This window comes from Microtus pennsylvanicus, chromosome 18, assembly GCF_037038515.1.
Source record: "Microtus pennsylvanicus isolate mMicPen1 chromosome 18, mMicPen1.hap1, whole genome shotgun sequence".
NCBI classification, from domain to species: domain Eukaryota; kingdom Metazoa; phylum Chordata; class Mammalia; order Rodentia; family Cricetidae; genus Microtus; species Microtus pennsylvanicus.
The window spans coordinates 5,411,157-5,483,245 of NC_134596.1; the positions used below are offsets into that span (position 1 = coordinate 5,411,157).

At 41.3% G+C, this 72,089-nt stretch overlaps 2 protein-coding genes across 2 annotated transcripts in view; one reads left to right on the top strand and one right to left on the bottom strand.

Moving 5' to 3' along the window:
• Nucleotides 1-19,585: 19,585 nt before the first annotated feature.
• LOC142837850 (STAM-binding protein-like) lies at nucleotides 19,586-35,049 on the bottom strand. The gene is made up of 11 exons (XM_075953216.1): nucleotides 34,996-35,049; nucleotides 34,638-34,781; nucleotides 32,032-32,246; nucleotides 30,032-30,110; nucleotides 29,685-29,777; nucleotides 29,071-29,272; nucleotides 25,826-25,950; nucleotides 24,972-25,109; nucleotides 22,013-22,125; nucleotides 20,980-21,118; nucleotides 19,586-19,642 (listed from the first exon to the last, which is right to left on the bottom strand). The coding sequence occupies exons 1-11, from the start codon at nucleotides 35,047-35,049 to the stop codon at nucleotides 19,586-19,588; spliced, it is 1,359 nt and encodes a 452-aa protein (XP_075809331.1).
• A 34,031-nt stretch (nucleotides 35,050-69,080) lies between these two features.
• Ccdc179 (coiled-coil domain containing 179) overlaps nucleotides 69,081-72,089 on the top strand; it is a 3,690-nt gene continuing 681 nt past the window's right edge. Inside the window, exons 1-3 of the mRNA XM_075952406.1 lie at nucleotides 69,081-69,128; nucleotides 69,872-69,916; nucleotides 71,359-71,463. Of these exons, the coding sequence (XP_075808521.1) occupies nucleotides 69,081-69,128; nucleotides 69,872-69,916; nucleotides 71,359-71,463 (198 nt within the window). The remainder of the gene's footprint in view (nucleotides 69,129-69,871; nucleotides 69,917-71,358; nucleotides 71,464-72,089) is intronic.

Sequence of the window (72,089 nt, forward strand, 5' to 3'; positions counted from 1 at the left end):
CCAAGCAAGATACAGGGCTCACTTTACCAACTGCTGATTGCTCAGTTGGTGAGAGTCAGGGCAATCTCTACTGTTCTTCTGTACCCATGGCCTGCTCTACTACCTGCCAAAGGTGCCAAGGGATGTAAGTGGAGGCGTATATAATTAAAGCTCATTTGGCATCAAAATAAAACATTAAACCATAAATGCAGTCTGTCCATAGTGAGATGGGAATCTTTTCTGATCCTTTTTATAGTACACTATTGCAGAATATTACAGTTTCTTTATGAATCAGTTTACCTAAATAGCTAAACTGAGCAAAGACAAATAGGCTAGACATCTGTCATTAAGTCATTCACTGTTAACTAGGTAAACCTTAGACATTTATAAATATTTATTAAGTATATATGTCTCTATTTAAATTTAGATGCCAGGTGTTGAACATAGTAGTTAGATGTCAGTTTTTGTTCACCTAAGTATATTCTTAGGAATTTATGATCATACAAATAAAAAATCTATCCTAATACAAATATTTTAGAGACTTGCTGTTGCTTTTTTGCCAGGTGGTCATCATATTATGGTGTTGGAGTCACATGACAGGTACCCTGTAACCTTAGTAAAGATAACCGCCAACCATGTAGTTGCTATTTAGCATATCTATCTTTCAGTGCATGTATTTTAAACAAGAGTTGAATCCTAGTTAAATAAACAGTGTACTTTTAAACAAGAGTTTATATCTTATAACAGCTTAAGATTGCCTATGTATAGATTTTAACTATAGATTTTATTTACAGTTTTTCAATATTTATTTTTTCAGCAGGTTATTTTTTATTACCTTATAAATAATACCAATCAAAATTTCCACTTCATCCCCTCCTCCCACTTCCCTCCCACTCTCCCCACACAACCTCCTCCCCACCCTCTTCAGTCCTAAGAGAGGGCAGGGTACCCTGCCTTGTGGGAAGTTCAAGCCTCCCCCTCCATCCAGGCTTAGGAGTTGTGCATCCAAATAGAATAGGATCCCCAAAAGCCAGTAAATGCAGTAGAGACAAATCCCAGTGCCATTATCATTGTTCCCTCAGTCTGCCCCAATTGTCAGACACACTGAGAGGGTCCAATTTGATCCCATGCTCATTCAGTCCCAGTCCAGCTGGAGTTGGTGAGCTCTCATTAGCTCAGGCACACTGTCTCAGTGGGTGAACCAACCTCTTGTGGTCCTGACTTCCTTGCTCATATTTTCTCTCCTTGTGCTCTTCAACTGGACCTTGAGAGCTCAGTCCAGTGCTCTCATGTGGGTCTCTGTCTCTGTCTCCATCCATCGCCAGGGGAAGGTTCTATGGTGATATTCAAGATAGTTATCAGTCATCAGTCTGACTATGGGACAAGGCCAGTTCAGGCACCCTCTCCTCCACTGCCCAGGGTCCTAGCTGGGGTCATCCCCATGGACTCCTGGGAACCCCTCCAGAGCCAAGCCTCTTGCCAACCACAAAATGGCTCCCTCAATAAAGATATCACCTTCCCTGCTCCCAAATCCATCATTCCTCGATCTCAAACATCTCACTCCCCCAAGCTCTCCCCAACCCTCCCCTTCTCCCTTCTCTCTCCACCTCTCCCCTTCCCCTGACCCATTCCCACCCCCATGCTCCCAACTTTTGCCTGGCAATCTTCTCTGCTTTCAATTTCCAGGAGGATCTATATATGTTTTTCTTTGGGTTCACCTTTTTACTTAGCTTCTCTAGGATCATGAACTATAGGCTCAATGTCCTTTGTTTATGGCAAGAGTCCATTAATGAGTGAGAATATACCATATTCATCTTTTTGGGTCTGTGTTATCTCACTCAGGATAGTGTTTTCTACTTCCATCCATTTGCATGCAAAATTCAAGATGTCATTGTTTTTTACCACTGAGTAGTACTCTAATGTGTAGATGTACCACACTTTATTTATCCATTCTTCCACTGAGGGACATCTAGGTTGTTTCCAGGTTCTGGCTATTACCAATAATGCTGCTAATTAAAAAATGGGGTACTGAACAAAACAGAGAATTCTCAGCAGAAGAAGTTCAAATGCCCATGATGTAGGTGGGTCTACTATCTATCTGTTGCTTTCATTGGTTAATTAATAAAGAAAACTGCTTGGCCTGATAGGTCAGAACATAGGTAGGCAGGGAAGACAGAACAGAATGCTGGGAGGAAGAAGGCAGTGATGCAGATGCGATGAAGCTCCGGCCCAAAATGGATGTAGGTTAGAATCTTCCCGGTAAGTCACCACCTTGTGGTGCTACACACATTAAGAGAAATGGATTAACCAAGATGTGAGAATTAGCCAGTAAAAGGCTAGAGCTAATGGGCCAGGCAGTGTTTAAATGAATACAATTTGTGTGTTGTTATTTCGGGTGTTAAGCTAGCCATGTGGGAGCTGAGCAGGACAAAGCAGGCCTGCTCACTACATCACTACATGCCCAAAAGATATTTAAGAACATGTTTAACTTCCTTAGCTATCAGGGAAATACAAATCAAAACAACTTTGAGATACCATCTTACACCTGTCAGAATGGCTAAAATCAAAAACACCAAAGATAGCCAATGCTGGAGAGGATGTGGAGTAAGGGGAATACTTGTCTACTGCTGGTGAAAATGCAAACTTGTGCAACCACATTGGAGATCAGTGTGGCAGTTTCTCAGAAAATTGGGAGTCAACCTACCTCAGGATCCAGCAATACCACTCTTGGGAATATACCCAAGAAATGTCCAATCATACTACACAACCATTTGTTTAACTATAGATTTTTAACCCATGTTCTATTTTAACCTAAATTTCATTACAAATTTCTTAACCAAATCCACTGAACCAAATCCAAGACAGAGCTTATGGTGCAGTCTTAAGGGATATTCTGATATGAGAGCAATTACAGAGATAAAAGATTTTTAAGAGTGAGAAGTAGAGAAACCTTACAGATAAGAGGATTTGGAAGTGTAGAGAAGATCAAATTTAGATATAGGAGATTTAGGCATCATTTGTTTGTGCAGTGGCCTAAGTTGTTACCACTGAGAGTATTTGAAAAATCGATCAAACTGATATTTCACCATGGAACTATATTAAGTCCAAGCTGTTCATCCAACCCAAACTTCACTCACCTTTCAAAGTAACTTTCTTCCTTGCTGTCTCTTCAAGTATTAGTTCTTCCTTCTCTTGATAAATTTGCAAGGTCAACCAGTGAATGTGATTTTCTTCCCTAAAACATTGAAGAGAGCATAGATGTTAGGGACGACCTAAAGCATCCTTATGAAGCCCACTTCATAGTTGTATATAAAAATATGTCTTTCAATTCTGTAAGAAGAACATTGACTAATGATTGATGGACACATTCAAAGCCCATGTGGTGAGTATCAGAACCCACGATAAATCAGAATTCTGTGGGGCTGAGCTCTGCTCCCTACATTTCCCTAGTCACTGGCGTGAGATGCTGATCATAGACAAGTTGCTCACCACAGCAGGTACGTGAATGCTCTGCCTTTAGTGGGCAAGGGAGAATGATCACAGAGGCCTAATAAGTTATGGCAGATGTTTTATGACCAGTTGCCTTCTAGGTTCAAATTAACAAGACACAGCATCTCTATACATCATGGAAATACAAACCATCGCTTGTATTCTTCCTTGATTTGATGTACATTATGTGCATAATAAGGGATTTGAATCACTACAATTCAGAAATAACAAATCTCTCCTATAAGTCTTTGCATTAAAATTGTCAATATTTATATTGTAGTGCATGAGATAAGGTGTTTTGTGTTAAGTAGTATCTGTGTCTTATTTTCTGAAGACCATGCTAAGCAGTAAATACCACCACAAACTTCACTGAAGGAACTGTTGCAAAAGTTGGAATTCTCCTCTAAGGATCTGAGATAGTGATGTACAAATGTATCTTGGTGAAACTCTAATGAAACTCTGCATATAAATATTTCATTATACTCTATATAAAGATTGCCTCCATATACTCCAATTAATATTCACATGTCTTGAGTGAGTAGAATATAAATGATCTTCTAGAACTAATGTTAGAACTTGAAATCTAGGACCAAGATACATGGAAAAAGAAAGATTAAAAGCTATAACTTAAAGAAAAGTTTAAACCACTTGGAGAATAAAACAAAATTAATATTGCCAATTTTTTGGTAAGACTGGCTTTTAAATCTCTCAATCATCCATTGAATCTCAGCTGTATAACTCTCTGTATATGTATCACACAAAAATATCCATTCCAATTTGATATATCTTATAGATAAGAACATAACTTTTTAAAAATCTTTGTTTTACCAGGGAAACTATAACAATGTTTAATAAAAGCAATTTCCTTTACAGTGTTATTCTCTTCATTTCTTTCAATGATAATAAATACATATTTCTGATAATGAAATTGTTAACGTTTGATTCATTTTGATTTAGAAGAGTTTCTCTTTCTTTTCAATCTGAAAGAGTGCTTACATACTCACATTATATACACAGCTGATTACCATCTAATAATGAGTACTACCTAGAAAGTTAAATGTGTGGTGATTCTTATGGAAGCATTATAGATAACATCTATATACTCCTGTATGGTACAATATGCCCAACAGCAAATACATATCTATATGACATATGTATTCAGGCACAAATTACTTCTAGAGATACAGTAAATGAAACTAAACCAGATAAAAATGAAAATTTCAATCTAAAGACAGGATCAGCACAAGATCCACAAGGCTGGTGCTCCTATGACCCTCCTATGACCCACATGACTATTACAGTAAATGTTGGAACTGAAGAATGACCATAAGTTAATAATGTAATATATCATACAAGACCACATGAGTAGAAAATTGCAGATGTACAAGGTCCTTTTGTTTACAGATAAGCACGAGGAACCCCAGGAATGGTAAATTCACAGAGATGCCTCCTCAGTAGAGAGATATATACCTGTTTTCTATGCAGAAACCTGGGAGTGGGTGTTGTTAACAGCCTGGTAATCTGTTTTGCTATCTGAATGGTCAGGCCACACCCAAATCCCCCAGACTATTATGTTCATCCAAGACTCTTCCTCCCTAGACATTTAGCCTTATCTGTTTCTCAGTCAGTAGGGCACATCCTTAGGGAAAAAGTCCCATGCACTTTGTAGCTTGAAGACCTAAACAAGACTACACAAGATCATCCCTAGGCCCTTAGCTATCAAACACATTCTTATGGAAGAAGTCTCATGGACTTTTCAAAGAGTTTGGATGTTGTCATTTCATAAGCATTATAGTGCACATCAGATTGAGATACTTGTTACCAGGAAACATTTCTTCCAAAATTGTATCATACTTAAATGCCAAAATTTAAACTGCCCAAGGTCAGACTCTAGAATTTTATGCAAATGCCAGCTCGTGAGATGTGTTGAATAGGATTTCCTTCTTGCATCATATGGATTATTACCATTAAGGCACTGGTGTTTTGCAGCCACTAAAGAAAGTAACATTGTTGCTTATTGTTATTGTCAAGCACTGTGTATTATACTTAACCATGGGTTTTAATATTTGAACCACAGCAGATTTGCACACATACCAAACACAACCACAACCTTAAGCAGTAATTCTTCATCAGTACCACAAAGACATCAGTCAACTGTTTTCAGTTCCATTATCCTCTAATGGGACTTCCATGATATATGCTGTGGTTGGCTGAAATCCCTGCTCTCTCTACTTTCCTCTATCTTTTCCCCTTTCCTTTCCTCTCCTATTATGTCCCTATACTTCAAACATATAAAATTAATATGAGCCACAGTGTTTTGATAGCTAATACAATTGAGTGAATGGAAACATTTAGACATATGATTTCAGGAGTATGATAATGTTGGAGGTGGGATGCTGCCGTGAACATCTGTGAGACCCACCTATATTCTTGTAGATGATTGCACTGAGTAGCATGAAGTTGGACTTTTGTTCTGTGCCAGTTTTACCTCACTGATGGTCACTCAGGGTGGCTGTTTAGATTGCTGTCTCTTTTGTTGCTCCATTTCCATATCGCAAGTATGACTTGTATTCATATTTTGTGCATCTTGAGAGTCTCAGAATTATAAGTGCCAAGCTTACTGTAAATTGCCTCTGTATTTAATTTTAAGTAACATTTTTTTTTCAAATATTTCTTTTCATGGAGGAGTATTTCCTATTCACTAGACGAGTATTTCCTGGTCACTATTTTGTGAATGACTGAGGTCTCAGTAAGCCTGCAGATACCTATTTATGGGAAACTGGCACCTCAGAAGGAGTGGGAATTGAGTCTAGAGGATCACAGTGTCTGAGCAATGCTTTTATTTTAAAATACACCATTTAGATTCAGATGTAATTTCACAAACACATGATAGGCTAAAATACAAAATGGAAATGGGCCTTTAACAGTACCAATGAGCCAACACACAGAGCCTAAGGAGTCTCTAATGAAGCTTACACTGTCCTACATCATTTTCCTTCAAGAGTACCTCCATTTTCTTCTCTGTGCTTTGAGACAGTCTTATTGTATAGTATAAGCTGGTGTCCTACTCATGACAATTCTATTGCTTCAGCTTGTCACACGGTTGCATTGTAGGCATAACATTTCGTGACCATCTAACAGTCCACATATTTAATATGGATCTTAACAGGAAATGTTCATAAAAACAGTAGGAGACATGGTGGCAAATTAATTTTCTTGCTGTTGAAAAGTGCTGATTTCACCCACAGACACCAACGACAGGAAGAATACCACAAGCTGGGCTTTATTCCATGAAATATTTTATAATACAGTTCCTATTCCTATGAGTATCCAATGATGAATTCTTCTAATTTTAGCAGCAATGCGGAGTAGATGTTCTTATTTTAGACAGCATCACTCTCAATATGTTGCTATTTTTTTGGAAGGATGGGCCCATACTGTTTCTTAATGACAAGTGTCACCTCTGGTTCCAGAAATCACAGTCATTGCATGTACCATCTCAACTACAAGCCTGGGGAGGGCACAGTTCAATAATTCCTTCTTTTCTGCTTTCCTACCCCTCCGCTATCACCTACAGAGCTTTTATTAGTCCACAGTGTTTCCGACGGTGGGCAGATGTTAGACCGTCAATCGGTATCTTTTCAGAAGTCCCTCATGAAGAGCCAGTAATCAGACATTTACAAGAAGCCACACCCTGCCTGTTGTTTTTAAACATGACAAGCAAATAGAAAATGTTGCTCTATTGCTTCTTTTTCTTTGATTCTCTCACAGTTTCTCTTGCTCTCTCCTGTCATCTCTATGAAAAATATTTTATAGTATGTTCCTTAAGGAATAGGTTGTAAAATGCGCATCTCACTGAGAGACTAATAGTTTCCTGGCATGCTTACAGAGCACAGGGTTCCAGTTCAGCTATAGGTGTTCAATATTTCCTACACAGAGTCATATGTTTCAATTAATACAAATTTGCATTTAAACTATTGACACGGTTCAATGCTGGAAAAGCACCAAATAGCACAACTTTGTATAAGTTGAGTGACAATCACGTTTAATTTAAACAATATTTTTGGGGTTTTGAAACACTGCTCTTTCGGGGTGCTGTAAAGGAAAGATGTAGCTGTGGGCTGAGTAGGACTCCAAGAATCCTGCAGAGGGGCTCATCTTCTTCACTTTGCAAAACTAATAAACTGAGTTTGCAGTTTGAATTCTGAAGTCATCCTGATGTGAAGTTATATCAGCTATGCTTTTTCCTAGCTGTATGCATGCTCTTGAACAGAAGACCTCAGCATTTTTAGCTTCACTCATTTTCATGACGAAAACTGGGACAGCAAAACACATGGAATTGGGGGATTGTTGAAAAGTGCAGGCACAAATGTAAAGAAATTGTCTCCATACTCAGTGTTACTGAAACAGTGTTCATACATGAATGAAACAGCCTTGCTTGCTTACTTGTTTGTTTGTTTATTTGGTTGTTCAAGACAGTCCTTCTCTGTGTAACAGCCCTAACTCTCCTAGAACTAGCTCTGTAGATCAAGCTGGCCTCAAGATAACAGCGTGCTGGGGTTAAAGGTGTGCACCACCACTACCTGGAGCAACTGCCTTTTTAGATAAGAAACACCAGAAGCCTGAGACCTGGTGAATCCCCTTCTGCAGTGAAGCAAATGTGCTATCAGATTCAGAAGAGACTGATGGATGGGGAACCAGATCAATTGTTAGGGATTGCACTTGATATGGAGAAAAGAAATAGATGCATTTTATCATTAGCCAACAAAGAATAATGAGGGATAGAGAAAGATGAGGGGGGAACAAAGAGAGAGGGAAAGAGAGAAAAGAGAGGAGGAAGGCAGAGAGATTTTTTTCTTTCACAAACACACAGTTTTACTAACAGAAGCTTTTTTCTAGTCAGCACACAATGTGTTTGGATTGAAAGAATCCCATCAACAACTATTATTATTGCACATTTTCCCTAACACAAAATAAACTTTTATCTCCTGAAATTTGATAAATTTTCGTGTTAAGACAAAGTATAAGATTAAACAATGACATTCATGTTTCAAGAAAGTGACATTTTATGATGAAGAAATATTAATTTAAAGTACATATAATTCCTTTTGTGTGAGCTAAATCTTCAATCTAAGCCAGTCTCAAGCCAGTTTTTTCTTCATTCTTTAATCAGTAATGAGCAGTATTCATATATACAAACAGATATATATCTCAAAATTACAGTTTGTGTTAGCCTAGCAGGTACCGTTCATTAGCCAGAAACAGTAGATGTAAAAGTGAAGGAATAAAGACAAATAAAACAAAAACAAAAATGATCATGTGTGAGTTACAAGTGTCTCCATCACAAAGTTGCAGGCTCGTGATTCAATCATCTGTGTGATGGACCAGTTTTACAATCAATAACAGCATCTGCTTATAAGGGCTTCCTTTGTTCCTAATCAAGCAAATGTGCTATTTAATATATTTTCATGAAAATCGCCAGGCAGAGAGAGAGAGAGAGAGAGAGAGAGAGAGAGAGAGAGAGAGAGAGAGAGAGAGAGAAAGAGAGAGAGAGAGAGAGTAAAGGGAGAGGGAGACAGAGCATGAGAAGGAACAGAAAGACAGAGACAGAGAGAGGTAGAGACAGGCTGACTGACTATACTGACTGGGATGGGTAAAGAAAAGATGAGAATGGGCAGTAAGCTATGGTATAATCCTTTCCAGCCTTGCTCAGGTCCTCTAGTTTAAGGTTTGTTTTGTATCTCACTGAGTAGAGTGATTGTCTAGCATTCTTGAGTCCAAAGACCCTAGTCAACTAGGAGTGGAAAGTAAGTTTAGAAATGACTTGTTGAGGGACATGTGCTGAAGATACTGTATTGGAGGAGAAAAACTTAACAGAATCAAATGAGTTTACAAAAAGAAAAGGTGGTTCAGTCAGTGAATTCAGTAGGCAGCTTCACTACAGAGGCGATGCTCACATTGGAAGGATATGTCTAAGGAGAGGGCGAAATGGAATGATAGAAAGTAGCAAGAGGGAGGAAATGTCTTCATGTGGGTTCTATGTTTGTTTGCCATACACTTTCTTCTGCAATTGAAGTTTGGGACATTTTGGAGCCTGAAATTTAGTGTTCCCCACATTCTTGCTTCATTTATATTGAAACATGGACTCATGTATCCCAGGACAGTCTCTAGTTATGCATCTGACAATGACTTTCAACACCTGATCTTCCATCTTCCATTGCCTGAATTCAGATATTATAGGCATGTGGTACCCTAGGGTTATGTGGCATAGGTGATGGAACCTGGGGATTCTACATGCTAGGTAAGTATTCAAATGACTTAGCTATAGCCTCTACCTCAAACATGGGCCTTTGGAAAGTACAAGAAGTATTTTAATATAGTTCACTGCCCAGGCTCTTACCCTGTGTAATTATGTATTCAGACATAGCTTCTGTCTCCATGTCTCTTAAAAGACTCAAACTAATGGCGTCTCTGTTTTTCTAACCTGTTGTCGGCACTTTGTGTCATTCCTTGACTTCCATGACTATGTGAGCTGTTTCCTACACTGACTGCTTTCTTATATAGCCTCCTCCACATACTCATTGTTGTGCTTCTCTGTATAACCCCAACCAATACATCATACAAGTATCGTATTGGCATTTTTTTCTGATTTTTCTTAGCTTTATGACTGCCAAACATGTACTGGGACTGCAATTAGAATTGGTACAATATGATTGAGCAAACAGGTGTTAATAATTACTAAAGTTCTCAGAAACAAACAAACATACAAAAGGTGTTGCTCCATGGTAGATTGTTTTCTACAATGTGTAGAGCTATACATATAACACACAATACTGAAAAATAAAATAAACAGTATTATTGATATCCAAAGCTCATACCAGTATTGTACAATATGTCCCAGTGCCTGAAGGCAGAAATTATCTATGAGTCAAAGATTATGTATGAATACTCAGAAACATTACCATCTGGACACAATAGGGAAGTTGAGTATATGAACTAATAGTAATTGTGAGCAAATATGCAAATTTCATACAAGCTCAAGCAATACCAAGCAGGTGGACATGAAGTCACATACCTAGCTGAGTATTGTCAATAGACAGCTACTGGAGGAAAGATGATGTTCCTTAAGATTGTTGTCCTTGGTACGTTGACTGTACTTCAGAGGAAGCCTGCATAATGAGACACATCTGCTCCTGGCAGCACCAATCTACTTCAAGAGGAAGATGGGCTTCGAAAAGGTTCGTCGTAGAATTGGCTAGCCATTTGGGCAAGAAACTGATCTTGCCTGGACTGTTTGATGCTATGCTGTGTGAACTGGACATGCAGGAGCCACAGAGAAATGACTGCTGAACTTTCCTAAAGATGAGCTGGTCCTTCAGTGTTCCTGCTTCATTAAAGAGTCTGACAGACATTTTGCAGGATACAGAAGAAAGTGACTGACAAACTGCCAATATAGGTGGAGCTGTCTTTAAATTTCCTGCTTCATAGAAAACTCTGCTGGATGCTTTGGGCCTGTAGGCTGAAGATGGATGCCCCAATGGTACAGAAGAACTTTGGTGACTGTCCAAGCAGTGAGATATCTCTGTTAATTCTAGAGTTTTGGAAGTTGCTTACAATGCACTTCCTGTTTACTTAGGAATATTATATTCTTCTGAAGCATTTCATGAAATTGAAGAATAAATAGTTATAGTTTTCCTTAGTTATGATGAAAGATAAAGTAGATATAAATATTGTTAGCTGTAATTCTTGATTGATAACTGTTTTGTTATATGTAATTTTACTATATTAAAGTTAAAACATTCCTTTTTATTTAAACAGAAAAGGGGAGGTGATGTGGGATTCCTCTCTGTATGTTGTAAATACCATTGGTTAAAAAGAAAACTTGGCCTGATAGGATAGAGTAGAACTAGGTGGGGAAAACCAAAGTGAATGCTGGGATAAAAAAATGGAGTGATTACACACCTTGAAATTACTCTTGGTTTGCTTTCCATTGCTGTGATAAAACACTGACTAGGACCAACATGGGAAGAACGGGTTGACTTCATATAACAGCTTGTGGTTCTTCATCATCTAGGGAAGCCAAGCAGAAGTCAATGGAGGAACTTGAAACAGAAACCCAGAAACTACACTGCTTATTATCTTGCTCGCTGGCTGAAGCCTAGCTACTTTTCTTGCACAACCCAGGTTCTCCTGCCTCAGGATGATAGTACCACCTGTCAGCCTGGCCCACTTAGTCAAGAAAATGTCTCATAGACATGCCCAGAGGTCAGTCCCCAAAAGGCAATTACTTAATTGGGTGTGAAGTTGACAACCAAGATTAGCCTTCAGAGTAACCTAAGGGAAAGGAGCCTACACAAACCTGTGGATTATCTCATCTAAAAGAAAGAATACAGGCACAAACAGCTGCATTTTGAAAATGCTGGTTGTCAGATTAACTGCAAAATCTTAGTGTAAGGCGACATGGGCTGGACATGAATGTCAGGTGGGCCCTAGCGTTTCTAAATCTAGTTTTAAGGGGACGCCAGGGGAGTCTTACTGTTAGGAAATCTGAGCTGCACTTCTGAAGCCTTTGTGGGTGGACTGTGCTTTCCCATGAAGGAAACGCAAGTCACCGGGCGTCTGGCGTCTGGCGTCTGGTGTCTGGCATCTGTCTCTGAGAAGGGAGGACGGTGGTTTTCTCATCTTACCGGCTCAGCGATACAGCTCTGACCCCACCGAGAGGCAGACAGGGCCGCTGACAGCAAACTGAACTGTGGGTTTCAGGGCTCGGAGGCCACAGTTTCTGCCCTTCCCAACCGTCTTCTCAACCTCTGCCGCACATGCCTAAGTACGCATGCGCAGAGCTCCGGGTGGTGCGTGCTGAGTTCGCACAAACCAGTGCGCTGCACAGCTTCAGAGCCTGAGAAATCAGCCTCGCCACGAAGCCTGGAGCCTCGAGAGCCAAGGGTGGTGAGGGAGTGGGTGAGAGTGGTGAACTTGAGGGACACGAGAGGGAGTTTGGGGGTGGGAGTGGGATGTTTGCATTTGGAGAGACTGGCTGACAGCTCAGTGGGTGGGGCGCAGCCATAGTTGGATTCCATGTGCTCTATGTACAGCACAGACTGTGAACTGACAAGGAAGCTAATCCTACGGATAGGCTCTTTGGCTTTTTTTTTTTCTTTAGCTCATAATCTGGATAACATTTTGACAATCATTTTCCTTTCGTCATTTCCAATAAAGGTTAAATCTTACAATGTTTTAGACTATCAGATAGCTGTCCACAAATGCATGCATATACATCTATGGTGGTACCTAGAAATCCTTAGGTATACTTCAGGAAGAACTTGAATTTTCCATTTATTTCTTTAAAATAATGTAAAGAAATAGCAAACGATCACAGAACAGTAAAACTCCAGCATTTCCAGGGCCTTTGAAAGGGTTTCACCAGCTGAACCAGTGATGCAAAGGAGCTGGGGTTTTCATTTGTTGTTGTTGCTGTTGTGATTTTCTTTCTGTGCTCTGACCGAGGAGTGGAAGAATCGCTAGAGTCATGGAGATCACTGGGAGCAGTTCCCTAAGGCTCAGGGAACTGTCAGTGTTTTGGTATTTAGTTTTTGTAAGATTTTCAGTGTAAGGAAGAGCACTAATGTAGCAATAATAGTGAAATTGATTCAGATTTCATCTTCCTTTCATGGCTAGAAGGATCATCAGGGAGGGTGGGTGTTTCAAATAATTAATCCACTCTTTGAATCGGTCATTTGTTCTGACTATGTACACATAGGGGCTGGAGAGATGGCTCATTGGCTAACAGCACTGGATTCTCTTGCAGAGGTCCCAACACATCATGACCATCTCTAATTCCAGCTCCAGGGAACCTGACACCTTCTTCCCCTTGAGAGTGTGTACTCAGACAATATATTCTCACACTAAAGACGCATGCTCATAAAGAAAATAGTAAATATTTGAAAAGGAAAACATATATATGTAGTACATTCATTAACACACACATATATGTATAAATTTGTGCCCATTCACATACCTATAAATGTGCATAAAATGTGATAAATCCAAGCTCTAGAAAGTAAACAAGAGCAGGCTAATATTAAGTGGTGAGAAAGGACAGGGTGTTGGCAAAAGGATGTATGTCTCATGGAAATGGAGATGATAGAAGTGTTTTTTCTAGTTTCAACTGTCGTACCTTTTTATTTGTTTTATGGTGATGGATGTGTGAATTCAACAATGTAATGAAGTATCAAGAATCATTTTTATATTTCAAAAGAATCCAACAAGTGTCATTCCTTTGAGCCAGTGACCATATAAGTTGGATATTCTTTTAAATCTCACTGATCCTTAGAGTAGTAGAAATCACACAAACTAGTCAATGCATACATTGTTTATATCAACAAACAAAAAAGTGATGTAATTTTTACAAATCTATCCTGTGAGAGGACTTTTAAAACATGAATTTTCTTCTTTTATTCCTCTGTTTAAAATTAAATCAAATGATAAAAACGCTATTAGAATATTATTTAATATGTAGTATTTCATTGCATAAATTACACTGTGGGAAAAATAAAAATATATCTATTAGATATCCATCAAGCACTGGACACCCTTTGTCATGTGAGAAAGGTAAAGATCTTCCAGGTTCCTGTAGGTGCTCCAGAGGGCACAGACTCAGGACTCCTGAGTGTGCCACATGGGTGTGCCACATAGCCATCATGGCTTCTTCTGATCCCACATTCCCAGTTAATGGTGACTTTCGTTCACTTTTCTAAGACAATATATTGTAGTCATACTGGGCTCCTCTTTTGCACACTTCAGGCCTAGTCTGTGGTTTCTAATAAACACACTGAATGAGTGGCAAGGATCTGACTCACAGTGTGACTGACTCAGGAAGAATAGAAAAAACTTGAAACCCACGCATCCACTCATTCCTCATGTAAAAATTTCTACAAAATGTACTGATTGTATAAACCTGCGTCAAATTTAGTTCTCCCAACTAAAACAACAAGATACATCCCTTATGCTAGAAGGGTATAATCCAGGTCTAAAAACATATAAAACACCACATTGTGGCTGGAGACCTGGTTCATCTGTGAGGAGCCCTGAATGCTCTTCCAGAGGACCCTGGCTGAATTCCCAGGACCCATAGGACTGTACTCAGTATGCCTGCAGTGCATAAATCCCATACATAGAAACTTAAAATATTCAAAAAATAAAACATTTAGCCATAAATACATGTAGTAAATTAAATCTCCTAATGCCTCGTGAAAGGGCTTGAAGACCAATGTGGAAAGCATTGAAAACTCTAATATCTATTACCTTGCTAATAATAAAAAGTTATCAATTGTCTCTATCAATATATGTATAAATATTATATTTGATTTATTAAATTTTTAATTTATAAAGTTGGTCAGTGGTAATAAAATAATTTAGTTACACAGGTATGTTTTCTTCTCTGGAAAAATGGAATAGTTGGTTACACTTTGGTTCCTTATCCTTCACCAACAGTTTGGCAGATGGTTGTGACAGTTAAGGAGGTAATGCCAACTGCACATGCCTTGCATCAAGACTATTTCCTAACTCTATCACAGTTTATTCGCTTGTATTGGCTACTCAGGTTACACTTTTACTCATCAGCTTAACCTTTTGTAAAAGATACAGGCTTGGAGAGATGCTCATCAGTTTAGTACACTTGTACTTGAAGAGGACCCAGTTTTGATTCTCAGTACCCTCATGGTGGCTCACAACTGACCATATCTCTAGTCCAGGGAATGTGACTCAGATCCCTCTTCTGAGATCTCTCTGCACAAGGCATGCGTATGATACCCTGACATACATGTAATACAATCATACAAACAAAATAATTCGAAACTAAAAATTAAAAAGGACACCTGGCTAATATTGGGAATGTAATAGGTATTTTTTTGTACCCTGATTGCTAAATTACAAGTGTTTGAACTTGCTTAAGGTGTATTAACAAGATTCAAAGGAAAGAGAAAACATATCACTTAGGCAAATGCTTATGTGCCTGCCTCCTGACCATCAATGTTAGGGGAGAGGTTGTGAGTTGAGAAAGGGGATCACATTCACCTGAACACATGCACCTGTATTATTACTCACCAGCTGCTGCTGGAATGAGCAGCCACCTGGTAATTTGCTTGGCTTTCAGAGACATTACTCACTACTTAGAGTTGGAGTCATTGATCCAGAGAAAGAAGGAATACTTTAATTCACCAGCTTCACTCCCCCATTACTGATACGCTCAGTGCTCACAAGACTAATCCTTTACATCTAATTAGTTACACCCAAAAGAATTTCTAGTACAGGATACAAGAAACAGGCCTAGAAAAAGAGACTGGCTGCTGTCTGTGAACACATGGAGATAAAGCAAGGCACAAGTTTCATATTCTCTCTTCTCTTGCTGCTGGTGGTCTCAACTGCCTTAGGCTTGCACTCAACTCCAAACTCTGTGATTCCTCTTCCAGAATTTGCCGTGCCATTCCCCGAGCACTGGGAAATGCAGAAAGAGAAACCAACCTCAGGACTGAGCACACCTAGGAAGACTCGTGAACAGGTGTGGGTGAGTGTTTAGGTTTCATGTAGGTATGTGTATTCCTGATGATAGCCAATGTCCTCAGAGGAAGTTATATCCCCTATAACTACAGCACAGATTATTGTGAGCTACCATGTGGGTGCTGAGATTCAAACTCTGAACCTCATGATAGAGCTCAGCTATCTTCAACACTGAGCGCTGTATAAACTCTTTAGATGAGTGATGCTCTTAGGAGCACTGGAAATCAGAATGCTTTCTTTCCTCCTGATCTGTTTATCTGGGAGCATGTAAAAGTGATGACCTGAGACACTCAGGCCAGTCCTGTAACAGTAGAACAACCTCTCTTAAAACTCTGCATTGGCCTGCATCATGTTGGTGGTTGTGGTGAGTAGGGTCTTTGATGTGGGGTATCTCCGGGAGCAGCTCTGATGTGGAAAGATATAAACTCTGACTTCACTTAGGCCAGTATGGCAAGGAGCTGGTCAGAGCACAATAGGGAAAGATAGAAACACGAAAATTTAAAGAAAGGGTTCCTGGAGCATGGTTGGGATGGAATGGCAGCATGTACAAAGAAGATACCTACAGATCAACTTCTTGCACTCATCTAGCCAAAGACATCCACAGGGTCAGTGATAAGAAAACCTTGCACTCTAATCATGGGTTGGTCATCAGTATGGTTTCCATGTATGATCCAATTGCTGAGTGCCGACTTTTTGAAATGAGTGAGGACTCACTATTCTCTGTCTGAAATGGCTAAGGCAATACTCGCCACCCATGCCTGCCTTGAGGTGTCCAGAAGAAATCATTCTCTACCTGAGGTATTCACTCCTAACATGTTTCACAAGTGTCTTCATAAAAACCATTCATTATTGACTAGAGATTCACAGACCATCCTACATCTGGTCCTAGAGGTGTTAACAGGCCAACGTAGCATGGAGGATGTCTAGGGAACTGAACCATTAAGTTGGATTTAATCTGAGATTCTAGAAAAGCTTCAATGCCCAAGATGAAGATGTAAGTCTTCAGAAGAAAGTAAACATGAAGACCTAATTGAACACATAGGTGTTCTCATACTGCTTCCACGAATCATGGGTTGCCACAGAGAAGCATGTTCCCATTGTGAGATATCCCCCTATGTATCTTCACTCAGGAGGGCCTGAGACTTCTAAAACAATATAGGCTAGTACTATTTCTCTTGGTTACAAACCAGAAGTAGATGGTAAAACCTTACTGCTGAAGGCACCACCTTTTTGTCTTGGCACATAGAGAAATCACCTGAAACTGACTTTGTGCACGGTGGGGCTATGCACAGAGCTGGGAGAAAGCAGTTTTCAGGGCTCTGATCAACTGTGGATTCTACATATTTAATGACCAACTGATGGGGCTGATATGCCCATTAGGTAATAATGGCACTACATTTATGAGAGTAACTAAGCACATTCTGGTCAGGTTTTTGATCACTTCCCAGGATGCAATTCATGTAGGTGTTAGAATTCTGGTACTAAGACCACACACTGGGATAAATGCCCATGAGGAAACATGCTACTGTCATTTTTCTAAATGGACATGTTGCCAAACTGCCCTCCAAATATGTATTTTTCCATTGATTAGTGTTGCTTTCCCATTGGTCAGAAAAGCTTCTTTTGGAAAGAGATGGATAATGCTTAGAATCACTTACTAGTCACAGGGTTGAGAACATGTGTTGAGTGTTTGATACAAATGAGACATCTATATCACATAGACAAACACACACACACACACACACACGGATGCACTCATGCGCATGCACACACACACACCTCACTACTCAGAAGGCATAGTATAAAATGACATTGAAATAATTCAGGAGGTGAAGGCTGGGGAAGAGTACTCTGAACTCTCTTATGTAAAGGACAAGACGATTGCACTAAGGAAAGCCCAGCATTTGTGTTTATCTCCACTAAAGCCCATCAGCATTCCAGAATGGATGGGATAGGGGCTAGTGCTGCACCTCTCTATGACAAGGTATATAGATAGCTCCTTTCAGGGAAGTTGCAGTCATTTTCTCTAGAGGTGTAGAGAATGGGAAGATGCCAAAGATCCAACAGAATTCAACAAACATGCATATTAAAAAAGTTGATTACACTCAATGGATTGTTCATAATTGAAAATGGAATAGGCAAATTGTCTTCATAAAACAAGGCCCTGGACACCAAGTCTGACAGGTTTAGAATGGAGTTTCAGATGGGGTTAGAGGACTGTGGGAGAGGAAGGTAAGGACTAAGTATGATCAAGATTTGTTATAGACATACAGGACAATTTCAAATGATAATATTTAAAGTTTATAATCACAGCAATTAAGTCTTTACTCCCAACACTTTGGGAAGCAGAAGGAGGTGAATTTTGTAAGTTTCAGGTCAGCATGGACATATAGTGAATTTCAGACAAGACATTCCTTCACACTGAAATCCAGTAACAATAAAATAAAAAAACAGAAAAAGTAAAACGAAATAAAGGAAAATAAGCAACTAGCACAATGAGGCCCACCAGTGCCTAGCTAATTCTATTTGCTGGCAACCACAACTCTCATTTAACTTGATCAGAAGGAAAACCCAAGAGTAAAATTTACACAAGTAAAATTTAATAGAAGAAATAGCATTTTTTAAAAAAAATACAAATCTGTTTCAAAATACACTTTAAAATAAAATGTAACCTTTAGTCAAATTTATGGGAAACGACAATGCTTTCTGGAGAGATGCTTTGCTCAAGAGGGCCAACCTTAACAGAGAATGCGCACCCCACACAGTTCATGGTCTGCTGTCTTTGTCAGTCTGTCACTGATGGTGATTTTGTACTGGGACATCTCTTATGCAGGACACCAATTTTAATGATGCAATCATTAGCTTCAGTGTTGAGGTCATCACATCTAGGAAACTTTACAAACTTCAAAGAAAGGTTTTTCAGGTAAACCGAGTTCCCTCTCTTTGCCAGTCATAGTTTAGAGATGTGTTGTGTTCTCTTTGGTGGCCATAGTGGTCAGTCGGGAGGATGCTCATCTGGACAACATGGTTACCAGATTGGCCAATCTGGATGGGCTGTCGAGCATGAGGAGGGGGCGAGGTCTATGTCGTGATGTAGACTAGACAACTCTGACACAATCCACAGAGCTGCCGTCATCATCTCTTCTTTTCCGGGGCTGGTGAGGTGGTTCGCTTTGTTCCAGAAGTCCTTATTTCACATGTGATGCTCTGGACCCTGATTCAGGGGGGATGGGCTTGGTCCTGCCTCAATTTGTTATTACAAGCACTCGTGGCTTCCCAGGGGAGGCCTTATACCCTCTGGGGAATGGATGGGAATGGGGTAAGGAGATAGAGAGGCTAGAGAAGGGGTCGGAGGGGGAACTGGCATTGGAATGCAAAATAAAAAATTTTAGTTAAATAAAAATAACAAAAATAAAGTTGCCAAAAGGAAAACAACACATAACATATATACACATATATACATATATACACACACATACACACATGCACACACACATACATACACACACACACACACACACACACACACACACACACACACACACACACACGTTTCCACTCATCGCAAGTCCGTGATGGTCACATTGCTTTTCTGGATGATTACGTGACTGCAGTCCTGCAATTCAAGAAAAGGAGATGTGGTTAAGGCTTGGAAAACTCCTGTTTTTTAGACAATGTGTAAGTTTATAGTATACCAAAAGAGAGCCTATTGTGACCCAGGCTAGAATGTATAACCAAGGTAACTCAGAAAGGTACTGAAATTATTCTCCTGCCACTAGCTCTTCCGTGGATTATAGGCAAACACCACCAAGATAGATTTCAGTAGTGCTGGGAAGTGAGTCCAGGACCTAGTGTCTGAAACAGGAACACTCCTAGCTAAGAAACATCCCCAGCAACGAGTCTGTGATGTAAGAAGCTAACAACCTCTTCTAACCAAACAGGCACTAAACTCAAATGTGCAAATCCATGGAGACACAGAATCAAAATCACAGGCTCTATTTTAAAAGACTACACAACGAAGTTACAGAAACAAACAAAACCAATGAATTACATACATGTTTTACCAAACAGCTGAAATTTCATTACATCTTGTTTGATGTTAGGATAGGGAGCAAGATGCAAACTAAATACAATTATACATGTGCATTTATTATGTTACAAATAAAACATACACAGAGTTCTACCTCTTAGAATTAGCACTTGGATCTCAGGATCTCAGCCTGCCTTGAATCTCCGTGGCTCTTATCTATTTTATATGACAGGGTTCTGGTCCTACCACTATGTTGCTGCATTTCTTCTGAATCAAAGTGAATAGATAACTCCAGGCTAATGTGAAGTAAAGTGACAGAATCTCATTCATATGAGTCTGATCTGACATCCTAAGGTCTGGTCATACATCATCTTATCACGGACACAACCTGAGAGAAGAAACCACCTCCCTAGGCATGTGATAATCCTACAAATCTCCAGAAGGGAATATGCTTAATTTACACATCTTACATGGCTTTTCCTTGAGATTCAGATCATCAGCTGAAACAGTATCTGATGTTTATGAATAAAAATTAAAATAGAGTAGGTCTTGTATATGCTAAAGGATTCCATAATTTGCTGGTTATTCCTTTACCCCGTGTTACTGGGGATGGAATCCAGGGCATCAGGCATACTGAGCATACACTCATACCCCAGAGACCACCTCAGTTCTTCTTCCTTTATCATCTTAACCACCTGCAAAGTACGTAGTATTGGTATCCCCAGATGTTAGGAAAAGGGGGCAGGACTGTCTGCAACATCAATGACAGTAAGTGACCAGGTTGCAAATATGAAAAACTTATTTCCACTGCCCACTGCTTCTTAGATACACAGTTATTGTGGATTTCTAGGAAGGTGAGTGATGAGGCTGAACATCTATGAGGCTCAGAAAGGAAGATAAACTTATTGGCTCTATGTCCTGACTGGGAACGTGGCCGCAATTTCTTCTACGCAGATACGTACACTGAATAGGACTGAGTCATGTCTATGGGAATGGAACCCCCTCCGGGGACAGAGTGATACTTCTTCCAATCCATAAGGAGTCAGGGTGAAAATTCCAGTTCTGAAAATGAGAAAAAGCAAAATCACAGTCAAATCTCCTTCCTTTCTCTTATTTTCATCTTTCTTCTCCTCTTTTCTTTCTTCTTTCCTCATCTCTCTCCTTTCCTTTCCATGACCTTTCTCCTTTCACTTTCACTTCTCAATCCCGTCTTCCATCCTCTCCTCCTTTCTTTCCTCTTCCCTGTACAACTCCTTGTCCTTTGCAGAGGTTGTGGAACAACTCCTCCTCAACAGCCACTCTCATTGTTGTTCTGTTAGACTTTGTCTTTTTGTCGTGGTCCTAATTAACCTCCCCTTTCCTATTTTTCTTCTCCTCCTCCTTCCTCTCCTTCATACTCCTCTATGTGTACCTCCCTCTCTTGATCCCATTCTTGAACATTGCCCTAAGGATACAAAGGGACTCAACAGTAGAAATGGGCAGGAAGAAGAATCATGCAATAAGTTACTTCTGTTTAGGTCAATTGTTGTGAGGAACAAATGGGGGCTGTGCTCAAACCAGGGAATACTAGTCCCTGTGGTACAACATTTAAGGTACAAAATTATTACAAAAGAATGCAGGATGATGCATTGCTTTCCCATCACTAGCTCTGCTGAGGAATTCGAACTACCATGTCATAGGGGACAGTAAGAGATGACACTTGTATGCAGTGTCCAATGTGAACTTTCTTCATTCTCTGTCTGTTGGAGTCACTTATTGAGGGGTTGTCTTAGAAACACTTCAGTGGTTGTACAATATCTTTTAAGAGCCGCTGGTGTTAATTAGAATGTGCACCTCAAAGGGAGGCTTTTCTAGCAATCAGTTAAGACACTCTGGGTATGACTTAATTTTTAAAGTGTTCTGTGCCATAGAACATTTTGCTCATGTACCTTTCAGACAAGAATCCTTCATACTCACTGTTTGTATTTGGGTGAACACACCACTGCAATTGATTCTGGCAGCATCTGTTGATAACAAAAGTGTGTGTGTACGTCCACACTTGACAAGAAGGCTGGCTGGGTGGGATGAGTCTGAGAAGACAAAAGAAATCAAAGTTCACAATGAGAACCATCCCTGATCCACTGAGGAAGGCAGCCAAAGGAGCTCCAAAAACTAGCTCTCAACAAGATTTCCCAAATCTTGCCAGGGAAATACTCTATTCTGCCTCCATTTTCACCAAGAGTTCCCAGGACTTCTTTAAGCATTAGTTCAACAGTCTCTCTGGGTTATAAGCTCCCTGCCTTAAATCCTACCTCCGAGAATGGTATGATTTCTCTTTATTTGAAAAGGAGCCCAACCTGATGTGGTACAGTACACACAGTGTTATCTTTACCCCACTTCCCTTCCCTCCCCTCCAACCTTCACTGGCTCAGCAGGTGTAAACACATATACGTATACGTGCCGGCGTGGGGATGAACCATGCAGATGGTTACTCAAGCAAATTAGATGTAAAAGACACATAACTAATCATTGTCTTTCAAGATAGAAGCAAAGGTGAAGTACTGATAGTATGGAAGCAGGCACACTTCAGGGATGAACGCGAAAGAAACTGTGGAAGAAATAGAGCAAGAGTGGATCGATCTCACAGAAAGCAAGTTGGAAAGCTGTACCAGGTGCCCAGTAATTTCCTTTTTCCTTCTCTAAGTGGTATATGCACATATGTTTCCTCAAGGAGGCATTAAACTAAACTCTTCCCATATACACACTTACAACTAAGCTATACTTTAAAATATCAAGCATTGTTAAACTAAAAAAGAGTCAAAGAAAAAAGCAAAATCAAGAACAAAAAGCTAGACAAAACTGAACCATGATCAAACCATTTCCAAATTCCCATACAAGCCAGGACTCTAGACTCAGTTAACCCAGATGTGCAAAGAGTGGCCTCATCACTCTTTCTTACCCTAATATCTAGGGCCTAGAAATGAGCACCAATATGATGGTCTAGAGTGAATCCACAATTGCAATAAATTTATCACATGATTTTTTGACCAATGGTTTTTCATCCAATAGTCTCATCCTCCTGAATTCTTTGACTCCAGGACTGCCAGTACACCCAGCTTTCTATGTTTTTTTTTTTTAAATCTTGCAGTCACTGGCCACCATGGCTTAAAACTCATTATCCACCATCTTTAGTGAGCTACAGATCCAGCATAAGATCTGAACCCTCTTCATAATGGAGCCTGTCCCTGGGTCACATGCTGAATTTCTTCTACCCCTGTCCCTGCTGTGTGGCTTCTGAGAACCCCATAATCCATTCTCCTGCAAACTTGTTGCTCTGTCAAGCCACATGTGTTCCTCCTCTCCTCCTTAGATCTTCTCCTCTGCTGTCACGAATCACTTCTCTTGCAGGCAGCACGCCCCAGTTACCAAGTTTAATAAGTCAAATCCAGTTAGAAGCAACCAAGTTCCTTCTGCTGTCTTCACCTAGCTTCCGCGAATGACCTTTCATCTTCTCTCAACGGTCTCATGGATTGGATATCTCACAAGTACCTTAAATTACACTGAAAGGACTGAACCCCACCTCCAAAGTCAGGCTTTCTCTATATGCCCTACTCACGCTTATGAGGAGATCCCTGCCATCCCTGTGAGCCAACCCTAAGCTTCCCTTCTCACAGACCATACACCCTCTAATCCTCAGCTCCTGGATCTCTGAAATCACACATTCCTGAATACATGGCCATCACCCTCTCATCATCATTGGAAATTAGCAGCTCCCAAACATCAATTGACTTTCCCCCTATAACCAGTCTTGAAACTCCTTCATTTAGCTTCTGGACTCTGGCTTTGGTCACATCACTGTTCTGCTGAAAATAACCCAAAGAGCTCTCCCTTTCCTCAAAAGGACCACTGTTCTCATGCGCACACCTGACAATTGAGAGCATGGCTTTGAAGAGTCATGCCAACAAAAGTCTGCTATCCTTTTCTGATACCAATGACAAATCCCAGCCAACAAAGCTGCTCTCTGACATAGCAATGCTCCCCCATGAAGCTGTCATTTGGCCCCTCTTTATTATTCATCATAAATCAGCTCATATGAGACTCCTCTTCCTCTGAAACCCACAGTGCTCTGGGTTTACCTCCTGAAGAATAGGGCAGACTGCACTCTGCCCCATGGGAGCTGGTGCTCCTTCTCTGTGTGATCCCCCACTGTGTCCAGGCACAAAGAGCAGATCTCCATCTGCCATGGCATATTATTGTTAGGCAAAGCAGTAAAGGTTTATGCAACTGAAGCATGAAGACACAGGAATCTGTCTCCAACATCAGAATTTCCCAAATTGTGAGGGAAAACGTACTTGTGGTCTTTCAAAACCTAGAAATAAACACCTGAACGTGGCTTACACCTGTCCCATTCCAAGAAAAACTACTTGTTTATGTAATTTAGGTTCTGACAATGAGGGAATCATTTGGAAGGACTCTCTAGGGAAGAAACTGTTTCTTAATGATCGCCACAAGCCTATACATCTTTTCCAACTACTTGCAGACCCTGAATAAAGAAGCTCTTTGGGTGTTCACAAAGCAAGTGTTTCTTCATAGCATCAACATTCAATCATTAGAAAGAATTCTCTTGACTTAATTAAAAGACTTCCATTCATACGGCTTTAGGTACATGGTCTCTACACCATGTTCTCTTACATCCTAGGGAAGCTACCATTCTCCCCCTACTCACAAGGAATTGGAACTTTGAAGAATTACTTTGAGTAAGAGACAGAATTAGAAAAGCTAGAAATGCACCAGGAAATGCACCGTTGCCTCAACCCTGGAACACTAGTGACTGCATGTGCTCAGAGCGGGATGATCTGGCATGGACTGACTCTGTGCACAGAAGGATGCAGGCAGCCCAGTGAGAAGAGGCCAACACGGAGGTCAATTTGCTTACATGGATCCAACCTAGCGTTATTAGACCAAGTTCTTCTTCTAGGAATAAAATCTCTTCTTCGTTCTCGGCTTGGCAATAGTCAGGTCCTCCGTTTTGCATGGGAATAATGATATGGGAAATGATGTACTTGTCATTTACCTGCAGAAAGAAAACAATTTGTTCTGGCACTGTCAATCCCCCTTTCTCATAATACAAGGAAGTGAAGCCCCCACCCCAGTGAATGACTCTCAGCCTCCTCCCTCACCTCAGGCTCTCATCACCTAGACTGCTCCAGTGCTTCGCTGGGGTACTGTTTAAAAACACAGGTAATGATTTGAACCTGGAACATCCCTCTTAGCACAACCTGGGCCTAGGGTCTTTCCTGAAGCAGCCAGTAGACCTCCTCAGAAATCTTAAGGTATTTAATGTATATTCCAAGGCTTACCACACAGTAAGGGCACAGACCAGGCCACAGAAGGAACTGAGTTTTCCTCCTTGTAGAATTAGTCAATTTGCATGTCTCCGTGCTTCATGTCTGCCTTCCTGCCTGCAGCCTGCCTGCTTTTACTTGTGTCTCACTCTGTATGTGAGCTTGGTTTGAAATTGTTGGAAGCCTCCACCCCCAGTTTGCAAATGACTGGGATTATAGGCATTAACCACCGGTAGAATGGAAATTCCTAACTACACTGTTGAAGCCAATTGTTTAATTCAAGAGACTGAAAAGTAACCAAATACAAAGTCATCAAATTCAAGATGGCCAGGCCCAGTCACCCAAGGTTTCCTCTGTGGAGTGATGTGTATGGACACAGTTCCTGGATATAATCCTAGGTAGAAAAAAAGAGTCTCATGTCAGGAATGAGTTCTCATATCTTTACCAGTTTGCCGCATAGCACTCCACATGTTTCTCTCTTTCTTTTGGTGTTCTCCCATGCTGAACGGAGGAAGTTTTGACACAGGTCCTTGGGAAGGACCACAGGAAGGAGGCCTTTGGTGTTCTGAACTGTAATGCAAAAGAGAGAGAAGTCTGAGGTTATAGGACCTAATATCCCCGAACAGAGCTAGTCCTGGCAGCCTGGAGATAAAAAACAATATAATTGAGATTCTCTCCAGGAGCCTCCCTCCCCATGAGTAGGCCATAAAGCAGGCATGGAGGATCTTCTCTAAGCACTTCACACAGCTATATGGGAGCCATATGCATGAACTTCACTGTCTGCTTGAGAGGATGGAACAACATATTTCTGGTGAGTTGATCATATAGAAATTTTTATGTGGGTCGCATACTCAGTGGGAAAAGTCCACTCTTAACTCAGGTTTGTAACATGGAGCCATCTGGGAGCTAAAGAGGACAGACAGAAAAGAGGGAAACTTCCATTGTGTCTCTTCTGGAATAGACGCACCTTCTTAATCCATGATTCAGACATCCAGTTCTGCTAGAATCTGTACTCTCAGGTGTGGACTATTGTTTCCCTGCATACTCACTGCTCTTGAGCATGAGTCTCCCCTAAAGTTGCTTCCATGGTCTGTGCCAGACATAGACTGAGCCAAACTTCTAGTATCCAGAACTTCCACCTTGAGGAAATCCTGTTGTGGGCATGCTCAGTTGTGTAGACTATTTTACCCATCAAATTTTAAGTGGATACACAGAGACTTTCTCAAGGTCATACGACCATAGACAGTCACAATAGGGAATGTTGTAGGGATGGGAGAGACCCTTGAGACCCTAGACCTACAGGGCCATCCATATGCACATAAAACCTAGAAAAGTCACAGCCCCAGACTGAGTGAAGATTGTTCACTGACCCCAGTAAAGTTCCAGGGACAGGTTGTCGATTTAGCTGGGACCAGTTAATCCTTTCCTGATTGTTTCTCCCAGTCCAATAGGAACTGAAGAGCCTCCTCCTGCTCCTTCCATATACTGTGCAGATGTGTAGATTGCCGAGTGCAAAGGCTCAAGGCTGGCCAAGCCTGACTCTCTTACCTGCATCTGGAAATGTGTACTCTTCACTGTGTAGGCTCACAGCTGGGGAAAGCTGACTCTCTCACCAGTGTCTAATTGAGAGACACTTCAGAAAAGCCAGCCCTGGTGATGCAAACTTGAAATTTCAGCATTTGATTGCTGAAGAATCAAGACCTCGAGTCAGGCCTATTCAGGCTATAAAGCCAGATGATACAAATAACAAAAAATAAAAAGAAAAAAAAGCAAAATAAAATCAATGAACTGAAATATTTGATAATTTTTCTCTGCAATTTTGCAGATTTCCCCTTTTAACTTATGAACTGTGTATGTCCATGATCTGGGTGTATTCTACAGAGTGTGCTCATTCATGTGTGAGCCAGAATGCACAGGTGCTTCAGCACATCTACAGATGTGTGTAACGGTCTGGAGTGCTGGCCTTCCCTGGCCATTTTTAGTCCAATAGAATCTTTTCTGTGCCTCTGTGTCTGCACAGCTAGCTGTGCTTTGAGAAAACAGGTCTTCTCCTGCCTCCCCAACCAATCTCACCTGAAGAGATGAATGTAGAGGTGGCCAGCTGTACCCTGTTGTCACATGCTATCTGGAGATTCCGGCTCAGGTCCTAACGCTGTCACACTAGCCATTTATGAATAGAGTCACTATCTCCATGGTGCTATTTGAGATTTTCCTATGAGTGTCTGCCAAATGCTGAAAACAATCTCATGCAACTGAAATTCTTTACCCTCACATCTCTACATTACACCATAAGAATATCTGTGAGCCCGACTTTCAAAAAGTGATGGTGCTAGCATATTCCTTATCACGGGAGATGGTATAGTATTTTCTTTATTGAGCTACACATTTTTCTCTGCTCCCCTTTTTATCCCCATCCCCTTCTAACCTGTCCCATGACCCCCACACTCCCAATTTACTCACGAGTCCTTATAATTTTCTCCTTCCTATATAGATCCATGTATATCTGTCTTAGTGTATTCTTTGTTTGTTGGTTATCCAGGATTTAGGACTGTAGATTTGTTTTTATTTGATTTATATAGAGAAGCCATTTATGAATTAGTACATACTGTATTTGTCTTTCTGGGTCTGGGTTACATCTCTCAATGTGTGTTTTTCTCGATCCTTGCATTTGTCTGCAAATTTCAAGATGTCTTTACTTTTTAACGCTATGTAGTACTCCACTGTGTAAATGTACCACATTTTCTTTATCCATTCTGTAGTTGAGGGGCATCTAGGTTGTTTTCAGGTTCTGGATATTACAAATAGTGCTTCTATGAATATAGTTGAGCACATGTCCTTGTGGTATGTTTAGCATCCTTTGGGTATGTACCCAATAGTGGTATTGTTGAGTTTTGGGGTAGATTGTTTCCTATTTTTTTGAGACATCACCATACTGATTTAAAAAGCGGCTACACAAGTTTGAACTTCCACAAGCAATGGAAGAGTGTTTCAGTTACACCAGATCCTTTCCAACATATGCTGTCATCAGTGTTTTGGATCTTGACCATTCTTACATATGGAAGATTGAACCTCGGAGTGTTTTGAGTTGCAGTTTTCTGATGGCTAAGGATGTTGAACATTTTTAAGTGTCTTTCGGCCATTTGAGATTCATCTACTGAGAGTTCTCTGTTTAGCTCTGTACCCCATTTATAACTGAATTTAAAGGAGAAAAGAAAACATATTCAACAAATGGTGCTGACATAACTTGATACCAACATCTAGGAAAATGTAAGTAGATCCATAAGTAGATTGGGAAAAGCTCTTCACCAACCCCACAGTGGACAGAGGACTGATCTCCCAAAATATAAAAAGAACTCAAGAAACTTGGTTCAGTATTTTCTTAAACTGCTGCTTCAAATCTCTAAAGAGCTCTGCAAAGATGAACATCTTAATTCCAACAAATTCTGAGGAAACTAATCTGGCTTAAAATAAGCTAAAGCCTATTTTTCCAAGACAGTCGGAGAGGGGGGCAGGAAGGAAAGAGACAACACTCATCACGCAAGGTTCTGTTAACACAGCAAAGTGAATCCATGGACACCAAAGGAGGAGGAAATGGAAAAGGGTTGAAGCACTTTTAAATTTGTGTGGCTGATACAAGTGCACTGGCTTATTCACAAGGCTTTGTGGAGTCATGAGCCTGTGGTGACTTACTGGGGCTTTTCTCCTCCTTAGACTCTGCACAAGGAGGTCCAGACTTTGATGTGGCGCAGACAGTCTCTGTAAAAGCTCCCTGTGAGTCATACACCACTGCTGTCTGAGGAGAACTCTGATTGGTTAATTCTGTGGAATCTTTAAGGATACTTCTGATATCCTCCAAGAAGGCCTTGTTCTTTTCCACTTCTTGTCTTTTTTTCTATAGAAAGAGAAACAGGTTTAGGCTAATACTTCAAATCTCATAAGAAAAAGCCTTGTCAACAAAGAGATCAAAAGGTGTATTTGTATTCAATCTGACGTCTCAACATAGGGTGCATGTGATGCTTTATGAATCTGGTACTAATGAAAAATACCACCATCACTTTACCCAGTTGCTGTATAGTTGTCTTAAGTAACAACTAGATCTCAATACTCTCAGTACCCTACTGTACTTTGCACGTGTGTGTGTGTGTGTGTGTGTGTGTGTGTGTGTGTGTGTGTGCGTGCGCGCACATGAGCGCATATATGTTGGCTTTGGTCCTAGTCATTAGACTACAGACTCCACCGAAAGAATACAACACAGGCTGACTTGGTGACTCAAAAACCACCTGTCTTCATGCTCACACACTGACCTTATCTTCCAGGTACTCTTCATATTCCCTGCCATAACGTTCTAGTATTTTGATCTTCAGGGTCTCAGCTTTTTCAAATGCCTTATTTATACACTGCAATAAAAAAAACCATAATGGTGAATTCAAACAGTTCTACTGTCAGAAAAGAGGGAAAGGAAACAAGTGGGGAGAGGCAGGGGTGCCTTGTGCAGGACTTGCTCCCCATCTCATGTCATCCCTCACCCCTGTACTGCTATGCTGAGGCAGTATCTGCTCTCCTCCCACCCAAGGTCAGGATCTGTCCATGTTCTCTAAGTCCTTACTGCTCTGGAGATTTTAGATCAGCCATATAGACAATGAAGACCTACCTTTTTGATTTTTGATTTTTGTCTTTGTGAAAGGATGTTGTTGTATTCTGGGCCTTTTCTTAGTTTCTCCACAAAAAGTCTAAAAGAGTAAAACACAGTGACTAAGATGTACAGAAGAGTTCCAGAAGGGAGCGAGAAGGGGCCCACCCTGAAGTGAGCGAGAAGGGGCCCACCCTGAAGTGAGCGAGAAGGGGCCCACCCTGAAGTGAGCGAGAAGGGGCCCACCCTGAAGTGAGCGAGAAGGGGCCCACCCTGAAGTGAGCGAGAAGGGGCCCACCCTGAAGTGAGCGAGAGGGGCCCACCCTGAAGTGAGCGAGAAGGGGCCCACCCTGAAGTGAGCGAGAAGGGGCCCACCCTGAAGTGAGCGAGAAGGGGCCCACCCTGAAGCCCCGCATCCCTTTCCCTCCCAGGGCCCGGAGAGAGAAAGGTCCCCACTGTTCTGCCGACAGGGATGTTCCACAAACATAAGTTATCAAGAAGTATAGCTAAATTGACACGGTGTGTGCTTGTTATCCCAGCACTCAGAAGGCAGCAGATAGACTTAGTGGACTCACAGAACCCTGAGAAAACAGACCATTCTCCAGAAGTTCAAAACAGGAAACAGTTGTCTATTTTTTCTACTCCTAATAACAACATGGATCTTTGCTCATATGATACCTTAGTGTATTGTTTCCTTCAGGACATAGTCTCACCTCAGAGAGCATTAGGTAAGGACAGGAGATAATGGTGCTCAGAGCTAGGGTGAGCTATGCTGTGGAACCCAGTGTGATTCTCCACCCAGTGTTGAGTAGGTTAGCTAATCTGCTTCAATACTCAGGTCAGTTCAAAACCAGTAAAGATTCTTGAGTGGAGGGTGTTATCGAATACTGAGTGTGATAAACTGATGTTTGAGAGAACACATGATTGCCTTGACAAGAGTTATTTTTCTGTAGAAATAAGAGAATATGAGAATGATATTTACTGTGATCTCAAGGGATTGCCTCCAACTTACAGAACACCAACAATGGAAACCAAAATGAACCCTTGTTCTAGAAGTGGCACAACCCGAGAATTGCAAACTGTGGTACCTGAGCTCAACTCTAACCCTGAGCTTTCTCTTCCTCTATGGACCAAGAAGGTGATGTGCCTACTCAGCACACAGAGTCTTCAGAACATCAATGAAGTCATGTCCAGGAGCTCCTCCTTGGTACCTGAGCTCAACTCTAACCCTGAGCTTTCTCTTCCTCTGTGGACCAGGAGGTGATGTGCCTCGTCAGCACACAGAGTCTTCAGAACATCAATGAAGTCATGCCCAGGAGCTCCTCCTTGGTGCCTGAGCTCCTTAGGGTCACATGCCTTTGTCTCCTTTGGTTCTGTTTCACAAAACTCAAACTAGAGATGACTGGTGAGACCCTCACTGTCTTTTCCTTCCTCATACACAGAAAGATTTTGTCATTGAGGATATAGGAGCTATTCCCTGGTGAGAGTTCTGTAATCTTGTAGTTATTCTGCCTACCAAATTATGATGAACAGCATAGGGACTGTGTTGAGCCACAATGACCCCAGGTAGTCCACGGCCCTCTGGTGATGGTTTAGCTACAGGATAGGCTAATCTCTTCCTATACCAACCAATAGGCTACAGGATGGTGAGCAGAGAAACCTGGGCTCTGCTAGACACAGCAGTAAGCATGTGAATGGACGCCTGGGTGGAGACAAAGCAATCAAAAGACCCAGCAATGCAGACATGTCTGTTTACCTGCCATCTCTTTTGTCTAAAATATGCACCATGTGGGGACAAGCTCAAGAACTACTCATGAAGTCCCTTTTTGGTGATACCAACAACTTTGGTCCTCGCCTCTTTGAATAGCAAGGAAAAGCATGTGTGTGAGCTGCCAAAACTCTGAATAAATATTGTCTTTGTCAAATTCCATAAGGTAATCAAGGCTGAGAAGCATGAAAAGGAGAACAGGGGGATGGAGGGATCAGCCACAGAAAAGGAGATAAAAGCTGCAGGTTCTCACGTTAAAAATTTGTGATACGTTATAAATGCTTCTTGTGCGAGCCCCTGCTTCTCGTAGTCTTCTGCCATCTGTAAGATGTTTTTCTTCAGGTGGACATATGAGAGCAGGGGCAGATTTTTACTTATCTCAACGTTTTGTCCCAAAACACTTAAAATCTGAAACCTCTCTCGAGGTGGGAGAGTTGTATCATCATGTGTGCCGATGGTACTACGGTTCTGAGACAGAAAAGAGAAAATGGGGAACATCAAATCGCATCTCCTGCCATCTTGTCATCCAGCCAGCCATTCTGTCATCCTAGCAGTCTGGAACACACACACACACACACACACACACACACACACACACACACACACACACACACACTTTGTGTGTGTTAGAAACCTCTCACTAGAGAAATTAGAGCAAATAAAACACCACACATGGTGACTCACCTCAAAAACTCTAGCGAACAAATCAAGACTAGGATCCCCTTGCCATGGTAGTAATGTGATAGAGTAGGTACTACGGATGGATATCTCTGTCTCTTGATCCAATGTGAAGAAGAACTTACATAGCATTTTACTTAAGGGACAGAATCTACAAACAGGCTATTGAGATTAGCACTGGAAGACTTTGCATAGCTAGGAGTGGTTGTGCACACATCAGAGGCTTGTGCATAAGCTTTAACCCATCAGTTACCACATGGGCTCCTTCTGATATCACCAAGGCAATTCGGGAACACCCGAAATTGGAGGAAGCCCTACGCACGCCTTCCACCGTGCAAATCCCAGCTAGAAGCAAAAGGATTTGTGATGGGTTCCCTCAGTAATGTAATCAGTACCCATGGTGCTCAAGTCTTCAAGAGCATTTTAGTGACAGTGAAGCAGGAAAACTCCGTTCCTGGTATTGAGGTTTTCAGGAAGAAAAGTGAGAAGAAAGGAAAGAAAGCCTGCCTTGAATGCTTTCTAAGTGTCAGGGTGTTTGAGAGCAGAAGTGCAATGCATTCTAAAGACAAACTGCTCACAGTATTGACCTGTTTTCTGTGATCCCACCACTAACATATGGAAAACGTGAGACCTGAAAACTAGGGAGGAAATAAATGAGGAAATAAATGAGGTTCACCAGTTCAAACACAGAAAAAGGCTCCAGGCCTTTAAATTCGTAATATATGATTGACCCTGCTCTTCATCAGCAATGAGACTTACCTTATTTGGGGCTTTAGCAGAGAAAGGTCCTGTAATACCTGGACAACATTGTTGGTCTGTGAGCCAGGGTTTCAAAATATCACCTGTAACCAGATATACAAGTAGTTAGAAAAGCAAGACCTTTCTTTCTCTCATAATCAAGGTTAATTCATGTTAATTAATGTATTGCCAAACTAATGATCACTATGGCCATGGAGATACAGGCTTTTAATCCTGTAATTCAGGTGATGAGTTTGTGGTGATAAGCTGGATTTTGAAAAACTGGGATTGAATCAAAAAATTTTTTCTAGCCGGGCGGTGGTGGCGCACGCCTTTAATCCCAGCACTTGGGAGGCAGAGGCAGGCGGATCTCTGTGAGTTCGAGACCAGCCTGGTCTACAAGAGCTAGTGCCAGGACAGGCTCCAAAGCCACAGAGAAACCCTGTCTCGAAAAACCAAAAAAAAAAAAAAAAAAAAAATTTTTTCTAAGAATTTACAATTGTGATCAATTGAAGATAGCAGTAGCTGCTGACATCCTCAGAAGCACAGAGCAGCTCCAAGGAGCCTGAGAGACCCATGCCGGCTCAGAGGGGAGAGGAGGCAACAGAAGATGAGTCTGGGAGAACACAGTATCTCAGAATCAACTAGAAAGGACAGGTATTATAGGAAGATCACTGTGAAAGTGTTCTCATTAACCTGAGGGAAAAAAACGGCTGAGCAGAGTTTCAGGAAGCATCAGAGAGAAGCGAAACTAGAGCTGCTGAAGCTCACACTAATGGAGAAGAGGAAGGGTTCATGTTCTCGATGAGGCCTTTTCAAAAGACCTCCATGGACCGTGCTGAATCTGGAGGTTATATTGGTGTCCGTGGTCCATGCCATCACCGGAAACCATGTGGAAGTCAATGATCGGTACTGTCAGTGGCTGTGATGGGCAAGGGAGCTGCCATTGCACTGGTATCTGCAAATTCAGACTCATAATTGAGAATGTGAAACATGTCACAGAAGCCTTTTCTCTCCCCCACCATGAAAAAAGGAAACAGTCTAGATAGAAGGGAATAAAGAGAGTCCTTAAACTGTGATAAGGATGCTGACTGTAGCTCTTCACACTTGATGGTTGTAGCAGAAGGGGTGGCTGCTGGTCATGGAGGACTCAGTTATCTTTAAAGGACTGGCCAGTGAGACTTTAACCATGCTCCAAAGAGTATAGGAACAATACAAATTTGACCTGGTACACTCTTTTACTTTTTCTCTTTTGAATGGCTACAAAGATGGATCTAGGAGGATTCGGAAGATAGTAGGACTGGGTATGTTGTATAAATTTTCCAAGTAATCAATTTTGACCACATTGGAAAAAGATTACAATGAATTTCAACTTGAAGAAATATTTCTTTAAAGCTGGACGGGGTTTTACTTTCTAGGATGTACTCTCCAGGAGCACATTACGCCACAGATGTTGCTGGACATGAACAAGGGTGACTCAGCTACCTCAGCTCCCAAGCGCTTAGGGGACACCTGAACAAGCAGTCCCGACACTGATGCTACTTTTAGAGAGTGTTTGGAGGATCGCAGCAGGGAACACGGTCGCTCCTGTGCCATAAAAACGGAACACAGACTCAGTTCTCTCTCTGGAAGGTCCATCCTCAGTGTAATCCACCGATCCACGAAGGTTGCTCACTGGTCCCTGAGTAAGACACAAATGCCTATCCAGCCAGATAAGCCAAGGTTCCCTGCTCATGCAGGAGTGGCAGATGTGGCCACCGGCTCCACTCACATGCCAACAATGCTGTTCAACAGCACTAACTTGGAAGTTCTGATGTGGAAAATTGAGTGGAGGCGCGCTGCTGCACTGGGTCATCGTGACTCTGAGCCTGCCTGTCTGCACACCCAGGCTTTCTCCACCTCTGTGAAAAACCCTCAGCAAAACTTCCCTGGCACTTTCTTTACACTGTGCTCAGAAGCAATACAGCAGTGAGACTAGAGTCCAGTCTGTCAGTTATTCCACTGTGAAATGTGAAGATCCATTCAGTGACAGAGCAAATTCTCATCCCTGAATTATAATCCCAGATATGTGAGGGCCAAGATTATAGTTAGGCCACCAGTTCAGTAATCCAGTAATCTGCCCATGCTTCTACACTGTCTGGACTTCTCAGAATGAATGAAAGTATTGATTGAAAGTTATATTGAAATTTCTTTCCTTACCAGACATGGTTGGGAGGACGATATGAACACATTTATAAGAATCAAGTAAAGAGACAACAACACTGATTGGTTTCAGAAACAAACAACAAAAAGTCACATGCATGCCCAGGATCAGAGATACTGGATCTGGAAAAAATTAAGTTTGTTGCATCATAAGGACCCAAGGCCATTCAGGTACTGATTGGCTTAGAAGTAGAATGATATCATAAAGCTACACTGGTACCCTACCCAAGACTTGCTGAAAAAAAAACCTGATAAATTAGAGTTTTGTTGGGTTCCTATTTTTAATTTGTAGCTCTATAGTTCTTTACACTCTGCAAGTCTGTACTGTGTCTAGTGAAGAAAATTACTTTAATGGAGCAAGCAGCTTTAGCTTGAAAGCTGATCGGAAGGGACACAGGGTCCACCACACTTCCTACAACCGTTGTGTTCTGTAGAGATCAGAGAAAAGAAGGACCCTGCATTGTCTCTCTACCCTTTATATTCCAGCAAGTAGTGAGTGTGCAGAAAGAATTTCACTTTTTGTTTCAGGGATAATTTTGACTTTGTGGCCTAAGATGGCTAGTAATTCACAACACATCCTAGAATTGCCATGAACCACCTCCAATCCCCCAGCTTCAGCCACCTAGGTGCTGAGATTCCACCCATGAGCCCAGACACTCAGAACTGTTAGTACAATATGTTTATAGAATGCTCATTTTCAAAATTGTTAAGGGTCACCAGTGTTCAAGGATCAGGAGAGGAAACCAATGGTGTCTTTCCTGATGAGCTGTAATCCTAGCCACACCCCGTGTGCCTCAGTGTACCTCCTGGTCTATTCACCTGCGTGTTCAGTAACTCCACCTGCTTGCCATGTGCTGAGTATTTTCTACTTGGTGTCACCTATAATTTAGTTTTCTATAAAGTCCTTTGACCCCTTCAGCATTCAGGCTCCAGTTTCTGTGTTGCCATGGGTAACACCTCCGTGTTCCATGCTCTCCCTTCCTTCCATCCTTCTATTTTCTCCCCCTCTGCTGCATAATTCTATTTTCTTGACTGTCTGCAGGTCCACATGGCCTGTTCCTTTTTAAACAGCTCAAACTAGGTTTTCCAAGACCTTCAGCCTCCTTCCTGCCCTGTGCTCCTACATCTTCTCTAGTTCTCTTTAATCAGAAGACACTAAACATTGGCGATATTAATTTTTAAAAACCGGTTGGTTTTATTTTATTTCTTCAGAAATGGTCTTCTATAACCAGACTACCATCTACATCTCTATGCAGCTAGAGCCTGGCCCAGTTGCCTTGATTCTTCTGCCTCTGGCTCCCAAGGGTTGAGATTACAGGGAATTGTCACCACACCCTTTCTATTCATTTTAGGAGTTTGTGTGGACTGTGTGTCAGGGTTGTGTGGTTATGTGTAAAATGCACCAAAATTGGGGTATGACCTCCTTCATCAGGAAGGTGCCTGTCATTGTACCGTGTGCAGGTGTCACAGAAATCACGTCTGCTTCTATACCTTTGAGTGTCACAAACAGCCGTGCCTATCAGCAAAAGAAAACTTTCCTGTCCTCCAAAAGCTTCAGGGAAGACACTAGTGCAGCATCAGAAAAGGGACATTTGCCGCGCCAGAAAAGTTCAGCCAATCTCAGCTTGATTGAACAGCGCAGTTATATTCTTGAGTCCGCTCATATCTGAACACTGCTGTTGAACAGCACCAACTGTGAAGTACTATTGTGGAAAATATGTGGAAGGAGGAATCATGGCCCTTAGTCACATTGTCTACATACCCAGCTCTCTCTCTGTCTCTCCCTCTCTCTCTCTCCTCTCTCTCTCTCTCTCTCTCTCTCTCTCTCTCTCTCTCTCTCTCTGTGTGTGTGTGTGTGTCTGTCTGTCTCTGTGTCTGTCTCTGTCTCTCTCTGTCTCTGTCTCTCTGTCTCTCTGTCTCTGTCTCTCTGTCTCTCTCTCTGTCTCTCTCTGTCTCTCATTCAGCTGAAACACTCCCAGGACTCTCTGGTTTCCTTCTCTACCTGTGTTCCTAAAGACTCAATCCCTCAGAGAGCCCTGAACCCTGTCAGCCTGTTCTCTCAACAAGGAAAGTGAAGACACATGTAGTGAGAGGGCGGGGAAAATGCTCTGTCCAAATTCACAGTCCTAGGAGATGTCAGAACTAAGCCCATAGTTAGGGCACCAGCTTGGTACTCAGCACTTTCCCCTTTATCTCACATGATTTTGATGCTTTACAATTTAGGGAGCTTTCCAATTAAACAAGCATTAAAGTTTCTTTTCCTACCTGACATCTTCAAGTCAGGAACCAAAAAAGAAAGAAAGAAAGAAAGAAAGAAAGAAAGAAAGAAAGAAAGAAAGAAAGAAAGAAAGACAGAGAGAGAGAGAGAGGGAGGGAGGGAGGGAGGGAGGGACGGAGGGAGGGAGAAAGGGAGGGAGGGAGGAAGGAAGAAAGGAAGGAAGGAAGAAAGAAGAAAAAAAGAAAAACAGAAACAAAAACAAAAAAAAAACCAAAAACAAAAAAAGTAGTAGGATGTGGATAAAAGGATGAGAAAACGGGTGGATGGGTTTCACAGCAAAAAGTCACGTCTGTGCACGATCAAAGATGCTCAGCACTGAGGCAAGTTTGGTCAGTAGGCTCCACGGTAACCTCAAAACTCTATCTGGTTCTCATTGGCTAAGAGGGCCAATGATGTCATAAAGCAGGTGAAAGCCAATATGAACCTCAGAAGCCATGTGTAAAAGTGGCGGAGTGGACACCTGCAGGAAGACGGGAGCAGCCCTACATGGCTGCAATCTGTGCATCCGAAAGCACACAGCCCAGAATTGACAGCTTCTGTTTCCTAGACACTAAGTTCAGGAATCATGAACTAACCTCACTTGTAATAGTTTCTGACAAGTGGTCATTAATATAGTTTAATTAATAAAATCATTCCACATGATTTTCACATTTCATCAAATAGCATTAATGTATTTCTATGCACAGTGATGTCCTTAGTGAGCATCTTAGTTACTGTTTTAGTGCTGGGAAGAGCCACAATAATCAAGGCAAGTATTCTGACAGGAAAGATCTAATTAGGGGTGTGTTTACAGTTAGAGTCAGTTATGATCATTATATCAGAAAGCAGAATTCTGTCATGGCTCTGCAGTATAGCTGAGAGCTTTTTATCCTGATCCACAGGAGGCCTGCTGAGTGAATGAGTGTGTGTGTGTGTGTGTGTGTGTGTGTGTGTGTGTGTGAGAGAGAGAGAGAGAGAGAGAGAGAGAGAGAGAGAGAGAGAGAGAGAGAATTGGATGGGCATCATAAACCTCAAAACTACCCCCTTTGAAACACCTCCTCAAAAAGCACTCTACCCCTTTCCAAACAGCCCATCACTGGGGAGGAAGCATTCAAATATCAAAGCCCTGAGGGGTGGACATTCTCATTCAAACCATCAAGAAGTGAAAGTGGAGGGAAGGAGACCTAGAAGCTGAATGAAGACAGTCATCCTGAATGTTTGTCCTTCAGTCTAATTGGCCAAGTGACAGTGACTTTCAAAGATCAAAGGCCATGACTGGTACATTTACACAATGGAGTATTACTTAGCCATTAAGAATAACACCACGATATTTGGATGCAAATGGTTGGAAACAGAAAAAAAAATCATTCTAGGTGAAGGGACTCAGACCCAGAAAGATAAATAGGGAATGGATTCATTTATATGTGCATATTAGCCATTGAAGAAATGAAAACCAGCTTATAATCCATATACCCAGGGAGGTTAGGGATAGAGGAATGAATTGGATGTGGGAAACACAAGCATCTCCCCTGGCAGGGGAAAATAAATTAGATTTTAGAGGTGGACTAAGGTCCTGCACGGAATGGAATGGGTGGATCAGGTTGGGAGGGGGAGGGAAGATGTAATGGGGTCCTCAAGTGTCCCGTTTTTAAAAATCCCTCTCAGGGGTCAATCAAAGACAATACAATGAGTGAAAGGAACTAAATCCTTTTAAGGTTTTTAAACCTTAAAAAAGAGGGTTAAGAAATCTACTCACACCATCTTCTTCCTATCCATGTTTCTTTGATCTTCTTCTCTTCTATCTTATGGATTATCAATAATATATACCCTTATAAGCAGCAATTAATCAGCCATAGCACATTCCAGGGCTAGAGTTTCTTTTGCTCCATAAAAATAAGATGAGAGTTCTGTGTGTGTGTGTGTGTGTGTGTGTGTGTGTCTGTCTGTCTGTCTCTCTCTCTCTCTGTCTCTCTCTCACACTCACACACACACACACACACACACACACACACACACACACACACAGAGAGAGAGAGAGAGAGAGAGAGAGAGAGAGAGAGACAGAGACAGAGACAGAGACAGAGATCCGTGGCTGTCAGCTCAAACATGGAAGTGAATAGAGAATGTCCCGTGAAATTAGGGAATTCTAGAGGGGAAGACTAATGTGCTATTCTACACTTTTAGTGTTTAGTTAAAGAGCTAAAAGTGTAAAATTATAAATAGAGCATGGATTGTTTTTAAATCTGTGCATGACGTTTTTCTCTTAGCATGCATAGAGGATATTCAGTAACCAGGCAACCTATAGAAACAGGTGAAAGTTAATGGCTCCTGATCTGGTTAGCACATTCACCAGACACTGCAGTTTCTATGGGCCTAGGTCTGGAGTTTATGCTTATTGCTCTATGTGGCAGAAACAAAGAAGAGACCTAGGGCCTCTAAACTCTCAGTACTAGAGTATGCTGTTATCAGGTGTTCTGATCATGGGTGTTGTGGGTCTGTGGAGCCAGTAGGATGTAACTCTTTCTTTCTTTTGGGTTGCAGTTATTATCTCTTCTGGTGTCCTAGAGAGTAAAGCACAAGTAGTAAATTTCCTAACCTAAAACCATCAGTAAGCTGAGGTGATGGTGGAAAAGAAACTTTTTTTTTCATTATACATACCAATTCAAGTACCCCTTCCTCCCTTCATCCCATTCCCTCCATTTACCCCCACCCCACCCATATCCACACTTTAGAGATGGTAAGGCACATTGCTTGGGGAATGTTTAAGGCCCTTCGTACTGTATCTAGGATGAGCAAGGTGTTGATCCAAAGAGAATCGGCTCCTTAAAAGCCAGTACAAGCAGTAAGGATAAATTCTGCTGCCACGGCCAGTGGCCCTGCTGTCTGCACCAGCCATACAACTGTCACCCACACTCAGAGAAAGTAGTTTGGACCTATTTTGGTTGTTTACTTACCTGTCAGGCTGGAGTTGGTGAGCTCCCCCATTAGCTCACGTAGACTGTTTCAGTGGCTGTACCCATCATGGTCTTGACCTCGTTGCTCATAGTCTCATTCCTCCAACCCTTCAACTGGACTATGGGAGCTCAGTCTAGTGCTCCAATGTGGGTCTCTGCCTCTGTTTCCTTCAGTTTCTGGATGAAAGCTCTATAGTGATATTCAAGATATTCATCAATCTGACTACAGGGCAAGTCTAGTTCAGGCACCCTCTCCTCTATTACTTAGGTTCTTAGCTGGGGTCATCCTTGTGGATTCCTGGGAATTTCTCTAGAGCCGGGCTTCTTGCAAACCCCATAGTGGGTCCCTCAATCAAGGTATCTATTCATATTCTCATCCCCATTATTCCTCTCTCACACTATGTTGTTCCCTTAAGATCTTCTTGCCCCTCCCCTTCTACCCTACCTCTTCCCCACCCTTATATTCCCAATCATGACAGGAATTTTTTAAGGGAGGCAAAACCAGAGCTTGCTTATTCTTCTACCTATCCGAGCAGTTATGAATCAGCAGCTTTGAGAAAGTGGTAATTTTTTGTTCTTGGATATCTGTCAAAATCATAAATGGATGCTTTTGCATGAACCATAACCACTGACAAAAAGCCTGCTGATGAAGATACTTGTAGGAAGGCAGATCTCTGCTTTTAATCAGGAGAGGGGAATGAAGGCCTGTCAGTAGAAAACATTTCACACATAGCTAGGACAATGTGATCAGTGAGGCTCTAAAACATAGAAAACAGTTCTGAACTGTGGGAATTAATCCCCCAATATATAAGTGAAGGGAAGTCAGCTACAGTGAAAATCTATAGCATAACAACAGCCACTTTATCCACAAATCAATAATGCCAAAAAACTGGGGTAGATGAGACCATGTCTCTGATTTTACAAAATTACTAAAATGTTATTCAGTGTTTTCATAGAATAATATGGTGAGGGAAGTCCTTCTGTCTATGTGTTAGTTTTATTGGCTGATAAATAAATCTCTTTCAGCCAGTGGCTTGGCAGATGGAGCTAGGTGGGAAAACCAAACTGAATGGTGGGAGAAAGAAGGAGGAGTCAGTGAGAAGCCATGTAGCTCTGCCAGAGACAGACACTGGATGGAACTTTACCCAGTAAGCCACAGCTACATAGCGATAAATAGATTAATAGAAATGGGTTAATTTAAGATATAAGAGTAATCCAGAAATACACTTAAGCAACTGGCCAAGCCATATTGTAAATAATATAGTTTCTGTGTGATTATTTCATGATCTGGGAAGCCAGAAATGAACAAGCAATCTCCTACTAAAAAATTGCCATGCCGAGGTGGTTGACTATATCCACATAAAACCCGAGAAAGCTTAAAATGGAATTGTAGACAGAAAAGAATAGAGTTAAGGAAGACTTTTGGTAGCAGCAATTTCTCGGGTGGGCTCTGTTTGCAACAAACAAGGAGAGGCACAATTCTTTCAAGAGAAGGCTTCCTGACTCAGCGGTAGTAGAAAAACTATGTGGCTCCTTTAAGAGGAGATCCAGCTATGGAACATTCAAATGGGGGTCTGTGAGTAGAGTGCTATAACTTGTTAGTGGCAACATAGACACACTGTGTGCCTATCAATGGTGTTATGTACATGGCTCCAGAGACAGAAAACATGCTTCTGCCATGTTGGACTGGGCGGAACGAGCAGGCAGGGCTGTGTCGACCATGGTCATGCTCACTTAGCGTTAAAAAAGGGCTTTTCTGGTCAGAAAATAATTATAGATACACAATAAAGAGGAACTCAGAAAAATCAAAAGACCTCTAAATGGGTCACAGTGTTAGATAAATGTATGTAGGCTTGAGAGAGAGAAGAAAAATACAGTTATAAAAATAAGTAAATGGTTAAAAGATAAAACAAAGTCTTTTAAAAGAAAGAGTACAGATAGTTATAGATTAAAAGTAAAGAAATATAAGCCATGTAAATATGGAAAATAATCAGAGAGTCTGGATTATATATATATATTATTGTGTTTTATTTGAATTTTTGATTGTAAAGGAGTTAAGTACAAAGAGACATTTCATTGTATGGCCTGCTAAGCTAAACCAACATATATATCTTAAAGTATCTTGAATTCAACATATGGATCTAAGGATATGTTTCTATGGAAAAGAGATTCTTCTTTTGTTTCCACAGAAGATAAGAACCTGTGTATTTCTTCTATACTAATGTCGTTTGATGGACCAAGACACCCCCAATAAGTTGCTGCGAACACCCCCAAAAATTGCTTCACCAAAGAACAAGCAGGAAGCAATTTGGAGAGCAGTATGCCTAAATTCCAAAATACTGTTTGCAAATGTTTTTTGGTTTTTTTTTTACATTTAAAGGGGGATATGATATAAAGAATTGCATTGGTATGGATCTTGGATTATTGATACAAATTTAAGGTCAATTTTGTTAAATGTATATTTCTGCCTTTAATTAAGGTATTGTGTTTGTGCAGTTCATTAAAAATTTAATGTATAATTAAGATTCAGGTTAATATAGAGTCATCTATAATAGTGAAGCTTGTAGTCATGTTAGTTAGGTTTTATAGATGTACATAGATATTTTTCAGATGGATATTCTTCAGCTCTTTCAAAGACCATAAAATATGGCTTTTAAAACTGTTTTAAGAACTTAGGACTTTTCTTGAGAGTGAGACACATCTGCTTCTGGCAGCACCAACCACTTCAATAGAAGATGGGCATTGAAGAGGCTCCTTATGGAGTTTGTTAACCATTTGGACAAGAAACTGCTCTTGCCTGAACTGTTTTACTGGACTTGCAGGACCCACAGAAAAAAGACTTTTATAGTTACCTAAAGAAGGTGGGACAGTCCTTCTGGTTTCCTGATTCATGAAAGAGTCTGCCAGACATTCTGCAGGACACAGAAGAAAATGACTGACAAACTGCCAATATAGGTGGAACTGTCTTTGAAATTTCCTGCCTCATGGAAAAGTCTGCTGTACGTGGGATTGCTGCATAAAGTGGCAGAGAATTCAAAAACAGATAACCCCAATAGCAATATCAGCGCAAGTGAGAACATTCCAGACAATCGCTGGACCCAGACCCAAAGCTGGGCCATGGCATTCCACTGACTGGATCCAGATACAGCAGGGACCCATGTGCTATTAATACTAACAATATGATGAGCTGTCTGCAGGGTAAAGTTCTAAAAGGAAGAATTCCAAGGGCTATTCAAATATGCATTTAACTGTTTAACCATATCAGAAGCATTTACATTAGCAGATATAATGTACAAGACACTTGTGGCAGGAGCCAAGGGAATCTACCTGTTCTTGCAAAAGCGCAGTTTGTTGATTTAAATTTAAAAGTCCAAATCTAATATGACAGTTCAGAGCATTCTGTGTCTGCAGGGCCTCGCTAACCCTTCCAGACAGCTGATCCACAGTCTCTGCAGTCACAGCCATCTGCAAAATGGCAATTCCAGTAACCGCAGCCACAGCAATAGCAGCAACAATTGCAGTTGTTATCCCATAGTCATGCAGCTGTTGATAAGGGATGATCTCCTGACGTTCTTGAGACAACAGCACGGGCAGAGGAATCACAGCAGGCACTCAGACAATCAAAGCTCCATCAGAACGGTCCCAGCAATTACTCAGCTTGCAGATCCTGGAAGAACAATTAAGAATATAGCCCTCCAAGGTGCCATTCCACAATACAAAGAAAAATGGGGCAAGAACGCAAGCAAAGGGTAGAACAGTCATATTGCATCCAGCAGTATAATTTATCTTTAGAGAAGTTTCACCATTAGAAACCATTAGTCATACCCGGGAAAGGCGGAATTTTTCATCACTGACACATGGCCATACCACCATATATCTTTTCTATCTTTTAACAAATCGGGCTCTTGAGTGGCACATTCTCCCCACATAACTATGGGGTGGAGATTTAAATCTCTATCACTTCTTTTTTCAGGATGAGATGCAGTATATCTGTAATTCCTATCACCCTACTCTGAGTATGATTATTAGTAAAGTCTCTAATGGAAGCATTATGCAATAATAAACATCCATGATGAAAGGAGGACTTTTTCACCAATGATAGGTTAGAAAGTTTAATAAAACAAAGAGCCTCCATTAATGGAAAGGCAGCTATAATGTTTCCCTGTTCCAGATCAACTCAGGCCGAAGCTGTCCCCACTGTTATGTTGCTAGCAAAAAGTGAGGGAAAGAGGGGGCTATTTTTACTAACTGGCATTAAAAGTGGAGGGTTTCTCATCAGACTCCCCATCACTGGTGATTCCGTTGTTGTTACCAGAGTCATTACCTGAAGTAGAAGGAGCATCATGGTCTTCACCCTAGGTCACCGACCATAAGCACCGCTCTGGCACCCAAATTAGTTTGTCAACTCCTGGAGGAAAAACACATACAGCTCCCCTCACCTTTGCCAACAAGGAGGTTGGTTCCATCTATGTTCCTGTTTGCAGATCTTTCCAACGAACCCACCCTAGGCTCTGAGCCCTAACTTATGTATGGTGCTCCATAGGTGAGCTCCCTTCAACATCCACAGTCAAAAAATTTTAAATAAAGAGAATGGTGGATAATTGAGTTGCTGGAGATAATATGAACTCCCCCTTTTTATTTTTTGAAAATATTGCTTGAGGGTCTGATTGGCTCTTTTCACAATTGCTTGACCCACTGGGTTATACAGAATTCCTGTTTTATGGGAAATTTCATAGAATGAACAAAAAGACAAAAAAATTGCTGATGTATGCTGGGACATTATCTGTCTTAATAACCTCAGGTTTGCCCATATAGGCAAAAGCAGATAAACAGTGTGCAATGGCATCTTTTGCTCGTTTCCCCGAATGCAAGAATGTGAAAATTATTTCTGAAAAAGTGTCTACTGATACATGGACAAACTTAAGTTTCCCTGTGGTGGGCAGGTGTGTAACATCCATCTGCCATAACTGATTTGGTCATAACCTTCATGGGTTAACTCCTAAATTAGGGCTGCTTAGGAAAGGAGCACACTGAAGACAAGAAGATGTAATGGCTTGTACTTCTTGTGTGCATTGAGTATGATGCCAAAGAGAGTGCACATTAAGGTGAAATTTATATACAAATTTACAGGTTCCTCAGGGAAAAGCTGGAGTGCAAAGAGGCAGGCTGTTACCTCTGCATCTTGGGCTGATACATTCCCTACAGGACACTTCCATACTTTTCCTCCAGAAACCATTACTACATTATCTTTAGGGGAAGCATCTGTAAAGACAGCATGCACTGAGGGTGTGGGAGATCTTCTAATCACTTGGGAGAATATAATGGGATGATTTTTGAATAGGACCACTAATGGATGCTGAGGATAATGAGAATCAAACCTTCTAGAAAAGGTGAGAAAAAGGGTCCACTCATCATGGTACTGCTGTAAATGTGCTAGCTGGTCTTTAGTATAAGGCGCTATAATCTTGTCAGGGTACTTCCCAAATGTCTGGGCGTCAACCTTCTTAGCTTTCCAAAACAATTGTAATATAGCTTCATAGTATAGGGTGACTATCCTCGTTGGAGAGGCAGGTATGTGTATTGATAAAATAGGTCCATCCTGCCAAAAGACTTCCATAGGGGCAAAATTGGAATCAAGAACTACAAAATTTAATGATTTGTCATAATTAATCTGCTGGAGATGGAACTTTTCAATATTATCCAGAAGCCTTAAGGCCTGTCTGGCCACAGGTGTCAATATTTGAGGTGAGGTTGGGTCGGGATCTCCCAAGAGCATATCATAAAATGGTCTTAAGTCACCTGTTTTGATTGCTATGGAGGGGCATATCCACTGTATGTCTCCCAGACTGCCAATCATGTAAGATTTTAAGGTGAGAGGTGTCAATAGTTTTTTTTGTTTAATTGCATCCATGACCTATTGGTACCCAAGGTAGGAATATTGAGCTTGCATTTGGATCTTCTCAGGAGCTATGATCAGCCCCACCTTCTCTACATCCTGTTGCATTTGAGTATGAGCAGTTGATCTTAATCAGGCCCTGCTATTAATAAATCATCCATATAATGAACAACATATAACTGTGGGAACTGACAGCACACAGGGTCCAAGGCAGTAGCAACATAAGCTTGACATATGGTAGGACTATTTGTCATTCCCTGTGGGAGTATAATCCAATATAATTACAAAGCTGGTTTCTTAAAATTAACTGAAGGGAGGCTAAAAGCAAAATGAGGGCAATCCTGTTTGGCTCCAAGGGGAAGTGGAATTATATGCCAGCTACGGGGTATGGCTGAAGGGAAGGGCAATCCCTGCTGAAGAGGACCCATAGGCTGCATCAACTCATTGACAGCCCAAAGGTCCTGTAATAGTCTTTATTTCCCAGATTTCTTTCTTTGAGAAAGATGGGTGTATTCCAAGGAAAAGTGGAGGAGACAATGATATTGGACCAAAGCATGAGCAGCCTGCAATTTCTCTTGAGTCAAGGGCCACTGCTCCACCCAAACTGGATCATCAGATTTCCAAATTACAGGATTTGGGGCAGGCTTGGGAACAGTGGCCCTACCTAAAAATGGCCTAGACAGCTTCAGTGTCCCAGCAGTCTGGTAATTTGTTTATCTGGTGTCACTGGTGTGACCAGATCTCCAGATTTTTTCCCAGCCCCTGCCCATCCCAGTTGCTGCATAATTTGGGCCACTGGTGGTGGTGGTGTGGGCTGAGTGGTCAAGATAGCTCTCATATCACTCAGGACACCTCTTCACCAGATATTAACAGGGAGGACATATGACTAAAAGTAACCCTCATGGTTTTCATTATCCTGCCATTTTAATATTTTTGCACTCTTCTTGGGACTTGCTTGACCTATTCCTTGAAGAGTAGCAGTACTACTTTCTAATGGCCACTTCTTAGGCCAGGATTGTAAGTCATCAGCTCCAGAGTCTAAAATCCCATTAATGGCTTCCCATCAATAATCAATTCTAATCATCTCCCTTTTTTCATATGAGCTACCAAAAAGGCTGCAAGGCCGGATGACCCAAAACCCTTAGCACCTTGATTGGACCTGGCTGCAGGTTTGGAAGTGTTAACTAGGGGTGCCAAGACCAAATGGGCAATATGATCCCCCGAGGAACTACTGTAACTCCTTGAGTAACTGATGTCATAATTTTTATTTCTCCTTGACAATCTGTGTTAACAACCCTAGGATGAATTTGAATTCCCCTCAAGATGGTACTGCTTTTTCCTAAGATAAGCCCCAAGGTCCCTCTAGGGAGAGGACAAAAAATGTTAGTGGGTAAAGCTTGAACCCCCGTTTGGGCTATTAAGACTGCTCGGGCAGAGGTCCAGTCCTGCACTTTCTGGGGTGGCGTGGGCAAGGTCTGCAATGCAAAAGGATTGCTCTGTGGAACAAACCGGATACGGCCGCTGATGGGGTGGGACCTTCTGACTCCTGGTGTCATTGCTCCATACAGTGATGTTCTGGGGCCCTGGAGCAGGGCCCTCTGCCAGTTTCCCTGCTGTCGGCCTTGGACAGGCAGAGGCCTTCCATCTATACCTGTCTTAGATCTACAATTGTTTGCCCAATGGGCCCCCCTTTTACATTGTGGGCACTTTCCTGGTCTGGCGGTATCTCCTGAGGGAGCTGTGGACATTCCTTTTTAAAATGTCCAGGGGCACCACAGTTAAAGCAGGTTTTATGTTGTCTGGGGTCCTCGCCAAGGCCTGATGACAGTGGCAATCACCTGGCCCTGAATGAAGTGCCCATTAATATCCTTGCAGATCCAGATGTATTCATTTAAGCTTTCTGCCTTATGTGGCCACAAGTCTTCCTTACAGTATTTATTTGCATTCTCAAATGCCAGCTGCTTAACTATGGGCATAGTTGTGATCACATCACCAAACAATTTTTCTGCCAATTGTAGCAACCTATCCACGTAATCCTGGAAAGGCTCTGAGGGACCTTGTAATACCTTGGACACCTGATCCCCTGTGATCTTGTTTGGCAGGGCTTTCTAAGCTTTGGTAGCCACAGTGGCCATTTGGAGATATATGGCAAGATCGAGCATAATTTGATTGGCCAAGTCAGCGTAAGCTCCTGCTCCAGTTAGCATGTCTAGGTTGTGCTGTGCCTGTCCCGCTTGTGTGTTTAACCTAGCCGTTTGTAAACAATTTTCTCCACAGTCTCCACTCCACAATAAGTAATCTCCTCCCAATAGTACTGCATGGCATAGCTGCTACCAGTCACTAGGTGTAAGATTCAATGCCTCAAAAGATTCTACTATGGCAAGAGTAAAAGGGGTCTGAGAGCCGTATGCCACCACAACCTCTTTCAATTGCTTCATGTCCTTAAAGCTCAAGGCCACATGTTTTCTCAGCATCTGTCCTGGATTATTTGGGTCAGGTACCTCTATGACCGAAGTAACTGTATGCCGGGGATAAAAACAGACACCTCCTCTTCTTCCTGAGCCCTCTTTGATCTCTCATTCATCTCTCAGTCCCCAGTGAGCCTCCATCCTTCCTCAATCCTGATTATAAGCAGGCAGGGCTAACAGCACACATAAGGAATTCTTCGCCTTATAGAGCTTCAGCTTTTCCTGAAGTATCTTAATTTCCTATGTTAGTTGTTCTTCCTCATCAGATAAACTATCCTCTGCACCAGAGCTGAGGCTGTCTTCCCCATTTTCTGACTCAGAGGTTATTGCTACCTGGTTTTGCACCCCAAAGCGTGCAGACTTTGATGCTAGCCTTGGTCCTGTGCCAGATTCCAAAGTTCCCCCTGATACTCCTGACTCTTCCTTTTGGTCCCTATGTGACTCCTTTATCGATCGTATGGACTGGCGAGTCTCCTCCTTTTGTATTTCTTTAAGCATTTCTTTAGTCATGGTGACCTCCTGTCTTACTTTCACTTTATCAGTAAGTAGGGTGTCACAGACCAGGCGCCATAGCAAAAAGGTAGATATAGAGAAGCTATTGGCACCCTCCTTTTGCAGTCATTTCTGCAAGTCTCTTTTTACCTGTTCCCAGTCGGGGTTGTTCAAACCTCCACCTGTCAAAAACCATGGGCTTGCTGCAGCTATATTCTTAAGAAAATACTCTAGAGTTCTCTGTTTGACCACAGTTCCTTGTTGCTCTAACAATTTAGATATCTGATATATCAGGTCTTTTTTACTGCTTGTGGATCCCATTTTACCCCAATCCATCCTTATGGGCCTAGGATGATCCTGTCCATCACCCCTTCTTTCTCAGATCTCGGTGGGACCCCCACTTGCTGTGCCAGTACGGCAACTGTAGTTCTCTGAGCGAGGGACGTCAGGATTAACACACAGCACAACTTCAGGTTCTTCAGGCAAGCCTTTATTCCACTTTCTCACACAGTATATATAGCCCTCAGCAGGGGAGACTGAGCCAACAAAAGCAGGAAGCTCATCACTATAACTCACATGGCTTAGGGGTAAACATCCTTCAAAACATTGCTGAAAACAACAGGTTGTTCCTGTTTTTGTTCCAGTTTTTGGAACAACCAACCACAGGAGTGCAAAACAGATCAAGTGGAGGTACAAAGGCCTGTCCTCAAGGGACCCAACATTTCCCAATCAAAAGGACCAAAGAAACAAGCAGTTGTAGCTATCCTAATACCTGACAAAATAAACTTCAAACTAAAATCAATCAGAAGACATGGAGAAGGACACTTTATATTCATCACAGGAAAAATACATCAAGATGAAGTCTAAATACTGAACTGCCGTACCAGCGCAGCCTGGATGCTGAGTCTGAGTGGAGGACGTCAGGATTGATGAAACATGCACTCTGAATGTTTCAGAATCAGAAGCCCTTTATTGTACATCACCAAGGAGGTTTTATACCTAACCCAGACAGGTGGGTCAACAGGATGGAGACCTCATCTCCAGATCCTTGGGTTAGGGCTAGGGCAATATGTATTCAGGAAGCAGAGTTGGTAAACAACTCTAAGAGTACAGAACTTGTAAGTTTCTCAGAAACCCAGAACAACAAGGGCAAGAAAGGTCACCAACAGGGGAGGTGAGTAGGAAGGCTAGGACTCCATTAGGTCCCAACACTGGACATCTATGTCTCAAATACAAGAGCACCCACATTTGTAAAAGAAACATTACTAGTTGGGTAGTGGTTGTATATGCCTTTAATCCCATCACTCAGGAGGCAGAGACAGGCAGATCTCTATGAGTTTAAGGCCAGCCTGGTCTACAAGAGGTATCAAGGTGAAAATTCTAGTTCTGAAATGAGAAAAAGCAAAACAAATCACAGTCAAAAAGATATCTTTCCAAATCTCTTTCCTCTCTCCTCTCTTCATCTTTCTTCTCCTCTTTTCTCCCTTCTTTCACTTTCTTTTCCTACTCTCCTCTCCTTTCCATGGCCTCTCTCCCCTCTTTCACTTCTAAATCCCCTCTTCTATCATCTTCTCCTTTCTTTCCTCTTCCCTGCACAACTCCTTGTCCTTCACAGACATTGTGGAACAACTCCTCCTCAACAATTACTCTCCTTGTTGTTCTGTTAGAACTTGTCTTCTTTGTCACAGTCCTAATCACCCTCCCTCCTCCCATCTTTCTTCTCCTCCTCCTTCCTCTCCTTCTTACCCCTGTATGTGTACTTCCCTCTCTGATTTTCTCTGGATCCCTTTCTTGAACATTGCCCTAATGATACAAAGAAATTCAACAATAGAAGAAAAGGGGGAAGAATCAAGCAAAATGTTAGGTCTGTTCAGGTCAATCATTTTGAGGAACACGTGGGTGTGTGTGTAAAACCAGGGACCCCTAGCACCTGTGAGACAATATCCAGGTTTAAAAGTTATTACAAAAGAATTCAGGATAATTCATTGCTTTCCAAACACTAGCTCTGCTGAGGAATTCAAAATAATATGACATTGGGGACATTAAGAGATGACAATCATGCAGTGTTCGATATGGAAATTCTTCAACCTCTGGTACTTGAGGTCACTTATTGAGGGTTTGCCTTAGAAACCCAGCAGTAGTGACACAATGTCTTTTAGGAGTATCTGGTGTTAATTAGAATGTACAACTTAAAGTGAGTCTTTTATATCAATCAGTTAAGATACTCTGGGTATGACTTAATTTTTAAAATGTTCTGTGCCATAGAACATTTTGCTCTTGTACCATTCATACCTGAATCCTACATACTCGCTGTTTGTATTTTGGTGAGCACACAACTGCAATTAACTCTGACAGCATTTATTGGTAGCTAAAATGTGTGTGCGAATCCACACTAGACAAGAAGGCTGGTTGGGTTGAATGAGCCTGAGAAGACAAAAGAAGCCAAGCCTTCCCAATTAGCACTATCCCTGATCCACCAAGAAAGCTTCAAAAACTGGCTCCCACTATGATTCACCAAATCATGCCAGGAAAACAATCTGATCTGCTAGGTGGCGAAGGAAGTGGGAATGATCTCTTTTGTCCTCCTGATACATAAAAGTTTAAAAAAGCTGAGCTTCTTTCAATTACTCCATAGCTGGTTCCTCACTGAGGACAAGGTTTCTTTATTCTTCCATACATATTTATACTGGGCGTCTAAATATTAACAATTCCATGCTTTATCCATAATCTTGTAGCCTGCCTTTGTTTCCTTCCTGACAATAGGAAACTCTGATTCCATCCTCACCAAGAGTTCCCAGGACTTTTTTAAGCATCAGTTCAACAGTCTCTCTGGGTCATAAGCCCCTTGCTTTCAATCTAGCCTCTGAGAGCTGCATGATATTTCCCTATTTGAAGAGGAGACTAATCTGATGTGGTACGGTACATACTACTGTGGCATTATCTTACCCCTCTTCCCTTCACTTATCTCCCCTCCTTCGCTGCCCCTTCAGAAAACTGCATGCACGGGTGTGGATGAACTTTGCAGATCTTAAGCCAAGCAAGTCGTATATAAAAGTCACATATCATTGTATTTCAAGACACAAGCAGAACTGTAATTCTGAAAACACGGAAAAAGGCACACTTAAGATTAACTCTAAAGAAATGGTAGAAGAGATGGTTAATGCAAGAGTGAAAAATCTCAGAGGAAGAATGTTGAAAAGCTGTACCAGGCACCCAACAAGTTCCCAATTCCTTCTCTAAGAGGTTTGTATACACATATATGTTTCCTCAAGGAGGCATTATACTACAGTCTCCATGTATGTAGACATACAAGTAAGCTATATTTAAAGTATCAAGCTTTGTTAAACTAAAGGAAGTGAAAGAAAATGTAAAATAAAAAACAACTAGACAAAATCATGATCAAAATATTTCCCAGTTTCCATATAAGTCAAGGCTCCAGACTCTGTTAACCCAGATTTGCAAAGCGTGGTCTCATCACTCTTTCTTACCCTACTATCTAGGGCCTGGACATGAGCATCAATATGATGGTCCATAGAGACTGCACAATAACCATAAATTTATCATATGATTTTTTGAGCCATGATTTTTCTATGCACCACAGGCTGGTGCCAAAGGCACCATTCTAGAAGTCTCACCCTTCTGAATGCTAGGATTCCAGGACTGTGCTAGTACACTCAGATTTCTATTGCTTCTTTAAATCTTACAGTCTCTGACCACCATGACCTAAAACTCATTAGCTAACACCCTCAATGAGAATCAAAAAATCTGAATCCTCTTCCTTGCTGGAGGCTGTTCTTGGGTCACATCATGAATAATTTCTCTCACTGTCCCTATGTGAATTCTGTGAAGCCCACAACCAGCTCCCCTGAAACCTTGTCTCTCTGTCATCCGCCTGTGTTCCTACTCTCTTCATTAGATCTCCTCCTCCACTGTGATGAATCTTCTCTTGCAGATACCACTACCCAAATATCATGTTTTCTGAGCCAGCTTCTTGCAGAAGCATGCCAGGTCCCTCTCCTGCCTTTAATTGGCTTCCAAGGACCTCCTTGTGACAGCTAGCAATGATCTCACAGTTGAGATATCTCACCAATGCCTTAAATTCCACATAGAATAACTGAACCCCACTTCCAAATCAGTCATTCTCTAAATGCTTATGAAAGGATCCCTGTCATCCCTGTGAGCCAACTCTAAGCTTCCTTTCTCACAGACCATACACCCTCTATTCCTCACCTCCTGGATCTCTGAAATCACACATTCCAGAATACATGGCCTTCACCCTTTCATTATCATTGGAAGTTAGCAGCTCCCAAACATCAGTTGACTTTCCCACTCTAACCAGTCTTGAAACTCCTTCATTTAGCTTCTGGACTCTGGCTTTGGTCACATCACTGTTCTGCTGAAAATAACCCAAAGAGCTCTCCCTTTCCTCAAAAGGACCACTGTTCTTCCTATGCACGTGTGACATTTGAGAGCATGCCCCTGAAGGGGCATGTCAACAAGAATTTGCTACCCTTTTCCAATAGCAACCATAAGTTCCAGCCAATAGGAATGCTCCCCCATGAAGCTCTCTTTTGGTCCTTCTTTACTAGTCATTACAAGTCAGCTCATGTGTGACTACACTTCCTCTGAAACCCACAGTGCTCTGCGTTTACCTCCTGAAGAATAGGGCAGACTGCACTCTGCCCCATGGGAGCTGGTCCTCCTTCTCTGTGTGATCCCCCACTTGTGTCCAGGCACAAAGGGCCGATAGATCTCCATTTGCCATGGCATATTATTGTTAGGCAAAGCAGTCAAGATTTATGCAACTGAAGCATGAAGACACAGGAATCTGTCTCCAACATCAGAATTTCCCAAGTTGTGAGAAAAAAAGTACTTGTGATCTCTCAAAACCTAGAAATAAACACGGGATTGTGGCTGACACCAGTCTCATTTCAACTTCTGTGTGTTTTAGGTTTTGGAAATGCGGGAATCATTTGGAAGCACTCTTGAGGGAAGGAACTGTGTTTCTTGGAGATGACCACGAGCCTGCGCATCATGTCCAGCCACGTGAAATCCATACATGAAGGAACATTTGGGGGTTCACAGACCGAGTGTTTCTTCATAAAGACAAAATTCAATCATTAAAAAGAATTCTCTTGACGTAGTTAAAAGACTTCCATTCATACGGCTTTAGGTACATGGTCTCTACACCATGTTCTCATACACACTAGGGAAGCTACCATTATGCCCCCACTCACAAGGAATTGGAACTTTGAAGAATTACTTTGAGCAAGAGACAGAATTAGAAAAGCTGGAAATGCACCAGGAAATGCACCGTTGCCTCAACCCTGGAACACTAGTGACTGCATGTGCTCAGAGCTGGATGATCTGGCATGGACTGACTCTGCACAGAAGGATGCAGGCAGCTCAGTGAGAAGAGGCCAACACGGAGGTCAATTTGCTTACATGGATCCAACCTAACGTTATTAGACCAAGTTCTTCTTCTAGGAATAAAATCTCTTCTTCGTTCTCGGCTTGGCAATAGTCAGGTCCTCCGTTTTGCATGGGAATAATGATATGGGAAATGATGTACTTGTCATTTACCTGCAGAAAGAAAGCAATTTGTTCTGGCACTGCCAATCCCCCTTTCTCATAATACAAGGAAGTGAAGCCCCCACCCCAGTGAATGACTCTCAGCCTCCTCCCTCACCTCAGGCTCTCATCACCTTGACTGTTCCAGTGCTTCGCTGGGGTACTGTTTAAAAACACAGGTAAGGATTTGAACCTGGAACATCCCTCTTAGCACATCCTGGGCCTAGGGCCTTCCCTGAAGCAGCCAGTAGGTCTCCTCAGAAATCTTAAGGTATTTCATGTATATTCCAAGGCTTACCACACAGTAAGGGCACAGACCAGGCCACAGAAGGAACTGAGTTTTCCTCCTTGTAGAATTAGTCAATTTGCATGTCTCCATGCTTCATGTCTGCCTTCCTGCCCGCAGCCTGCCTGCTTTTACATCAATGTCTCACTCTGTATGTGAGCTTGGTTTGAAATTGTAGGAAGCCTCCACCCTCAGTTTGCAAATGACTGAGGTTACAGGCATTAATCACCACTAGAATGGAAATTCCCAACTACACTGTTGAAGTCAATTGTTTAATTCAAGGGACTCTGAAAAGTAACCAAATAAAAGATCATCAAATTCAAGGTGATCAGGCCTTGTCACCCATGGTTTCTTCAATGGAGTGATATGTGTGGACACAGCCTGGATATGTTTTCTGGGAGCCGTTGTGAACCAAGGGAGAAAAAACAGTCTCATGTCAGGAATGAGTTTTCATATCATTACCAGTTTTCCACATAGTACACCACATGCTTTTTTCTTCCTTTCTTTTCTTTCTTTTCTTCCTTCCTTTCTTTCTTTCTTTCTTTCTTTCTTTCTTTCTTTCTTTCTTTCTTTCTTTCTTTTTTCTTTCTTCCTTTAGTGTTCTTCCATGAGAAAGGAGGAACTGCTGATACAGATCCTTTGGAAGGACCCCATGAAGGCAGCCTCTGTCGTACTGAACTGCAATGGAAAAAAAAATAGAAAAGTCTGAGGTTACAGGGCTTGGTGTTCCTGAGCAGAGCTCAGCCTGGTGGCCTGGAAGGAAAACACAAAATCTTTGGGATTCATTCAACATTGTCTCCCTCCCCATGGGTGAACAGGGTAAAGCAGGGATGGAGTATCATCTCCAAGGTCTTCCTACAGCTGAATGGGAGCTGTATGCATGGACTTCACTATCTTCACAATTGGAGGGAACAACATATTTCTGGGTGTGATCATGAATTGATTGTATCGAAATTTTTATGTGGGTTCTCTGACTCAGTGGGAAGAATCCACTCTTAACTCAGTATTGCAACATAAAGCCATCTGGGACCTAAACAGGACACACACATAGAGAAAAGGTAAAGTTCCACTATGTCCCTTATGAGACAGACATGTCTTCTTAATTCATGGTTCAGATATCCAGTTCTGCTAGACTCTGTACTCTCAGGTATGGATGGTTGTTTCTTGCATAATCATGGATCTTCAGACTGAGTCTCCCAAAAGTGGCTTCCATGGTCTATGCCTTCCAGACATAGACTGAGCCAAACTACTAGTATCCAGAACTTTCACCTTGAAGAAAGCCTGCTGTTGGCATGCTTGGTTATGTAGACCATTTTCCCCAAGAGCTGTGTGGGGACAAAATAGCCCATCAAGCTTAAAGAGATTGAGTTTCATGGAAACAGACACAGAGACTTTCTCAGTGTCATACCATCATAGATAGCTACAACAGAGCATGTTGTAGGGATGGGGGAGATGCCTGAGACCCTAGACCTATAAGGTAATCCATGTGCACATACAACCTAAAAAACCTGCAGCCCAAGTTTTGAAGTGTGAGTGAAGATGGTTTGTTAATCCCAGCAAAGTCCAGGACAGGTTATTCAACTTAGCTGAATCTTAGCAGTCATCTCTCTCCTGATTATTTCACCCAGTCCAATAGGAACTGAACAGCTTACCTCTGATCCCTTATTATATTGATGTGGGTGGGTCTTTTGTCTATGTGTTACTTTCATTGGTTTAATAAAGAAGCTGCCTTGGCCTTTTGATAGGCCAGCCCTTAGGTGGGTAGAGTAGATAGAACAGAATTCTGGGAGGAAGAAAGCAGAGTCAGACAGATGCTATGATGCTCTGGCCTGAGATGGACGTAGGTTAGAATCTTCCCAGTAAGCCACAACCCCATAGTAATACACAGATTATTAGATATTGGTTAATCAAATGTGAGAATTGCCAATAAGAGGCTAGAACTGATGGGCCAGGCAGTGTTTAAATAAATACAATTTCCATGTAATTATTTCAGGTAAACTAGCCGGTCGGGAGCCAGGTGGTAGGAAAGTGGTCCATGGCTCCTTTAACATTATATTTTATGCAGATGTGTAGATTGTTGTGTGCATAGGCTCAAAGCTGACAAAATCTGACTCTGCCACCTCTAATTGAGACATAGCATTGCAATTTGGCTTGCCACCCCTCCTCATTCAAGAAGAGAATTTGACTCATGCCAGACAACACAAGAACCAACCAATACTTTAGAAAATTCTGAAAAGTCAACCCTGGTGACACAGACTTGTAATTCTAGCATTTGTGTGTTGAGGAAGGAAGATGTCAAGTCAGGACTATTCAGGCTGTAAAGCCAGAAGTTACAAATGAAAAACCAAACAAAAATTAAAAAATACATAAAACAAATGAGGTAAGATATTTGAGAACTATACATACTGCCTTAGCAAATTGGAAGAAGAGCAGCCTCCAGAGACATGAGCACCACCTGTACCAACTAGAAGAAGAGACAGGTAGAGGGCAGTGTAATAATACATTCAACTATATCAAGAGCAATACAGCAACACCAGAACCTAGTGTTTCTACAACAGCAAGACCTCAACAACCCAACATAGATGGAGAAGAAAATGATCTTAAAAATAGCTTTTTGAAGATGATAACGGCCCTTGAGGAAATGAGAAATTCCCTTAAAGAAAATGAGGACAAGACAAACAAAAAATGGAAGAAATCAATAAATTCCTTAAAGAAAGCCAAGAAAAAGCAATCAAACAGTTGAAATCAGGGCAAGACTTGAAAATTGAAACAGAAACAATAAGGAAAACACAAACAGAGGGAATTCTAGAAATGGAAAATCTGGGTAAACAATCAGAAAGTACAGAGGCAAGCATCACCAAGAGAACACAAGAGATAGAAGAGAAAATCTCAGGTGTTGACGACATGATATAGGAAATAGATTCCTCGGTCAAAGAAAATGTTAAATCTAACATATTCTTAACATAAAACATTTAGGAAATCTTGGACACCATGAAAAGACTGAACCTAAGAATAATAGAAAGAGAAAGGAGAAGAATTTCAGCTCAAATGCTCAGAAATATATTCAACAAAATCATAGAAGTAAACTTTCCCAACCTAAAGAAGGATATGCTTTTGAAGATACAAAAAGCTTACAGAACACCAAATAGACTAGACCAAAAAAAGCCACACAATAATCAAAACACCAAACATACAGAATAAGAAAGAATACTTGCTGTGGGAACTCCTTCAGCCAACAACCTTTAAGATATCTGTCACTTTGGGCATGGTCTCATGTACTGTAAGTGCAGACAAAAGTGTGTGCAGCCCCTTCTTAATCTGAAAAGATCACTTCTTTTGCTGAATATAAACATGCATCTCTGCTCTCTACCTCTCCTGTTATATTTGCTTCTTATCTGGGTTAGTTTACACTTAGCTTCATATTTACATGCTTTTTCATTTCCTTTTATTGAAAATGGATTTTTCACACAATATATTCTGATTATTATTTTCCCTCCCTCTACTCTCTCAGTTCTTCCCCACCTCCCTTCCCACCAAGATTCACTCCCTCTCTGTCTCTCATTAAAACACTAGCAAGTTTATAAGGGGTAAAAAAATATAATAAAACAAAACAAAATCTAAGATATCTGAATTGGATAAAACAAAGAGGAGAAGAACCCAAAAGAATGCACAAGAATCAGAGATCCACTAGTCTACACATTTAGGACACCCATAAAAACACTCAACTGGAAGCCATAATCAATACACAGAGGACCTGGTACAGAGCCCTGAAGAACCCTATGCATGCAGCCACAGTCTCTGTTAGTGCATATGTGCTTTGGGGTTTGTTCTTTTGGTGTCCTCCATCTCCTCTGGCTCTTACACTCTTTCTGTCTTCTCTTCCACAGGGTTCTCTGAGGGGAAGGTTTTGATGGAGGCATCAAGTTTAGAGCAAAGTATTCCAAAGTCTCTCACTCTCTATATAATACCTGTCTCTCTGTATTTGTTCTCATGAGCTGCAGGAAGAATTTCTCTAATGATACCTAATAATGCCCCCCAAAAAGCAATGATCTATGAGTATATCAGAATGCCATTGGGAGTTATTTTATTGCTGTTTTCTGTTTTGTTTTGTTTTTTAGAACAGCAATATTTTGGTTTAGTCTAAGTCTCTTGGCTTTCTCATCTCAGGTTTTTGATTATTCAGACAATGTTAGGTATGGGTTCCATCTCAAGGAGTAGTCTTAGGCTAAATTAGATATTAGTTGGTTATTCCCACAAACTTTATGCCATCTTTGCCTTAGCACAGCCTGAGTTCTCAGCCTGAGACTCTTGACCCTTTTGGTCAGTCACATATCAGATAGATATATGATCAGATATTAGATATTTACATTAAGATTTATAACAGTAATCAAATTACAATTATGAAGTAGCAATGGAATAATTTTATTGTTGGAGATCACCATAACATGAGGAACTATATTAAAGCATCACAAAATAGGAAGGTTGTGACTACCTTAGTATGTCTTGCAGGCAGGACACCATCGTAGAAAAGAGGGTTATGGTTGTCTTGGTGATTATGTTTCCCTTTTAGTGGTCTGCAGAGCATCTTTCTGTACCAAAGATGCTAGAATATTGGGTGAAGCTCTCTGTGGACACCAGCTCAAACTCTCCATGTTCAGTGAGTTGTATGTGTATTGTCTTCAGCAGTGGGCTTTGCTGTCAGTTTGTGGAGAGCAACCAATTGTTTTGGCAACAGTCTTGGTTGTTTGGGAGCTCCTACGCGAGCACTTTGGTGAACAACTCAATTTGATGTAACCAAATCCCAATACTAGAAACTTCGTTTGGTTACAGGACATGGGCAGTTGTGACTCTAGTGTTCTCATTATTTGACAATACAGTTAGATTGTCTTCCTCGATGTATATTTTAGAACTTTCTACTGTATTATGTTTTCATTGTTGGAAATGTGCTAGTTTCTGGCTATTATAAATAGAGCAGCAGAGTACATGGTTGTGAAAATGTCTTTGTGAAAGGTTTAATTGTCCTTTGGATTTATGTCCAAGAGTGATATAAATGGATCTTGAAGTAGATAGATTCCCATCTTCCTCAGGAACCTCAACACTAATTTACACAACTTATAAAGCTTGAAGCTTGGGGTGAGTGAAATGTTTGTATTTGGAAATTCTGGGTTTGTTTTCCAGGCTAGGAACTGGGCAAGACTTTATAAAATCCTCAACTTTCATCACATAATAAACTGATAATGAACCCATGAAACAGAAGGCTCACTCGTACTTTACATTTATGGATAAAACTGAACATGTTAACATATTTGAAATACAGAATGTAGTCCTGCACTCAAAATAAGTTTAACATGTTTTATTAACCAAGCCCAAAAATATCATCAGTTTATCAGTGAGTGCGGCAGAAAAATTTGGAAGGAAATGGCAGTCATCTGAAGTGGACAGTTTTAGTGATCAGAGGAACATACCTGAGCAAAGACTCCGGTTAACACTCTCTCAGATGGTGTCCTATCAAGGGCATATGACACTTGCAAACCAGAGGCCTTCAAAGTCCTAAACAGGTTAATTCCAAGACTCTACAGAGGCTTCCCTCACTCAGCATTGGCCTCCACATAATCTCAAAGCACAAAGAGACATAGTAGCTCACCTAACGGTCCCTCTGGCTTCAAATGCAGTATTAATTATCCATGAACACCTGTGGTTACAATCCCTTCACCATCTATCACAGTTTGGTCTATTTTTATATATTTAGTTTATTTTTAATTGTCGGATTAGTTCTACATATAAACTCTGATCTTAGACAGCCCATGGAGACAAAAAAAATAGACATCATCGCCCTTCTGACAGCCTTACAGGTGCCTGCTGACAGCCACCATCTGCAGCCTGAGTATTCCTGTAGGGAAAACATCCTGTTGATAGAAGACAGTCTAACTCCTACAAATCAATCCTATGCTGGAATCCTCTAAAGATTTCTTTTTTATCCATTCCATTAGGTTACCAACATTTGTCATGGCCAACACACTTACCATGGGAATGTTATAGTTGAGTACATACTCAGGCCTATGGTTTGCTCAAGAATTTGGGCAAGAATATTGGGACCAATTCTTTCCCTTCACTTGGTGTGTTACAGAGGAGTGTGCCACTGAGAGGAGTACATGGCAGGGGCTCTGCTACAGACACAGACACTTGGTGGATTTCTGTGAGGAGATTCCTGCATCTCATGAAGAATGTAAGATCCAGGTGGAAAAACAGTTTCAGCAAATCAAGAAGAGCATGCAAAAGACCTTTAGGCTCAGGGAGCATCTGAGAAATGTCCCAACCCAGAATGTAGACACTGGCAAAAGTGACATGTAAGAGGCCCAGAGAACTATCTTTGGTGTGTGCTCTGAGCTGCTTCTTTAGGAGCACTGGGAGCTCTCACAGTGCAGAGATTATGGATGAAATTATCAATTGTGCATTGTAAAAGGCTTCTCAGAACTCACGACAAGAGGGCGGAGCATGGGAAACACAGTAGGATAGTGTCATAGAAAGGCACTGTAAAGTCAAGTGAGCAGTTCGGTCTAGGGATACAGGGACACATGACTGCATCTCAGAGTTTTAGCACCAAGGTCCTTAGAATTACAAGATCTGAGAACTACTTTCAGAAAGTAGAGATTCTGCTAGTAAGTATGAAGTTTAGACATTATTTACTCCAGGCCAACAAAATTTTACTTCAGTAATTTTTGTGGCTTTGGTGCCACCTGCTGGAAGCACTAAGAAGATACAGTAATCAAGCTAAGTACTTGGATGTCTCCAGAGAAGACGTTTGCCACCTGTTTAAGGAAGCAATTAGTATCTTCAAAGTAGGTAGATTCTGACTTCTAAAGAGTTTTGAAAAATATTCAAATATTCTCAGGAATTATTACAAAGAGGCTTTGTGCTTGGGTGATGTGTTCCTTTCTTTATGTAAACCTGAACTTCAGGAAAAAATCACCCTCACAAAATTTAACAGAAAAAAACAATATTTGTACATGCTTGACTAGATCAAGTCCTGAAATTCTACACACAGTATAAGCCCCAAATTACCATCTAAAGATGGAGATGCAGTGTATCTATCTAAAGCAGAACACAAGAAGATACTTAAAGGAGCTTGGGAGATGGCTCAGCAGTTAAGAGTACTTACTGCTCTTGCAAGGGATCTGAGTTCTGCACCCAGCACCCACACAGTGGTTCACAACTATGTATAACTCAGGTTCCAAAGGCCTGGATACTCTGTTCTAGCCTCTGCAGGCTGCTGCTTTTGCATTAGGATTACATAATTTATAAACAGATACAAATATGTAAATTAAGTTGACTTTTTAAACTTTGAGCCAAGAAAACTGTTCCACACTGCAAGTCTGGCTTCTCCACTTTATCTGTTTTCACTGCCGCTTAAACCTTGGGTAATCATGGACGGCATATAAACTCAGTGCTGTGTAGCATATGTAGATTCTGCATATTTTTTCTTGCTGTCAAAATTAAAACTTAGTGTAGAAAACAATATGGCAATCAAAATTAAAGAGTATCTGGATTTTTAAGAGCACAGTCTCTACACGTGCTAAGTGGGACAGTCTGTGACACATGAGTTTCAATATACCACGCTAGTTCTCACCTCATCTTCTTCGCAATTTGAGATTCTAAGAGTGACGAGAATTATAGAAAGGAGCTCTTTTCATCACTAAAACTTAGTTAAAAGTTGTCTTTTTCTCAAATAAACTCGAGACTAAAGTGAACAAGATCTGAGAGGAGTTAGAGGAAGGAAAAATATAATCAAAAGGATTTCAAGGGGAATCAAATTGGAAAGGAAGAAGTCAAACTTTTGTTATTTGAAGTTGATATGATAGTTTATATAAGGGACCCAAAAAAACTCTTACCAGAGAACTCCTACAGCTAACAAATTATAGCAGGATACAAGATCAACTCAAAAACATCAGTAGCCCTCCCATATACAAATGATAAAGAAGCTGAGAGGAAATCAGAGAAACATCACCTTTAGTTACAAATAACATAAAATTTCTTAAGGTAACTCTAACCAAAGAAGTGAAAGACCTATTTGACAAAAACTTTAAGTCTCTGAAGCAAGGCATTGAAGAGGATACCAGAAAATGAAAAGATCTCTCATGCTCTTAGATAGGTAGGATAAACATAGTAAAAATGGCAATCTGACCAAAAGCAATTTATAGATTCAATGCAATCCCCATCAAAATCCCAACACAATTCTTCTCAGAACTTGAAAAACAATAATCAACTTCATATGGAAAAACATAAAAACCTGGGTGCCCAAGACAATCCTGTACAATAAAGGAACTTCTAGAGGCATCATCATCCCTGACATAAAGCTTTATTACAGAGCTACAGTAATGAAAACAGCTTGGTACTGGCATAAAAACAGTTGACCAATGGAATCAAATAGAAGACCCGGATATTAATCCACACACCTATGAACGCCTGATTTTTGACAAAGAAGCAAAAATAATACAGTGGAAAAAAGAAAGTGTCTTTAACAAATAGTGCTGGTACAAATGGATGTCAACATGTAGAAGAATGAAAATAGATTCATATCTATCCCCATGCACAAAATGCAAGTCCAAATGGATTAAAGACCTCAATATAAATCTGATTATTCTGAACCTGATAGAAGAGAAAGTGGGAAGAAGTCCTCAATGCATGGGCACATGAGACTACTTCCTAAATATAACCCCAGTAGCACAGACACTGAGAGCAACGATAAATAAATGGAACCTCCTGAAACTGAGAAGCTTCTGTAAAGCAAAGGACACTGTCATTAAGACAAAAAGGCAACCTACAGAACGGGAGAAGATCTTCACCAACCCCACATCAGACAAAGGTCTGGTCTCTAAAATATATAAAGAACTCAAGAAACTAGACATTAAAATTCTAAATAAACCAACTAAAAATGGGGTACAGAACTAAACTGAGAATTCTCAACAATGGCCAAAAGATACTTAAGGAAACATTCAACATCCTTAGCCATCAGAGAAATGCAAGTCAAAACAACTCTGAGATACCATCTTATTATACCTGTCAGAATGGCTAAGATAAAAAAAAAAACACCAATGATAGCTTATGCTGGAGAAAATGTGGAGTAAGGGGAACACTTATCCATCGCTGGTAAGAATGAAAATTGTACAACCACTTTGGAAATTATTATGATGGCTTCTCAGAAAATTGGGCATCAACCTACCTCAGGATCCAGCAATACCACTATGGGAATATACCCAAAAGATGCTCAATCATACTTCAAATGTATTTGTTCAACTATATTCATAGCAGTATTATTTGTAACAGTCAGAACCTGGAAACAAACTAGATGCCCCTCAATTAAAGAACAGATAAAGAAAATGTGGCAAATTTATACATTAGAGTACTACTCAGCAGTAAAAACAATGACATCTTGAATTTTGCATGCAAACTGGTAGAATTAAAAAACACTATCTGGAGTGAGGTAACCCAGACCCAAAAAGATGAATATGGCATGTACTCACTCATAAATGGATACTAGCTATAAACAAAGGATATTGAGTCTATAGTTCATGATCCTAGAGAAGCTAAGTAATAAGGTGGACCCTAAGAAAAACATATATAGATCCACCTGGAAAGTGGAAACAGATAAGATTGCCTGACAAAATTGGGAACATGGGGGTTAGGAGGAGAAGGAAATGGATGAGGTGAACTTAAGGGAATGGGATAGTCCAGATGGAGGAAGGATAGAGATGAGAGCAAGGAAAGACATACCTTGATTGAGGGAGCCATTATTGGCTCTAGAGAAATTGCCAAGAATTCACAAGGATGACCTCAGCTAAGACCCTAAACAATAGAAGAGTGGGGCCCGAACTTGACTTTTCCTGTAGTCAGACTGATGAATATCTTAATTATCACCATAAAATCTTCATTCAGCAGCTGATGGAAACAGAAGCACAGACCCGCACTGGATCACTGTACTGAGCTCCCAAAGTCCAGTTGAAAAGTGGGAGGAATGAGAATATGAGCAAAGAGGTCAAAACCAAGATGTGTCAACCCACTAAACAGTCTACGTGAGCTAATGGTAGCTCACCAACTCCAGACAGACTGAGGGAACAAGCATAGGACCCAACTAGTGCCTATGAATATGGTTGAAAGTTGCATGGTTGGGGCAGACTGGGGGGGGGGGCACTGGCAGTGACACCAGGATTTATTCCTACTGCATGTACTATCTTTTGGGGAACCTATTCTCTTGAGAAGAGAATAGCCTAGATATAGTGGGGAGGGCCTTGGACCCTCCACAAAGCAATATGCCTTACCCTTTCTGAGGATTGGATTAGGGATGGGTGGGAGGGTATGTGGAGGGAATGGGAGGGCGGGTGGGAGTGGAAACTTGGATTGCTATGTATAATGAAAAAAGATAGTTTGTCTTCTTTTTAAAAAAATAATTAGTTAATTAAAAAAGAATATCAAAGAAAAGAAATTGCTCTGACATGGAGGTTCATAGACTGTAATAGAGAAAAAACAATGTTCTGCTTTAGGTTCTATTGCCAACTTGACACAGTCTGGAGGAACCTGGACAGGGGAACTTCAATTGAAAAATTACCTTGATAGGACTGCTCTGTAGTGTGTAGTTGGCTTTTGTTCTGTTTAATTTTGTTTTTTCACCCTTTGGGAGCTCACCACACATCTCCCAGATAAATACATGGAGATTAATTATTACTTTGGTATTTCTGGCCTTAGCATGGCTAGTTTCTAGCCAGTTTTTCTAACTTAACTATCCCACTTCTCTTTATCTACATTTTTCCTCTGGGCTTTGTACCGTTCTTTATTCTATACAACTTTCTTTCCTTCTTACTCTATGTGTGGCTGGGCATCTGGTCCTTGGAGTCCTAGCCTCCTTTTCTCGCTCCTCCTCTCTTCTTCTTCTTTTTTTATTCTACCTATCAGTTTTGCCTGTCCTTTCTCCTGCCTAGCTTTTGGTCATTCGGCTCTTTATTAGACCAATCAGGTGTTTTAGGCAGGCAAAGTAACACAGCATTACAGAGTTAAACAAATACAGAATAAAACAATGCAACACATCTTTGCATCATTAAAACAAGGATTGTACAGTATAAGTAAATGCACCACATCTTAAACACGACATTGTAGAAATATATATACATACATATATATATATATATGATTAATTATCTTGTAGAATATTGTAGAAATATCAATGGGGAATTATCTTGCTGTTGCATGCTTGGGAAATTGCCCTGGAAGAAAGTAGACTGAGCATGAGGCAGGGAACAAGCTAGTAAGCAGCATTCCCCCATGCTTTGGTTCCTGTCTCTAGGTTTCTGCCGTGACTGCCATTCCTGATTTCCCTCAACTGATGATGGGCTGTGATGTGGGTGTGTAAGCAATTAAGACTTTTCCTCCCCAAGTTGCTTTTGGTCATGGTGGGTCCTCATTGGCGTTCTATTGATGTGCATGCACCATGACAAAGGAAACTAGTTTAAAAGAAAGCATTTAATTTGGGGATTGCTTACAGCTTCAGAGGGTTTCAGTCCATTATCATCATGGCAAGGGACATGGGAGCAGACAAGCAAAAATGATACTGGAGAAGTAGCTGAGTGCTTTATATCCTGACCCTTAGAAGTTACGCAGAGAAAGAGACAGTGAACCTGGTGTGGGCTCTTGAGACCTCAAAGCTCACCCCCAGTGTTCTAACTAGTTTTACGTCAACTTGACACAAGCTAGAACCATCTGAAAGGACTCAATTGAGAAAAGGCCTTCATAATTCAGCTGTAGGGCATTTTCTTAATTAGTGATTGATTTGGGAGACCCCCGCCCATTGTGGTTGATTCTATATATAGACTGGCAGTCCTAGGTTCCATAACAAAACAGGCTGATGAGAAAAACTATAAGTAACACCCCTCCCTGGCCTCCGCATCAACTCCTGCCTCCAGGTTCCTGCTCTGCTCAAGTTCCTGCCTTAGCTTCCTTCAGTGTTGAGCTACAATGTAGAAGTGTAAGTCAAATAAACCTTTCCTTGACAACTTGCTTTTTGGTCATGGTGTTTCATCACAGCAATAGAAAACCTAAGACACCCATTAACACACCTCCTCCAACAAGGACATACCTACTCAAGGACACACCCCCTAAACATCCCTAAAGAGTTCATCAGTTGGGAACTAAGCATGCAGATATATCTGCCTATGAGGGCCTTTTTCATTTAATCTACGAGTTGGTGTTTATCACAGCAACAACAACAAAAAAACTGGAATGAGAAGTTTGGGGAGAATTCTGCATAGCACAAATAGAAAATTGTTGGGATCTGTGTGGCTTAGTTTTGGGTCGGCAGATGGATGCTTGTCCAATGAGGTTCCATGAAACAAAGTCCACTGAGAAGGTCTCCCTCCTGGCAAGAACCAGTGGGCCTTAGTATTTTTGAGTACACAGGGTATTTCTGGGACAGCACAGACTGCACACTCTCTTCTCTCTCATAATATTGATGATTCTCTTGGTGGTTTTAGTCTCCCTTCGTCAGTCATGCATGAGACAGATGTAATCATGCCCAGAAACTTCAGTTTTTTCTCAAATATTTTCTCCTAAAATTCTTTAGGAACTGATGCTTCTTGGGTTTCTTATCTAAAAATAACAGCTGTTACTCCAGACCCTGGGAAATTTTCTGATTCAGCGCGAAAAGAATCAGAGGTAATAAAAGTTAATAGGCACATCAATTATGACTCCCAACTCTGGGAAAAGGCAGACATTAGTAATGGTGTGGCATGATGGGAAAAGAGTGCCCGATCAAATTCGCCCTTTGGAGAGAGGCTTAGCATTTCAGGGCCCTTTTATAGGACACAGGAACAGTTAGGGACATACAAGCTAACTCTATGCAAGCAGCTTATGGCAAATCACCCCTATTTCTGTAAATATGCTTTGTTATGTGTCTAGTGATATTGTTGTTCTTGGGAATGTGTGCCTATGTGTATCACCGTTTAGCTTTTGTAAGGACAGGGTGTGCCTGGTTCTATATTTAGCCAAACTCGCAAAAACACTGAGCATTGTTTTTGGTTTAAAAGTTGTTTGGAACTGAAAGTTTGGAAATGCACGTTTGTTTCTGAAGTATAAGTGAGGACAGGTCAATCTATTCAGAACTTCCACTTGTGTGAAACTCATCTGGTGGTAAGATGTTTCTTTGTGCCCATGCTCTCAGCCCTGTCTCGGGATCTGAGCCCAGCTGCAGCAGGACAGCAGGAAATGCCTAGCACACCAACATGAAGTGGGGAGCTGTGCTGAGGACTCACCTGGGCAGAAAGGCTGAGTGCAAGGCAGCCATGTTCACCACCCCCCAATCCTGGACCACTTTGTACTGAAAGTCACAGGGGGTCAGAGGTAAGGAGCAGGATTGGTCCAGCCGGAAATCGTGATGGGAAATAGTGAGTAGATAGAGTTTCCAATCAGAACAGAGAGAGGCTAATGAGACAGATGCGGATTAGATGCATTAACCAGGGGCTTGCCTAGCAAACAAGCAGGTGATTTCTGTGACTTTGGAGCATGTAGAACAGTATACAGGGAAGTATAGCAGCCTGAGGTTTTGTAGATAGCCAGAAGCTGTGTCTCAGCCTCCTGGGCACTGGATTTAGGTAAAGGGCGGGTCCCAAGATGAGAAAATAAAGAGAATTGTGATGGCGGGGTGGGACAGGGCTGCAGAGACATGAGTGGCCCCATCTTTAGGCAATAGGTGCCTAGGCACCCTATGGCTCTGCAGCATGTGTTTTCCGCGTGTTCGAGATGAGGAGCCCGCCCAAGTCTACCCAGTGAGTCCTCTGAGGTCTTAACTCTGTTCTAGCCAAATTTACCCTAGCCCTGCACCCCAAGCATTCATCCAAGGATCCAACTTGAATCTTGAGCGAAAGAGACTAGATTCTAGGATCCTAGGAAGACCCCTGAGGAGGAAAATGCGCCACAGTGCTTGCTTGAGTTGGGCCTGATCTATTAGTTGTGTTGACCCACAGTGGAGGATGAGGGGTGGGTGAGGGGTTAGATAAAAGAGGAGCATGGGACACATGCAAGTTCTCAATACTGAGAAATGGAATGGACATTTACCTTCAAGGTTTAAGGTTATAGTTGGATTAAAGTTGGGAAAGAGAAGTATTGAAAAGACACTTTATGGGTGGAGGAGGTGGGGGACTCCTGAAGAACACCCACTCCTCCCGGTGCCCCATGACTTCAATTGCTCCAGTTTTCTGGATTTGGGAACCAGATTAAAAAGTAGACCCACTCTTCCATGCATTCAGGGTGGCTGCTCAAAATTCACATGCCGACCCAATTGTGACACTTTTCGGGTTTCATACATCTCCTTCCTGGAATGAAGCCAGCACTCAGCTTGTCCCTATAATATGGCTCACAGTTGGCTCTCCACCCTCTTTCAATTATACTCAGCTGCTCTTTCTCTTGTCCTGCCTCTTGCCTGCAATGATACCTAGAACACAAATTTTAAAGAGATGGGTCTCTTCTCTGCTTTATTTTGACGTAGTGTGCATTTTTACAAATTGCATAGGAAGGAACACGAAGGCGCCACACTTCAGATGTTTCTACCAGGCAGGTAAATTTTGTTTGAAATGTTTTTAACTTATGCCTGCATGTATGTTTGTCAATAATCAGACACATCGTCAATGCATCCCTCAGACAGTTAGAGTCCTGGGACTACTATAATAGGTCTTTTTTTTTTTTTTTTGGTTTTTCGAGACAGGGTTTCTCTGTGGTTTTGGAGCCTGTCCTGGAACTAGCTCTTGTAGACCAGGCTGGTCTCAAACTCACAGAGATCCGCCTGCCTCTGCCTCCCGATTGCTGGGATTACAGGCGCGCGCCACCACCGCCTGGTCTTGATTAGGTTGTGTGTGTGTGTATGTGTGTGTATATATATATATATATCTTATATATGCTTCATTATATATATACAGCATATATAAATTGTAAATTAGAGTAATAAAACAGATATTACTCTTATGGAATTGAAACATTGTGAGTGTCCCCAAATCCACCCAGAGGCAGCCTCCATTTTAGCTCCCTGTATCTCTCCCGACATAAACATGATTTCGAATATTTTTCAGCCACTTGCTTTTAATATATTGCCACGTATATGTGCCTCTTTACGTGCACTGGTAACATTTTCTTAGCTTTGAATTTTATAAATATGAGTCAGAAAACTCAACACTGATTCCTTAGTAAATGCTGTGCATAATTGCGGTTCCCTCATTCCCATTGCTGCTTAATGTTTTGTTGTGGAACAAACCACAGCTCATTATGCCCCTTCTTGTTTGTCACATTGGGTTGGCTCAACATCCTTCTACAACGGACAGCGTTACTGTGTGCATTTGAGTACATGTGTCCTCCCCATGCACAGAGGACCTTCTCGTTACTTACACAGGAGGGTAATGTTTGGATCATGGGGAAGCGAACTTTTCATCGATTTGGGTGCCTGTCACTGTGTGCAGAGCACCACACTGACTCTTCCATCAACAGTTGTCCCTACACTGTACGCCATCTCTTCAAGGCATTCGGTTTTCATTCTTTGGGCTTAGGGTACTCACAGATGCCACACAATGGTGACATAAAAGGCTGGATTTTGGAGCCAGATTAAAAAGTAGACCCACTCTTTCAGGGACATGGGGTGTGTGAAACGAAGCATGTAATAAGACTATCCATTTGAACATTTGGAATGAAATTACATTTGAAATAAAATTGAAAATATATGATCATGAATCTGGGTTTATAGAAACTGACATAGTTTAATTAATTAATGGGAATTGAGTGAACAAGGCCCTCTGGCAGTTTTCCTGATGCTACAGAGGGTGTCAAATTGAAAAGAAATAGCTTGGGGTTTTGTTTTGTGATTCTTCCCTGCCTCTATTAGCCAAGTAGACTGTGTGTTGCTCTGATCATGTTATTGACACAAACCAAAAATCAAGCACATGTTAGCTTCATATGATCTGAGAGGTTCTTTTTTTTTGTTTTGTTTTGTTTTGTTTCTCAATGTTCCTTAAGTCTTTGGATAAACGTATCCACTACATGCAAAACCTAAAGAAGGAGAAGAGGAAATTGGGAAAAAAGTTTGCAAGGCCTGCCCCCGTTCCAGATCCAGGAATTACAGTAAGTGTCGAGCACTTTCAGAAATGGACAGTCCTCACTTGCTACCAGCATCCTGCTTTTTAGTGCACCTGATCACTCTTTAATTTTCTCTGCAACAATTTGTAATGCCACTCCAGGGAGACCCTTAATGTTCCTTTTACCAAATTATCATGGTTTAAGTCTACTCAGCAACTGTCTCCTGCTGAGAACATGGAGTTTGAGCTCTGAAGATATATTGTCTGTTCATTGTGTGGTCTGAGGTTAATTGTTTAAACCTTAAAAATGAATTACAAAATTTCCTAAACAATAATTTATTTAGCCTATAATTAACACTTGAAATTTTAGAAAATTCTCTACACTGATTGCAACTTTTTAAAGTTTAAAGTATGTATTTATATACATATATACGTTATGTGAGTGTGTCTGTGTGAGTAGATGCTATGTGTGTCCCGGTCCCCATAGAGGCCAGAAGAGGCTATCATGTCCCCTGGCATGAGAGGTGGTTGTGAGCCACCTAGTGCGGGTACTGGGAATCTAAGAGCCCTTAGCAGGTTGTCATGTGATAGAAATCATCCAGCATGCAGCTTTTAAGAGTGGCTCTTTTCACTTAGTAATATACATTCAAGGTTCCACCACATGCTTTAATG

Bases quoted from the DNA above. Each gene is read 5' to 3' on its own strand.
- LOC142837850 (XM_075953216.1), bottom strand. From the start codon at position 35,049: ATGACCCAGTGCAGCAGCGCGCCTCCACTCAATTTTCCACATCAGAAC. The intron at 22,126-24,971 runs GTAAGCAAATTG...TTGTCTTCTCAG, and splicing joins TAACGCTAGGTTGGATCCAT to ACTCATCCCACCCAGCCAGC. The intron at 21,119-22,012 runs GTGAGTATGAAG...TCTCATTTTCAG, and splicing joins TGTTCACCCAAATACAAACA to AACTGGAATTTTCACCCTGA.